The following is a 72,089-nucleotide window of genomic DNA, read 5'->3' as shown; positions in this document are numbered from 1 at the left end:
GTGCTTAAATGCCCTGTTTTCCTGCCTGTTTCATATAGAGTATGATGAATGAGTTAACATATGCATGATGCCAGGGCATGGCCTGTTGAGTGTTATATGATATTTGTATGTTATGTGGATTGTTGTTTATGGTTGACTGACACGATTTGGGAGGTGGTTTTGGATGTTATTATCATGCCTGATGAGCAGCGTTGTTGATTGCAGGCATATTGTTGAGATTCCTCGGCAATCATCGAGACTCCGCGACAGTAGGGCCGAGGATGACAACCAGGGTCAAGACCCTCCACCTGCCCCACAGAATTGGCAACAGATGTTTGCTGAAATGGAAGCAAGATTGCAACGAACGGAGGAAGAGCTTCGACAGTTGAGGCAGCAGACCCCTCCACAGGTCACTGGGTTGCCAGTTCAGCAGGTTGTGGCGCTAATGCCGGTTCAACCTGTTGTGGAGAATAGGTGGGAACCTTTATATGAGAGGTTCAGGAAGCAGCATCCTCCCACCTTTGAGGGTGGACCAGACCCATTGCGGGTAGAGTAGTGGATGAATATGATTTCCTCTATCAAGGATTTTATGAGGGTTAAGGGGAACGAGAGGGTAGCTTGTGCTAGCTACATGTTCAGAGAGGATGCCTGCATCTAGTGGGATGTAGTAGTTCAGAGGAGGAATGTGGCAGTTATGACTTGGGAAGAGTTCAAAAACATCTTCAACGAGAAGTATTACAGTGTTGCAGTTCGAGCTGCAAAGGTTGACGAGTTCATCAACCAGACTCAGAACCGGTTGACAGTTACTGAGTATGCTTTGAGATTTGACTAGTTGGCGAAGTTTGCGCCGGATTTAGTGCCGACGGATGCGGCAAGAAAAGATAGATTTATGCGGGGATTGAACGTTATGATCGCCCGTGATGTAAAGATCACCTTGGATCCAGATACTACTACCTATGCTCAGGTTGTAGACAAGGCCCTTACAGCTGAGGGGGTCGAGGATCAGATTTGGAGAGAGAGCGCTGTTAGGAGTGATGCCAGAAGGACAGTGCCTCCTTCTATTGGATCCAGTCGGGGTAGTGGCTCCAGTGAGCAGAAGAGAAAGGCCCCAAATTCTTTTGTTCCTCCTAGCTCGGATAGGAGGGCACGGGGTGCTTTTAGTGGCCGTCAGGGCGGAGGTGACAACTGGAGGAGTTTTCCAGTATGTCCTTGGTGCAGATGATGACACCAGAGTGAGTGCAGGATTAGGGCCTGCTTTGTTTTTGGGAGTGCCAATCATCTGAAGAAGGACTGCCCACAAGCCAGGAAAGAGGAGCCGAAGTAGGGTGACAGTCTCGCTCCTGCCAGAGTGTTTACTTTGACTCAGACTGAGGCGGAGGCTAGCCTCTCGATTGTGACAGGTCAGATTTCTAGTGCTGGGTTTTCTTATACTGCATTGATTGATTCGGGAGCTACTCATTCGTTTGTGTCTGCTAGAGTGATAGATCAGCTGTGTAGACCTAGTGTTTTGTATGCTAGGGGTTTTCAGACTTTGTTTCCAACTGGGGAATTGGTAGTCTCTAGGAGATGAATTAGAGCTCTACCAGTAAAGGTAGATGGTAGGGAGTTGTCTGTTGATCTGATTGAGCTTGCGATGGATGACTTCGATATGATCCTAGGGATGGATTGGTTATCAAAGTATGGGGTGACGATTGACTGCAAGCGCAGGATGGTGACTTTTGAACCAAAAGGGGAGGTACCCTTTGTATTTGTGGGGACAGTTAGTGGACCGCGAATACTTATGATTTCAGCACTAAAGGCTAGAGACCTAATGCAGGAAGGTTGCATAAGATTCCTAGCGAATGTTGTGGATACCTCTAGGATTGTGCCGGTTGGACCGGGTGAGACCAGATTGGTATGTGAGTTTCCGGATTTATTTCCAGCGGATCTGCCAGGGTTGCCGCCGCAGTGGGAGATTGATTTTGTTATAAAGTTGGCGCCAGGGGCGGAGCCAGTATCTAGGACACCTTACTGAATGGCTCCAGCTGAGCTGAAGGAGTTAAAGATTCAGTTGCAGGAGTTACTGGATTTGGGGTTCATCATACCGAGTTTCTCGCCATGGGGTGCTCTAGTGTTGTTTGTCAAGAAGAAGGATGGATCTCTTAGGATGTGTATTGACTACAGGGAGCTGAACAAGTTGACCATTAAGAACAAGTATCCACTGCCTAGGATCGACGATTTATTTGGCCAGTTACAGGGAAGAACAGTGTTTTCCAAAATTGATCTCCGATCAGGTTACCACCAGTTAAGGATTAAAGAAGAGGACATACCAAAGACCGCTTTCCGAACGAGGTATGGAAATTATGAATTCCTGATCATGTCCTTTGGATTAACCAATGCCCCAGCAGCTTTTATGGATATGATGAATAGGGTTTTCAAGGACTATCAGGATAAGTTTGTGATTGTGTTTATCGACGACATTCTGGTGTACTCTCAGTCAGAGACAGAGCATGAGCAGCACCTACGTTTGGTATTGCAGCGGTTAAGGAAGCATAGGCTATATGCTAAGTTCAGCAAGTGCGAGTTCTGGTTACCACAAGTTACATTACTGGGCCATATCATCAGTAAGGAGGAGATTCTAGTTGACCCAAGTAAGATTGAGGCAGTGAGAGATTGGCCTAGACCGAGCAACGTTCCTGAAGTGAGGAGTTTTCTAGGATTGGCAGGATATTATTGGTGGTTTGTTGAGGGGTTCTCTAGGATAGCTACACCGTTGACAGAACTTACAAAGAAGAAGACAAAGTATGTTTGGACAGACAGATGTGAGAACAGTTTCAAGGAGTTGAAGCGGCGACTGATCACCGCACCAGTGTTAAGTTTGTCGACAGATAATGAGAAGTTTGTGGTTGATTGTGATGCTTCCAGACAGTGTTTAGGGTGTGTGCTGATGCAAGCTGGAAAGGTGATAGCCTACGCATCGAGACAGTTAAAGGAGTATGAGCAGAGATATCCCACGCATGATCTGGAGTTGGTAGCGGTGGTATTCACACTTAAGATTTGGAGACATTATCTATATGGTGAGAAGTGCGAGATATACACCGACCATAAGAGTTTGAAGTACTTCTTTACTCAGAAGGATCTGAATATGCGCCAGAGGCGGTGGCTGGAGCTGGTTAAGGATTATGATTGTGATATCCTATACCATCCTGGGAAGGCTAATGTGGTGGCTGATGCATTGAGTCGGAAAGGCCCAGGACAGTTGTTCAGTTCGAGACAGATATCCGATAAGCTAGTGGAGGAGATGACTAGAGTGGGTATAGAGTTGGTGGTTGGTCAGTTAGCCAACATCACTCTTCAGTCTACACTCCTTGAGAGAATCAAGGAGGCGCAGGGGAAGGATTCCCAGTTGAGAGGTCACAGGGAGAACATCTTAGTCGGAGCGGCTAAGGACTTCTCTATCTCGGAGATGGGGTTACTGAAGTACAAGGGTCAGATCTGTGTTCCGATTGATTCTGATATCCGGTGGGAGATCTTAGATGAATCGCATACCACTCCCTATTCCTTACATCCAGGTACGACGAAGATGTACCAGGATCTAAGAGCTTTGTATTGGTGGTCGGGCATGAAGATGGATGTAGTGGATTATGTGGCCAAGTGCTTAACTTGTCAGCAGATCAAGGCTGAACATCAGAGACCAGTAGGGTTGCTGCAGCCTCTAGGGATTCTAGAGTGGAAGTGGGAAGATATCACCGTGGACTTCGTGGTTAGTTTGCCGAAGACCGTGGGACAGCATGAATCGGTGTAGGTGATTATGGATAGGTATACCAAGTCCTCCCACTTTTTACCTGTCAAGACGACTTATACCGTGGAGCAGTATGCCGAGTTATATGTGAAGGAAATTATTCGACTCCATGGGGCTTCGAGGTCGATAATATCCGACAGAGACCCCACCTTCACCTCCAAGTTTTGGGAGAGTCTGCAGAAGGCTATGGGCACACAGGTACGGTTTAGTACTGCTTATCGTCCTCAGATAAATGGACAGTCTGAGAGGAAGGTTCAGATATTGGAGGACATGCTACGAGCCTGTGTGCTAGATTTTGGGGGATCTTGGAGTAAGTATCTCCCTTTGATTGAGTTCTCGTACAATAACAGTTATCAAGCGACTATCGGAGTGGCTCCATATGAGATGCTTTATGGGAGGAAGTGCATGTCACCTATCCATTGGGATGAGACGAGTGAGAGCAGATATCTGGGTTCTGAGATGGTTCAAAGGACCAATGAGGCGATTGACAAGATTAGAGCTCGAATGCTCACCTCCCAGAGTCGCCAGAAGAGTTACTCGGACTTGAGACGCAGAAGCGTAGAGTTTCAGGTCGGTGACCGTGTGTTTCTTAGGGTTTCACCTTTGAGGGGAGTGAAACGGTTTGGTGTTCGGGGCAAGCTGAGCACTAGGTTTGTTGGTCCCTTCGAGATTCTGGAGCAGGTTGGAGAGGTAGCTTACAGACTGGCGATGCCTCCAGCCTTATCAGGGGTTCATAATGTTTTTAACGTATCCATGCTCCGGAAGTATGTATCTGATTCGACGCATGTACTGAGTTATGAGAATTTGGAGCTGGACCAGGATTTGTCTTATGAGGAAAAGCCGGTTCAGATTCTTGACCGGAAGGATAAAGTCTTGCGGAGCAAGACCATCGCCTTGGTGAAAGTGTAGTGGAGGAATAGCAAAGTTGAGGAGGCGACATGGGAACTTGAATCAGAGATGCGAGAGCGGTATCCCGAGTTGTTCAGGTAATTTCGAGGACGAAATTTCTGTAAGGAGGGGATAGTTATAGCATCCCAAATTTGCTAATTAGGCTTAGGGCATCGATTAGTGTGCCTGGAAGGCAATAAGTGATTTAATATTATAATATGTGAATTTGTATGAATATGTGATTAGAGATGCATGTTTATGTGAATTAAATATGCATGTGGGCCCCGTTTGGTTGCTAGGGGCATGTTTGTAGTTTTAGCCCGTTGAGGGCATAAATGTGATAATTGTAATATTTGTGATATATCTGCGTTGCACGATCTGAGACAGTCCTAGGAAGCTGTTAGCTAGAAAGTCACAACGGGGTTGAAAACCCGACTCAGGGCGAGTCGAGGGGAATTTCGGGTATTAGACGTTTTATGGGGTTATCGGGTTATGGAAATAAATATTTGGAGATATATTTGAAGATAGAATGTTTAGGAGGGAATATTGGGGAAATTTTCCATTTTACCCTCGGGGACGTTTTTGGTACCCCGAGCCTTGAGATAACCTTAGAGACTAAGTTAAATAAAACAAAACATAAGAAGCATTGAGAATTCTCTAAACCGACCCTTTCTCTCTCTATTTCTCGACTTCCTTTTCTCTCTTGGAAGCTTAGTGAGTTTTGGTGGAAACTAACCACAGATTAAGGATTTTGAGCTTGGATTTTGGGAGCTAGAAGCTTGAAGCTTAAGGACCTAATTCAGGGATTCATTTCAGCTCAAGGTAAGCTTTTAAATGTGTTGAGTTGTGTTGAATTTCGGCTGGTATTTTAGAGTGTTGCATGTAAGCTAAGTTGGGAATTGCTCTTGATTATTTGGGTGAGTTTTTGGGTTAGTTTCTGTTGGGTTTTGCTGCTAGGATTGCTTTGGAAATGTTGAGATGATTGAGTGGGATTGTTAGGTTGATTTTGGGGGTAAATTGGATGGGTTTTCGTGGTAAAAATGGAGGATTTTTCTGGGTTCGAAGGGTCGGGCCGCGACATTGTTCTTGCTGAATCGCGACCCTCTAGAGCATTTTGGTGGCCAGGAAGAAGGGCAGGCCACGGCATGCCCTTGCTTGGGCCGCGGCGCGCCTGCCCTGTTTTGGGGTTGGAGGTCTCTGGTTGGGGGCAGGCCACGGCATGGCCATGGGGCCACGATGCTTAGTGCATTTTTGGGCTTTAAAGAGGTTTTAGGCTTGGGAATCCAAAAGTTAAGGCTCGGGATGGATTTTATCACCCAGATTGATAGAATTCAAGGTCCCGGAGACTAGAATTATGACCCAAAGTTATTTAATGGATTAGAACTTGATGGATGGATATTGTTGGTGCATTGTGACTAGGGTTTCAGCAAGGCTCGGATTAGGGGACTATGCTCGGGACATCGGTGCTTGGAAAGCTCGGGCACAGGTAAGAAAACTGTTGTACCCGTAGAGCTTGTGTTGTAGGGCACGACCCTATATGATTGTGTTGCAGGGTGTAGCCCCTTTGATTGAGTTTATACGTGTTTAAGTATCTGCTTAATTATGCTATGTGTGCATATATGTGAATGAACGGCAAGAGTCGGGAACGGCGAGGGCCGGGAACGACGAAGGCCGAGAACGAAAAGGGCCCGGGAGCAACATTTAGCACGCGGAGTGTGAGTTGCCAGGGTGAGACCCTAAAGGATACCTGGGATATCCTCACGGTGAGGACCACGAACCCAGGGCCTGGTAAAGCACCTGGGACGGCATGGTCGTACGTGTTTAGCCTGATGATGGCTTGATTATATGTTGAATGTGAAATGTGCTTATGTTATCTGCTTGTGAGGGTTTTCTTGCTAGGCCTCGGATCACGGGTGCTCTTTGGCGTAGGTAAGGGCAAGGGGAAAGTCGACCAACTATGAGTACGGAGAGCATGAAGCGGCACGTACATGTTTGGCATGCCTGGCTGCCACGACCAGGGGTATTTGATTTGGGAGATGATTGTACTAAACCTAGATTTTGTCGTTTAGCCGACTCTGGTTTTATTTTTGAGTTGTAAATATTTCTAAACAGTATTTTGGGATCCCAAATGTTAAATGCTTTAAGATTTTCAGTAAGTGGAATTATTTTCAAAGTATAAGACTCTATTTATTGTTTTACTACACTTTTGTCTTAAAACCTCGATTAGCGAGTTAATTGCACGTTTTAAACTCAATTAGTAACGACTCTAAGGAAGTAGGGCGTTGCAACTTGGTATCAAAGTGAGCCAAGGTTTATGGTTTCTGGAGATTGACCGAACATGTACGCTCGCTGTCAGTGATAAGCTCGACTCATGGTTGGTTGGTAATGATTGACTTATATGCTTGAATATGTGCTTAAATGCCCTGTTTTCCTACCTGTTTCATATAGAGCATGATGAATGAGTTAACATATGCATGATGCCAGGGCATGGCCTGTTGAGTGTTATATGCTATTTGTATGTTATGTGGATTGTTGTTTATGGTTGACTAACACGATTTGGGAGGTGGTTTTGGATGTTATTATCATGCCTGATGAGCGGCGTTGGTTCTTTGGCCCTATCACCCTTTGCAGAGAATGGACGCTTGGTCAGTTTGCCTTCTAGACAAGATTCACGGACAGGTAATTCACCTAAGGTGAGTACCCTCAAAGGTCCGTCCTTTGTAAGTCTTTGAATCCTATCATAGTCAATGTGACCTAGTCTCAAGTGTCATAAATACGTCATATTATTGTTATCGGTCTTTTGACGATTATTGGTCCTTGGTTTAGCTACTTTGAATAAATCATTGTTAAGAGTAAGGGGTTCGTTAGGTCGCAGAACATAAAGCCCATTTTCCAAACCTGCAATACATTTTTGTGATCCATTGAAAGAAATAGATATATTAGAACATGTGAAAGTCATAACAAATTTTTCTAATTGCAACATGGAAACTGAAATTAAATTTCTACTAAAATCCAGAATAAAAAATACATCTTTTAAAATTAAGTATTTATTTTCGAACTTCAGACGAGCTCTTCCTCTAGCTTAGACCGCAACAAACGCTCCATTCCCAACTCTAAGCTCTAAGCCGCCTTCGTCCACTTCCTCCCACGATTCAAGAAGCTGTAAAGAGTTGCAAACATGGTTGGTAGATCCAGAATCAATAATCCAAATGGATTTATCATTCTCTAAAACACATGTTTCTAAGATAAATGAACTATACTCATTGCCTTCATTTTTCGCTGCTAGAAACTTAGGGCAATCTTGTTTCCAATGCCCCTTCTCTTTGTAGTGAAAGCACTTATCTTTACCTTTCTTGTTTTTCTTGTTCTTCCCCTTAGGCGTCTGTGCACTTGGTTGTGCACTCGTCTTTGTAGCCTTTGTAAGCTTGGGGTTTGTGTTTTGTCCACCTTTCCTCTTGTTTCTAGCTTTCGAAGACGAAGCTTGGTTAGCTTCAGCCTTAGCTAGATCAGAAGCAATAACAGTAGTCTTATTTTCTCCTCCAATACTAGGTCCACCCATGATAGGCTCAAAAAACTGAAGCTCGTTCATGAGTTGCGTCAGACCATAGTTGAGTTGATCACGAACGTGCGGACACGGTGCCATTCGAGCATTCACAGTGTCATCATGTATGTGCGGAGATGATGATATCCAAGCATTTACGGTGCCGTCACGAGCATTGACGGTGCCATCATGAACGTGCGGACACAATGCTCGTTCTGGGGATTCCTCAATCATGACAAACTCGGAGTTGTCACCAATCAACTTTATGTTGATATTCTGCTTCCAATTAAGGAAGTTTTCTCCAGTGAGTTTCTCCATCGAAAGTTGAGAAAGGATGGGAGTAGACACAAACACTACTTAACTTAAAACTACAAATTATCAATAAAATAGAAATCAATCACATTTGCTCAATAAAACTTCTATTCACAAAAATTTCAAGAAACAACACAACATATATCAAAATATGTAAGATATGAGAAAAAAATACCAAAAACATGCATATCTCTATTTCTTTAGGTTTTTAACTAACCTATGATATCCTTGTCCCGGTTGGCGAGAGTAAAAAATACCACTAGTTAAATAGAGTTGTAAACTCATTTAATAATGGACACCACTATTAAAAACCTACTATTTGATCAAAATAAGAAAATAAAATCTCTTATTTTATGAGCTAGACCCACGGTTTCGATAATCATAGATTTAGTCCGAGTAGTTACCGTAGGGCTAAGTCTAGTAGAATTTAACCTATAATTATCTATCTTTCGAGATCTAACTTTGTTAAAATAGCTAATGAACACCTTCCGTAGGGGGACGAATCAAAGCGCCTCGAGGCCCCATTAAGCTATTGACTATGTTAAACCAACGGTGGAGATCGAATAAAAATCTTAAAATAAACTCATTATTAAAATTAAAAAATAGTAATTTTATTATTTATTTTTAGAAAATTAATGACTATGGTTCTCCAAAAAATTGAAAAAGATTAAAATTTTGAAACCAAAGTCCTATAATTTCCTATTAATTCTAAAGTGTCACATTGAAACAAATTCAATTAATTTAGAATTAATTTGTTGCTGATCAATATTTAGGTTTAACTAATATAATGAACCTATACAAATAAGTCCAACTCAAGTAAATGGGCCTTAACAATTGGGCTTGTATGGAGGAGGGTTGGGTCCAGTATGTCGTTCCCACTACAAATGCCTCCTATCTTCCATACAAGGTCCAAAAGACAAGAATTTAAACCTTCATTTTATTAATTGTTATTAATTTATTAGGCCCATTATAGTCATGCAAAACAAATGCACCTTCACAAGTGGAATCACCCACAAGAGATTAATTTAAACTTTACATTTTCTAATGGGCCCAAATAAAACCTATCATTTTATGAATGTTTTATTTGGCAAAATCCATATATCTAACAAACATATGAGCCACTATATGCATCTAAGCCCAATTGCAAATAATACCACATATAGTGAAAACAGACATGTTATAATTGGATGAGTCTAATCGTGTTACTATACGAGCAATTCTATTAATTTATGCAAAAATACCACAATTAATTATCTAGAATTTATCAAAAAATTCAAATTAATTAAATTTTTACAAAAAATAAGTCAATTTAAATTTCATTTATCAACAATTAACAATAGTTAATTTAAATTTCATTTATCAACAATCAACTTGGTTTTAGGTTAATTTGAAAAAAAAATATTAATTTAATTTAAATAGGATTTATCTACAATTAACCAAAGTTAATTTAAATCCCATTTATTAAAAGAAATATTTTATTAATTGGCTGAAAAAAATGATATTTTTTCAAAATTTAACTAATTTTAAATTTTAAAATCAATATCTTAACTGTTTTTCAAAAATATCTTGTATTATTACAACTATAAGCAAATATTTTAACCATTTAAAAAAAATAAAATATTAATAGTTATAACAATCATAAAATATATCAAAACAATTAATCAAATTCAAATATCTATAAAAATATCTAACTAACAATATTCAAGTAATTTAAATATTAAAAACTATAGAATAAAAAGATATTTATATTTTCAAATAAATATTTAATAAAAATAAAAGAATTTAAAAGAAAATATCTTAAATATCTAATATCTTAATTCTAATATTTTAATATATTAAAAAAATTTAAATTAAGTTGTTAGTCTATTTTTAAATTTGAATTTGAATCTTTATAGAAAATATCTAATTATTTAAATCTCAACAAACAAAAATATCTTATTTTAAAAAACAATTTTAAATGCAAAAATAAATTTGATATTTTTGGTTTTTGATTATAAATAATTTATTTTCACAATTTTTATTTCTTTAATTAAAATTAAAAAAAAAATTGGATGAATAGTACCCGTGGGTACTGTTCACCACGCTGGTGGTTGGTGCGCGTAGGCGCGCGCGAGTGGCGCGCAGGCATGCGTGCGAACGGGTGGTACGCGAGCGTGCGCGCTCGCATGGGAAGCCAGGCTAAATTTTTCTAATTTTTTGAGCAATTTTTCAAACCAAAACCATTTTCTAATTAATTTTTAACATGTTTTACACAAAATAAAGCATATATAAAAATTAATAGCATAGAAAACATAACAAAATAACCTAAAATTGCTAATAATCACATAAACTCAATATGCTTCATAAAAACTTGAAAATCCATCCAATTATTCAAACACATCAAATAATCTAATTTTAAACATGTTCATGCATGAAAATAAAAATTACCAAAGTCTTCGAGGCCAGTTGTTGGGAAAACTTATACAAGATCTTTATTTATTTTCATATAGATCTAATATTAAATAAATTAATATGAGATAGGCTGAAACATGTTTCTAAAATTGAATTCAAAGAGAAACAAAGATAAAAATACTTACAGTATACACATCGGAATGAAAGAGTCATTTGTTCAGTTTCTCTAACTCTTGTATCTTTTCTGTCGCAGAGTATTATCAAGAAACTGAACCGTTCTTCTAATTTCTTTACAGTCTTCCAAAGTATCCTTAGAATCACCTAGACTAGTGTGGGTAATTCTCAACACATGAGATAAATATAGAGAGAAGAAGATAAAATAACTAAGAGGCTTAGAAAAAGGCTTGTGTTTAGAGAGAATCTAAAACCTATTAGAAAATCTGACTTGTGACTTGTCAAACTTATCTGTCGTCTCTGAAATCTAAACTGATGACTTCTCTCTAAGCACTCCTTTTATATACTCAATTAGGCCATTTAATTTAATTAAAAAATCAATAAAATAATAGCCAATTTGAAGCCCTAGGTCGAAATTATCATGAGCTTTAGACTTGGAAATCTAACAAATAAATTTACTAACTTATTAATTCCTTATGACTCCACTATAGACTTGGAATTGCACTCTTGAATTCATAGAACGCTCTATAACAAATATAGATACGCTATTAATTATCCATTGTTACAACCACAATTTTCACCCAATCCTCTATAGATGGTCTACAATGAGATAGGACTAAAATACATTTTTACCCATCATTGTATTTTATCCTTAAAACACTTAGTTCCTTGTAAATGATATTTCAGTAAACTAATTTAATTACTGAAATGAGATCTCTATCATTTAACACCTTGAACCAAACTATAAGGAAACCATCGTTTCACTTCTTCATCGGAAGCTATAGACTTTCATATCTATGATTAACACTCCCACTCAATTATACTACCGAGTTCCCAAGATGTAAGTATGGGCTAGTCCGTAGGGTAAGCTGGTAACGAACAAGTCAAAGAACTCAAATAATATAATCAGTTAGAATACTAACCACTCAAAATGGATATTGAATTGACCTATGATCAACTATATGATATGACTAGAATAGATGATAATATTGTATGCTTACTTATCTTATCAACTGTCAATATCGGTCCAGTCCGATGTAACAAATACATCTGATCTTATCTACTTTGCTAATGTTCTGGAAAGAACATAACACTATAATGTGTAAGTAGATCATATCGTAGATTGGCAAGTCAGTGTAAATCCTGTGCACTGACTAATCTTAGGACTAACTTATTTTGAACATATAATCATATTTATATTCCAATGTGATTACGTCACTATAAATACGATTAACTATCTCCTCAGGATTTAATCGAAGTTTATATTAAACAAATAATCATGAAAATAAAACATGTGAGCAAAGTGATTGACCAAGTCAAAAAATGATTTCTATTCTTTTATTGATAATAAATGAGATTACAAAGAATTTAGATTTTAATTAGGGCGTAAAGCCCCAACAGTTACTACCTACGAGCCTGATTGCCTCGAAATCGTTTTTCCTGAAGAACATTCAAAAACTCAAAGCCCGAATATCAAAAAACTCGAGAAAAAAATGTTGCGTGGTATATCAGAGACAACGAAGATCAAGAAACTTACTTGAATGGAAGATTGAAGCAAAGTCACGAGCGTTGATTCTTGGGACACACCTCGGATCACCAAATTTTTCTGAGTTTTTCTTGCTTTGTTCTTCTAAGTTCTCAAGAAAAAGAAGAGTGGTAAAAGGTAAAAAATTAGAAGAGTGGGTTATTTATATTGATCGTGGCACAATTAAAAAGGTAATGATGGGGTGAGTTTTCGATACGTGGGGAATCGTGTTAGCCATCAAAACGCTTTTGGGAAACTACAACGTCCATAATTAGTTACTTTTTCAAAAAGGCACTGACAGATGTGACAGGTCAGACAGAAGGTCGGTCGATTAAGTTTATTATATGCTGGTTGCAATAAAATACACTTGGGGGGAAAATGCTTACCCAAAAAATACTACCTGATGACGGGTAGAATTAACCTACATGTGGGATACACGTAACTGTTTAAGTGAGTATGATTTGTTCGACCATCGACCAAAAGAGAATCCACTCAGCATATATCATATTTTATGGGCGACCAGTCTGGTCGCAACATTTCATTTATTTCCTTCAGATATGTAATTTTGCATTTATGTAATAATTGTAATTTCCATTATTATTTAGATACGCATGTATTGAATGTAATTAAGGCCCATCGGCCCATGTAAAAACTCCTTGAGCCTATAAATAAGAATTGTTATACCCAGATTTCGAGCCATAGTAAATATGACCTCGAAAGCTGAGTTCGCAATAAATGGTCTCGTGAGGATTAGAGTGATCTAGGATTGTAAGTCGAGCCTGCAAAGTATGATGTATGATCTCGAATGCGGTGATCTCGAAATGATCTCGATCTCGAAAGGTAGCTCCAAGAACACCTTCATCCTCAGGAACTTCGGAGCATGGGTCTTGAGCTCGATGTCCCATCTCGACAGCAACGTTAGCTCGGGGAGATGTCAGTGGCTCGCACAATGACATGAGACCAGAAATGCTGGAGCCTTGAAGATACGCTATAACCACCTTGAATATCTACAAGTATAATAACTATGAGATGTGGCCCTCATTAATTGATGTAAATCCCCAAGAATTGTGGGATATTATTTAGTCAGTTATGCATTCCCTAGTCTTCAGGGACGTTTCCTATTTTATCTGATTAAAGGCATTTAAAGCCATTTATTTTTATTCACAAAAGAGTAACTACCCAAAATATGTGGGATAGTATTCTGCATCCATCTCTATAAATAGAGAAGTCATGCACCATTGTAAAGGACCGAAATTCTGATCCTTGAGAGAAAACTCTGGAGAATTCATGCTAAAGAATTGTTCAGAGATAATCTTGAGATTAATAATAGAGACTCGTGGACTAGGCAGATTTAACTGCTGAACCACGTAAAAAACCGTGTGTTTGATTCGTTTGTTTCTTTTGGCCATTGTCTTTAATTGTTTACGTGCTCTCTTCTTTTATCTGTTGACGAAAAACGGCGTCAACAGTTTGGTGCTTTCATTGAGAGCCTCAAGCATTCATCCCTGAGAGATTCATGGCCGCAAACAATCAGAACACTCCTGAAGAAAATTATCCAAGGCGTCCTGGAAAACAGCCAATGGAGAACCCGGACGCTGATGAAAGGAGTGGGTCCTCTGATTCCCGGGGACCACCTCCACAACCAAGGGATGAGGACATGTATTATAACCCTGAGCGTTATGTCCCTATTGTAGAATTGGAGAATCGGCAGCTGAAACAGCTATTGGCAGAAGCCAACAAACATAACGAGGAGTTGACTAGGATAGCCGCAGAGGCGCAGGTGGCTCAGCCCCCGCCTCCACGCGAAGACCAAGTCCCTCCTCCAAGGGACGTGCACGTTCCTCCCCGGAGGCCCCGTGGACGTCCACGAAAAAATGCTGCCACAAGGAGGCCAGCACAACCTCCAGCACCAACAGAGCCATCCGCTCTTTCTAGGCCTCAGAGGAGTACCCGAGCTCGGGTCCCGCCTAATCCACCTGTGGAAGTGCCTGCAGGAACTGAGAACAACCGAGCTCCTGTCGAGGCTCGGACTCAGGTTCCTGGTAGTGCACCGAACGCAACTGGCCCATCTCGGGCAAATTCTGGACCCTCCAGGCCGAGGCAAGGACGACAACCACCGTCACCTATACGGTTCCCTCCGTCTCCCATAAGATATCCTTCACCTCCCCGCAGAAACGCTCAACCTGGTCGAGATCAAGATCAAGGGCGTACAGGGGAAAGACAAGGAAACAGGGAGACGTTCCAGGGGCGGAAAGGCGCGCCATCCGAGAGAAGTCAGACGTCCCGATCTCGCACTGCAGAGACAAGGCGACGGAGAAAGGACCCACCACGAAATGACCGATCAATGAGTTTTACCAGTGATGAGTCCGGAGAAACTAGGTCCGTCAGTAAACACGACCGGGGTCGTAAAAATACTGGAAATCACAAGAGCCATCCTGACCTGCGAAATCATCTGAATCAGAGCAGGGGGAAGGGAGATCAGACAAATCCGGATCTTAGGAATCATCTGAATGGGCGTAGAGATCCCTCACGGAGACGTGAGCCTGGGATCGCGATTAATGACAATCAATTCCAAACACCTAAGGACCCAGTCCAAGAAAGGATTGATCAGCTCGAAAAAGCCTTTAGGCTTTTGAAGAATGAACGAGGGAGTGGTCGATACGAGGACTCTGATGAGGAGCTCGAGCCGTTTGCTCCCAATATTTCTAACACTCAGTTTCCTCAAGGGTTCCGGATTCCTCACGTCCCAGCGTTTGAAGGAAAAACCGACCCATGTAGCCACCTGAGTACATTCAACACAATTATGAGAGCCAGTATAGTAGGTTACGAGCTCAGATGCATGTTGTTTTCGACATCATTGGCCGGATCTGCCAAGAGCTGGTTTGAGAAGTACAAGAGACACTTGATAACTTCGTGGGATCAATTGTCTAGAGACTTCAAGAAGCAATTCCGAGCTATGATGGGAGTCAGACCAGAGGCGTCCACTTTGACTAACGTCCGGCAACAGCCGGGTGAAACACTGAAAAGCTACCTGACAAGATTTAATCTAGAGGTCGCCCGGGCACGAGATGTGGACGACAGTGGACACTTGATGGCTATCCGAGATGGTGTGTTGCCTGGAAGCGCCCTTTGGGATGACATGCAAGGGAAACCAGTGAGGTCAATAACCGAGTTTAACAAACGGGCGCAGAGATTTGTCAATGTAGAGGAGGCGAGGTCAACGCTAAAAGCAACCTCGCAAACCGAAACTACAACGATAAACATTAACTCCGCCTCAACCTCGGCTGACCCAGCAACTTCACAGCCTACCACAAAGAATCCCTCTAAGAGGAAAAAGAGCGAGGGAAATAACCCCGAGGCTGAAGGGGGAAAGAAAAAGAAAGGAGAAAGGTATTACTCCGTATACAAAGTACACACCGAGCTCAATGAGTCTCGGGAAAATATATACCTGGCTAATGAAAACCAGGTCCCCTTCAGGCGTCCGGACCCAATGAGGAATCAAAAGTCCAAGAGGGATTCCAGTAAGTACTGCCGGTTTCATAGAGACACCGGACACACAACTGATGAGTGCCGGCAGCTGAAGGACGAGATCGAAGGGTTGATCTCGAGGGGTTATTTTCGGCAGTATGTCAAAAACCAGAGTACTGGACAGACTACTGCCAGCCAGAGAGTAGCCGCGCTTCCAGCAGCACAGAATAATAACTCCCGATCTCGGGAAGAAGACAGGCCTCCGCCGATAGATGGAGAGGAGGTAATAACCATCTCGGGCGGTCCTCATCTCGCAGGAGGAGGTAGAAATGCTCAAAAGCGATATGTGAATGAACTGAAGACAGGGGACGGGTCTCCTTATGAACCCGAACCAAGGGCACCAAAAAGCCAAAGGGTTGAAACTCAGCCTATAACCTTCACCGAGGAAGATGCCTCCCATGTCCAGTTCCCTCATCATGATCCACTTGTCATCACCCTGCAGCTTGCCAACAAAAGAGTGCGCCGAGTTCTCATAGACAATGGGAGCTCAGTTAACATTCTTTATAAAGCGACACTAGAGAAAATGGGACTCTCCCTTTGCGACCTGAAGGCTTGTGCAACCACTTTGTACGGATTTTCTGGAGAAGGAACCGCCTGTATGGGGTCCATCGAACTCCCTGTGACCTTGGGAGACTATCCAGTCTCGGTGACCAAGAAGATGGAGTTCGTGGTAGTAGAGTTACCATCTGCCTACAATGTACTGCTCGGGAGACCCGCCCTGGTCGGGCTGGGGGCAGTTTCATCTGTAAGGCATCTAGCCCTTAAGTTCCCAACTCCAAGCGGGGTCAGAACATTGAAAGGAGATCAATTGGCAGGAAGGGAGTGCTACAGCATTTCCTTGAGGGGAAAGAAACAAACGAGCGCTCAAGCACTCGTTGTCATACAGAATAAAGATGGGACAGTTTTAGAAATTGATGAGGAGATCGATCCGAGGATTGAGGAAAAGGTTGACCTCCAACCTTTGGAAGAGCTCGAAGAGGTTCAACTCGATGAAGCTGATCCCTCAAAGAAGGTGAAGGTCGGGAAACACCTCCAAGACGAATCAAAATAGCAATTAATTTGCTTTCTGAAGAAAAACCAGGATGTCTTCGCGTGGTCACACTCCGACATGGTGGGAATAAGCCCTAATGTAGCGAGCCACGCATTGAATATAGACAAAAGCTTTCCCCCGAAGCAGCAAAAGCGAAGGCAGCTGGATGAAGACAGAAAGAAAGCACTAAAGGAGGAAGTGGACAGGCTGAAAGCAAATAATTTCATAAGGGACGCTTTTTACCCTGATTGGGTGGCCAATCCAGTGTTGGTCCCGAAGCCCAATGGGACGTGGAGGACGTGCATTGACTACTCGGACCTCAACAAGGCCTGCCCAAAAGACTGTTTTCCCCTGCCGAGAATTGATCAGCTCGTAGACGCCACGACGGGACATGGTCTGATGTCGTTCATGGATGCCTATTCTGGATATAACCAGATTCCCATGCATGCCCCCGACCAAGAGCATACGAGCTTCATCACAGATAAAGCGCTCTACTGCTACAATGTCATGCCATTCGGACTCAAGAATGCCGGAGCCACGTACCAGCGGCTCGTAAACATGATGTTCTCAGAGCAAATAGGGAACAACATGGAAGTTTATGTTGACGACATGCTTGTAAAGTCTCAACTTAACAAGAACCATGTTGATGACCTCGAAGAGTGCTTTGGCGTGCTCAGAAAATACAACATGAAGTTGAATCCTCAGAAGTGCACTTTTGGGGTGTCTTCAGGAAAATTTCTGGGTTTCATTGTCAATTCTCGTGGGATCGAGGCTAATCCCGAAAAAATAAAGGCCCTGATCGATATGCCTTCACCTCGGAAGCATAAAGATGTTCAAAGCCTGACTGGCAGGATGGCAGCTCTGAGCAGGTTCATCTCGAAGTCAACAGACCGCGGTCTCCCATTCTTCAACTTATTGAAAGGAAGTAAGAAGTTCGAATGGACAGATAAGTGCGAGCTAGCCTTTCAGGAGCTCAAAAAGCACCTAGCCGAACCGCCCATCCTATCAAAGCCTGAGACGGGAGAAGTACTGTTCCTATACCTCTCAACTACCGAACACGCGATAAGCGCGGTGCTTGTCCGAGAGGAAGAGAGAATACAGAAACCCGTCTACTATATCAGTAAAAGATTGCTGGGGGCAGAGTCAAGATATCCACTGATGGAGAAGCTCGCCCTCAGTCTGATTCACTCATCTCGAAAGCTCCGCCCTTACTTTCAGGCACATCCTATCCATGTACTAACAGATCAACCACTAAGGCAAGTCTTGTCTAAACCAGAGGCGTCTGGTCGACTCCTAAAGTGGGTTGTTGAGCTCGGACAGTTCGAGATCACCTACCATCCGAGAACGACCATCAAGGCACAAGCGTTGGCGGGCTTCATAGTGGAGTGCACCGGTATCGCCGACGACGAGGTAACAACCACAGCCCACGAGCTGTGGAAACTTTACGTCGACGGGTCGTCAAATGAAAATGGAGCGGGGGCAGGAGTTATTCTGATCACTCCTGCAGGGAGCAAATTTCACTCTGCGTTAAGGTTCGGCTTTAAAGCATCTAATAATGAAGCTGAGTACGAGGCTTTACTTGCGGGACTACGAATAGCAAAAGAGCTCAAGGCCAAAGCTATACATTGTTACAGCGACTCCCAGCTCGTAGTTAATCAAATCTTGGGAGAGTACCAAGCTCGTGGCACAAAAATGGCAGCGTATCTGGAGAAGGCAAAGTCCGCATTAGAGTTTTTTGAGTTTTATGCAATCGAACAGGTTCCCCGAGAACAAAACTCAAATGCAGATGCCTTAGCTCGGCTCGCCACCTCCGCCGAAAATGAGGAGCTGAATGTTGTACCCGTAGAACACCTGTCAGCGCCCAGCATTACTGAGCCTGACGAGGAAGATGTGTGTATGATCGAGACAGAGCCGACCTGGATGAGCCCGATAGTTGAGTATCTCGAAAATGGAATTCTACCAAAAGATCGAAATCAGGCTCGGAAACTAATGTATCAGCTTCCTCGTTACACCATCCTGGAAGGGAGGCTATACAGAAGAGGGTATTCCATGCCATTGCTCAGATGTGTAACTCCTCCCGAGGCAAAGAAGATTATTGAAGAAATTCATGAAGGGTTCTGCGGAGATCATACCGGGGGGCATAGCCTGTCCAAGAAGATTATACGCCAAGGATATTTCTGGCCAACCATTAAAACGGATTCTTTCGAGTACGTGAAAAAGTGCGACAAATGCCAGAGATTCGCCACGATACCCCGAGCTCCACCTTCCGAACTAACCATGTTGACATCCCCATGGCCTTTTGCGGTATGGGGCATCGACCTCATAGGCTCACTCCCAACTGGCAAAGGAGGAGTAAAGTATGCTGTGGTCGCGGTTGATTACTTCACAAAATGGACGGAGGCTGAACCATTGGCGACCATAACTTCGAAGAAGATCCTAGATTTCGTGGTAAAGAACATCGTATGCCGATATGGAGTGCCAAGAAAGATTGTGTCTGACAACGGAACCCAGTTTGATTGCGACTTGTTTACCAACTTTTGTAACAAGAACGGTATAATAAAGAGCTTTTCGTCAGTGGCTCACCCTCAGGAGAATGGTCAGGTCGAAGCCGTTAATAAAACTCTCAAAAGTTCTTTGAAGAAAAAGTTGGAAGAAGCAAAGGGACGATGGCCTGAGGAATTACCTCAAGTCCTTTAGGGATATAGAACTACAGCTCGGACATCAACTGGACATACCCCGTTCTCTCTAGCATACGGCTGCGAGGCAATGTTGCCCATTGAGGTTGAAATTCCAACGATTCGAACTCAGATTTACGACCAAAGTTCCAATCATACTCAGCTCGAAGAAACCCTAGACTTGATCGAAGAAAAAAGGGAGGAGGCTCAGCTGAGAAATGCTGCTTACCAGCAACGAACCACAAGATATTTCAATAAAAGGGTTCGAGATCGAAAGTTCGGAGTAGGAGATTTGGTATTGAGACGCGTATTCTTAGCAACCCGAGATCCAGCAGCAGGAGTACTCGGGCCAAACTGGGAAGGACCATACCAGATAGAATCAGTCATCCGCCCTGGCGTATACAAACTTGCGAGATTAGATGGGAGCCTCATACCACGAGCATGGAATGGCGAACACCTTAGACCTTATTATCAATAGTATAGGAAAAGTGTTGCCTGTAACCATGATTTTCAATCTATGTTAGTTTCATCAAATAAAATATCTACTCTGTTTTACGTGTAATTTATTTTTATTTTTGCAATCTCTCTTAAGTTAATAACCTATGGTCACACTCATAGGATATTAAGGGGGGCATCATTGGTATACATACCACCAGCTTAAAAAATAAAATATATATATATATATATAAGTATTTGGATATAACCAAGTACGCGATCTTAGGTAGTTCGGACATAACCGAATTATCAAACACAAAGTATTTGGACATGACCAAATTCGCGAGCTTAGATAGTTCGGATATAACCGAACCATCAAAACCTAAATATTTGGAGTTAACCAGATGTGTAAACACAACAGGTTTGGAACAAACCAGCCAAATTATCGATCGATGATAAATGGGAGCCTAAACCTATTGCGAGATAAGTCAAAGTCGAGGCTGGTATATCTTAGAAATATAGTTTCGAACTCTTAACCTCGGAGCTAAAATACTGAGGATGAGGAAAAGTAACTAAAAAAGATATAACCAAATCATTCATATTACATACCATATAAGTACTTTCGAGTTCATGGTTAAAGTAATATCCGACCTTGATAAGTAACGAGGTCGGAAGCGGATAATTCGAATAAACTATGCATGAATGCATCGAATTTCGAGCCTAAATCCAAACTATGTTTGTATGCATAAATAAGCATAAACCGGTTCATCAATTATAAAAATGTGCAAAATATTTCGAGCCGAGAAATGTAAAGCATGTAAAAAAAAAAAAAAAAAAAAAAAAATTAGTTAAAGAAATTGTATCAGCCCCATGGGCGTAAATCACAATAATTACACAAGGGGACGCAGCCCCGATAACTGATCTCCCCGAGGTCAGATTCAATGAAGAGGAGTCTCCTTGGCCTTCTCAGCATCAGCGGCACCGGACCCCTCAGGACGAATAGCATGACTATCCTCCTGAGCTTCCTCCGAAACGGTACCCGGAGCAGCCTTTTCCTTCTCGAGCTGCTCAGCCTTCTCTTTCTCAAGCTGTTCAGCCTCTTCCTTCTCGAGCCGAGCATTCCATCGTTCAAGGAATGACGCCTCGTGGGGACCCAAAAAACTGGTGTCCAGTTCTTCGTTATAGGCCCACATCCGGTACATGGCTGAGTCGACCGCCGTTTCCTTCTTTTCTTTGTACTCGGCAGTAAGGCGGGTTTTGATATCCTCCATAAGGTCGAGGGTGACGGCCTTGTCTTCCTCGAGCTTCTTATTGGTCTCCCGAAGCTGGATGTTATCTTTCTTTTGCTCCTCGAGTTCAGTTTTCAGCTTCCCGAGCTCCTTGGCTATTTCCTCACGCTCCTTAACCACTGCCTCGAGCTTAGTATTCGCCGCCTTCAGGTCATCATTCGCTCTAAGGTGGAGGTCCCTCTCCTCTTGGGCGTGGGTCCTGCTCGAATGGATCTCGTTGTTCAGCTCGTAATTGAGCTGGGCAGTGAAAGCAAGGGCCTGAAAAAAGGGAGAAACCACCATTAGCCTCGAGACAGTATGAATGTAAGCAAAAGGAATATAGAAGGATACTTACCGCGGCAGTGTGCTCGATACTCTTCTCGTACAGGACAGTGCGGTCTCGGGTGCCAATTAGACACTGCCACTGAGGAGCCTCGAAACTGCCGTAGCTCTGGCCGATCCGGGACATTACATCCGAAATCAGCGTAGATCCGTGAGGTCCGGCAGCGTTATCCACCACATACGAATCCATATGGGTGGAGATGGTTAGCTTCTGAGCTCGGGAAGCAGAAGGTCTCTTGGCGAGCTGAGTAGAAGGCGTTTAACCCGCCACAGGAGGTTGGGATTCGACCACGGCAGGGATACCAGCCTGCAAGGCCGGCGCCACCGCAGAGACGACGGCCTGCGAGGGTGGCATCGTCGTGGGGGCGTTAGTCTGGCCAGTCGACGCAGCAGCAGAGCTCGAAGCCGGCGGGGGAGGAGGAGGCGTTTTCCTAGATCTCTTGGAGCCTTTCCCAGGCTGGCTGGTTTTCAGTCCCCCTGCCCTGGGGCGTTTGCTCCTCTTGGCACCCGCATTGTCGATAAGGGCGTCGAGGTCGGAGTCCATATCGCCTGCACAAGTCATCACAGTGAGTCAGTAAAAGAGATACAAGTTACTTCAGTATCACGTATAGAGTGGTGGCAGAAAAAACCTAACTGGAACTTTCCCCCGAGCTTGAGCTTGGGGACCATGAAATTCCCCCGTCTTCAGAAGAGGCGGGGGGAGTGCCTTCCCTATAAGTTGGTGATAACCTCGAAAGGTCCCTATAATCATTGGTCCCATACTGCACAGCTATCCCATTCCACACATCGTCCGTGGTATACAGAGTGTCGTATTTCCCGAGCCCACTATCAAACCTATGGACACAGTCATCTACCCAACTCCATATGTAGAAGTGGTATCTATCCTGTGGGCACGAGACTAGTCTATTGGGCCTGTGTTTTAGCAAAGTGGGGGACCACATTCTCGAAGTAGGAAGGGTTTTACCTTCATCTGAGTCCGAGCTCGATGCTTTGTCGTTGGCTTCGTTCCCAGATCGCGGACTCCTCGAGCGAACTGGGAGAGGTGCCCTCTTTTCTCTCCTCGGAAGAAGGGTGTTTGTGGGCTGTGGCACCTCCTCCCAACGTTCGTATTTTTTATTAGACCAGTCAGAGGTTGACTGACCTTCTCCCAACAACCCACAGGCTCGGAGCTGGTCCTCATGAAGAAGATATGAGAGAGACCTCCTGCCATAAGGAAGTCCGAGCAAGGCCTCTCTATGTTCCCTCATTGTCTTGGAGGGGGAGGGACGCTGAAAATTAGCTGAAAGGCGAAGCACATTTCAGCTAAGTGTGGACTTAAGGGCTAAATCTCCGAGCTTATAAAAAATAATATAGTAACAAGAGTACTTACGAATCCGCCTGAAAGAACGATGTCGAGATGGGGACAGACCGTCTGTCCAGAAAAAAGCCTTCTTGGAGTCAGGAGGGTGGTTTGGAAAATCTTCAAAAATCTTTGTCTCCTTAGGGTAGCTCGAGAGATAGTAAAAACCATCCCCTCCCCGAGCTCGGGAGGGGTTACTTTTCAAACAAAAGAGATATAAAATCTCTTGAGGTGAGGGTCCTTTCCACTGCAGCTCGTGATACAAGGACCTCAGGGCAGACAGCACCCTGTACAAATTGGTGTTGAGTTGGAATGGAGCCAACCCAACGAAATCAATGAAGTCTCTGAAAAAGGACTTCAAAGGCAGCAGAGCTCCCGCCCTTATATGTTCCTGGCTCCAAGCCGCGTATTTCACACTGGGATCGCGACCCCCAGGGGCGAAACAGCTCCGTTCATGCCTTGTCGGAGCTCGACACTTCAGTGTGTCCAACGAACTAAGGCCATGGAGGGCCAAGATATCGGTTATTTGGTCGGTGGTGGTAACCGAGCTCTGGTAGAATTCGGCTTCAAACATCTCCCTCCTAGGCTGTGAAGACGAAGGCTCCGTCATTAAGGAAAACTGGAGTTCCCCTGGGCGGTATGCAACCGTGACTTTTAACGCTGGGTCGAGGGGGATTGGCCTAGGTCCTGGGTTGGGCTCCGGATAGATGGCTTCCTGGAGGACTTTTCTCTTCTTTTCAATGACCTCGTCTATCTGACGACGATAGTGGGCTCGAATGTCCTCCTGCTCGCGCGCAAGCTCGTATTATTTTATCCGACGTTGGTTCCGGGCAAAGACCGATTCCGGGCTCGGAGATTTGGGCTCGTAAGGGATTGCTCGTAATGACCCCCACCGTCTTTCCTGATTCTGTGACATCTAACGAGAAAGAAAAAATGGTGAGGGCCATGCATGCAAGGATCACGAGCTCGATGGGATGAGCTCGGAGATCTAAGGACAAGAAACTAAGTATTAAGACCCTCACTAAAGAGTCAGAGCGCGTGTTCCACAGGGAAGAAAAAGAACGTGGATGATTTTTTGAAAATCCCGAAATTCAAGGGAAAGAAAGGTGGCGGTTAGCCAGGAAAGGGCATTTTTGGGTTTCGTGTAATTGTCAAGAACAAGGGTTTTTACCCGAAAACTTAGTGTACAAGAAACATGGCCTAAAATTTTCAAAACCCAGAAAGTTGAAACTCCGTTCAAAGGACAAAACTGGGCATAAACCAGAGGCGAACATCCAGAAAACATAAAAGCCTATTGATTCAAAACCTCCTATCGTATCATTCTAGTATACGCAACAAGTACGACATAAAAAAAAAGAGCTAAAAACAAAAATGGCATACTTACACAGTGATGGTGATTGCAGCAAAATCGTCGTTCGGAGAAGAGGTTGCAAGAAAGAACTCACTGACTCGAACAGACCAGGGTTCCTTTGTTTTTTGGGTCGAGAAAACATGCACGGGACGGAAGCTTCTTAAGAAAGTTTCTGGCTTTCTTGTTTTTTCTTTTCTTTCTGGTTTACGATGAACAAACGTAAAGAAGAAGACGAAGAGGAGGTCTTATATATATAGGTGGGAAAACTAAATTGATCAGGAGCGTTGGTTAAAATCCTCAACAGATCGAATGGATGGGAATCGGTGATAAGATGGCGCCGAAAAGTTGTCAGACGAACGATCGTGGGCGTGTTCCCAAGGTACTCAAGTACCTAAAGTGAGCAATACCCATCTGGCACGTGTCCATTTTTAAGAGTGTGACGGTATGGTTCCCAGAAAGAGTAGTTCAAAAGTTTCCTTCTCTTAGGATTCGAACAAATACTTTTGAGGGGGCAAAATGTTATACCCAGATTTCGAGCCATAGTAAATATGACCTCGAAAGCTGAGTTCGCAATAAATGGTCTCGTGAGGATTAGAGTGATCTAGGATTGTAAGTCGAGCCTGCAAAGTATGATGTATGATCTCGAATGCGGTGATCTCGAAATGATCTCGATCTCGAAAGGTAGCTCCGAGAACACCTTCATCCTCAGGAACTTCGGAGCATGGGTCTTGAGCTCGATGTCCCATCTCGACAACAACGTTAGCTCGAGGAGATGTCAGTGGCTCGCACAATGACATGAGACCAGAAATGCTGGAGCCTTGAAGATACGCTATAACCACCTTGAATATCTACAAGTATAATAACTATGAGATGTGGTCCTCATTAATTGATGTAAATCCCCAAGAATTGTGGGATATTATTTAGTCAGTTATGCATTCCCTAGTCTTCAGGGACGTTTCCTTTTTTATCTGATTAAAGGCATTTAAAGGCATTTATTTTTATTCACAAAAGAGTAACTACCCAAAATATGTGGGATAGTATTCTGCATCCATCTCTATAAATAGAGAAGTCATGCACCATTGTAAAGGACCGAAATTCTGATCCTTGAGAGAAAACTCTGGAGAATTCATGCTAAAGAATTGTTCAGAGATAATCTTGAGATTAATAATAGAGACTCGTGGACTAGGCAGATTTAACTGCTGAACCACGTAAAAAACCGTGTGTTTGATTCGTTTGTTTCTTTTGGCCATTGTCTTTAATTGTTTACGTGCTCTCTTCTTTTATCTGTTGACGAAAAACGGCGTCAACAAGAATCAAATGGCTCAAGAGAGGGGACTTTTTCTGAGAGACTCTCTAAACTTCAGAATTCTAAGAGAGAATCAGAGTGTTTTTATCTGCCCTACATGTATTCATCCTGAAACTGGTGAAACTTGTGAATCCTAGTTCATTGATCATAATTCTTGGGATTTTACATCAATAAGAACACTAAGTGGACGTAGGTTATTACCATTTACTAGGGCCGAACCACTATAAATCTTTTTGTCTTGATTTCATCTCAATTCTATCGTTTTACTTGACTTCGTGTCGTTGATCAAGTCAAGGGTCAACAAAGAGCTTTAACTGTAATGGTGAAATAGAAAAAAGAGTAAAGTTAGGTAAAAGTAATAATATATATATATGAGGCTTTTTTAATGATTACTACTCATGGATGATTACTTTAATATTAACTATTGGATTAAGATCAATTATCCATATTTATAATTGTTAATTAATATTTCTAAAAATAAAATTTGACTTTTTCAAACTTTTGTAAGGACTACCTGATGACATAGCGGTCACATATTTATTAAATAAATAATAAAAAAAGAATCTTATTTAATATTCATTCTTCATTTTTGATTAATTTATTTTATCCATTCCATGAGAAAAAAATCATTTTGGAATTATTGTGACCATTATCTTTCAAACTAATATTTATGGCCCAATTAATCTAAAAAATTCGAAATTATTGATTTTATATATTTTATTTATTTATTTTTATCATTATTATAATCATTTCTCATTAAAAATTTGTTTAGTGATTTATGGTAACAATCCATGGATAATAACTATTGAGAAGTTTTATATATATAAACAAGAGATAATTGTATTTTGGAGGGTAATTTATTCACTTTAACACTTTGTTTTGGGTCTCTCTCTTCTCCAATTCGTTCAAAAAAGGAAGGATGGAATATGGTGGGCCCGTGACAGAGCTAGAGATTATTTTCAGAGAAGGCTTGATAATTATTTTTTAAAAAAAAGATTAGTTGATATGTAATGATTATTTTCCATTTTTTAAAGAATAATATATAAATATTTTAATTATCAAACATGTAAGTGTTAGCTCAATTGTTGAGTGTGTTTTATATTTCCTCAAGACATGGGTTTGAACGTTCGAACTCATGAACCAATAGAAGAAAAAACTTACCATTTCACCAATAAAATTAATGTTATAATTAACTAAAAAAATTATTTATTAAACTTCAATGTAGGCTAGAGCCTACACAAATCACCACCGAGGGATTTCCCATCCCCCATGTCTCCTCTCCATCCTCTTAAATATGGTGACAAACAAATGAATTAGCAGTCTCTCCTCTCTCCCTAAATCCCCTCTACCAAACACAACTTAAGTGTTATGTCAAATTTAGTAAAAAATAATTCAGTTTTAGACAAGGCAATTTTATAAAAATAGAGAGAAACTCATATTGAGATTGTGGAAATATATTGACAGATTCTCATAATTTTTAAATGCATTATATCAGTTTTGAGTTCTCTTGAAATTTCAAAACTTTCAACAACTTGGATGCGGGATAGACGCACCCATTGCTACACTGTTCATTTGCTGTGGCTTTATGATCTTAGGAGTTCGGTCAAGAATGTGTCTTGCCCTATTTATCGCAAAGATATTTTTCAAAATGTTTTGGGGTCAAAGGAAAACAAACTACGAAATCTTGTTCTAGTTGTTTTGGCTACTTGGTCCTTGTATTCTTCCTATGCTTTTACATTTCTTTCTTATAAGCTGTCCAAATTTTCATGAAGTCATATCTAGCTACAAATATACAGCTCAAACATTAATAGAATTTTATTTAGGAATGATACATACCCCCAATACATTCTTTAATAAATTATTATGTCAATAAGATAGTTCACTCACATCCATACCCTCTTGCACGTATAGTCTAAAACAAGTTGCAGAAAACTTTTGGGTGGTCCTTCATCCGGCAACTTGAGAAGCCTAGCAACTCTTGAGAACCCTACGTGGTGTTTCATCAATGATACCTCATCAATTTCTGGTTTCGTCTCTGGCTGCTCAGAAAGCTTTGGTCTGGTCATGGCCCACTGCATTGCCCATATTGCCAAAGGACGCATGTAGGCCAGAGACCTATATTCGTCATCGGTGTTCCAAGCCTCTGGGGTTTGAAAAGAATAACTGTAGATTTAAAAGAAAGGGGTTAACAAACCATGACTCGTGAAAAAGAAAAATATTCTGTAGAATCCAACATCCAACATTTTCCAGTAGTGTCTATGCAGTAACTTTAACAGTGCATTGCATCTGACATATGATACTTATACCTCAAAATTGAGAAACAGATAAAGCCTACCACGCCTGCAAAAATAAATAAATGGAATCTAGATGCTGACCAATGAGATATAGGCTAAATTGTTTTGTCATTTTTTTTTTGTCTTCTAGGGACTTTTAATCTAGTCCTTTTGACAATCAACGAGTTGTAAATATCATTTAAGAGAGACATGAAATAGTTAGCGTAGATTGTGGATTACCCCTATGCAATGACAGTGTAAATACCAAGTTTATTAGAAAGTGATGCTTATAAAGCATAGAGAAAGAGCTGATAGGATGAATCTAACATCCTGAAGCTCATGAGCTACGCAAAAGGAACTTTGAGCGTAGCTAATTCTTGAAGACACCTACTACACTAATTACTAAATGCAATTAAGTCTCATTAAACAAGAAGCAGTAGTACTCTTAGTTCTTCAGGTTTCTGAATTATCTATTATCTCACTCACCCTAGTCCTTCAGCAGACCATGCAGCTTCATAGTTTCCATGTGCAGTCTTAAATCCAATTTCAATCATATCTTCATGGATCATTGTTGCAGCAACAGCATATGTGACTCCAGCCCATATTTCTCTCGACTGCATTGTCGTTATGTCCACCTTTCCATCAGGTAACATACCATTAACCGCCCCTCGTCTCCCATCCTTCACCTTTAAGACATTGTAGTTATAAACTTTCTCCAGCGCAGTTCTTGCCTTGTTGTGGTCAACAATAGGTGAAAGTCCACATGCTCTTGCATACCTACAATGAGCAAAGAGTCATAAAATTAAGTACTAATCTACAATGCATATACCAACAGAGCAGAGAATCATATGAATGCGCCACTTAAACTATTTTAGTCTGATGAAAGCGATTAGAAAGGGAAATATGTATTGAATCCGTCGAAGTTGTCATGACAACTATATCAATCAAACAACGTGTTCACATGTAGAATAAATTCAAAGAAAACACAAAAAATTCCCCGTAATTTAATGAATAGCTGGAGAAATTGCTAATTTGAAAGCACTTACTTGTAATAAATGAATTTTTGCAACTTTTTTTAAAATAATAATAACATTGAAAACAATAAACACTGACCCAATTATTCTATGTACTTATTAATAAGAAGATATTTCCTAATTGGATGGAAATAAAAGAGAACTTATAAGTTACTTCAATCACAACAGACCATTGTCCAGCCAATTGATCAGCTTGAATAGATGAACTCGAACTTTGACCACTGTTGTCATAATTAAAGTAAGAACCATTCCATAAATTCTGATACACAACTTTTGCTTTCTGAAATTTGTGCCAAAAATATTCCTCAGAACCCTTGTCACCTACTTCATGTGCCATGGCAGACGCAGCCTGCAATGCTGCCACCCACAGTCCGCCACTATATGCACTCACACCAGAGACAGACCAGGTATCATAAGTCTGATCAGGAAAACCTTCATTCTCAATCATCCCATCGCCATCCTTATCAAATTGGTCCATATATGCCATCGCAACATAAACAGAAGGCCAAACCGCTTTTGCAAACTTCTTATCACCGGTGGCAACAACATCTCTATAAATTTGGAGAACAAATTTAGGATTCAAGTCCTTCCACCTATCCGTATCGTATAAGTTATATGCATTTACTTCAAACCATGGATCATCAATTCCAATATCATGAGGAACAGCTCCAAGAACTTTTCTGGGAACACTTTGTCCATCATGTAGAAGTTTTATCTTGCTTGGGTCATGCATCATCACTGCAGCAGCAAAGTCTCTCTGGATACTAAGTTCAAGTTTTGGAAAGAGCATGACAAGTGCAAAAGATGCATAGAAATGGACATCATAGGTGTTCCACATGTGATACTCAACTCCTTCAAGATAGAGGAATTGACCAATGTTTTCATCTCTCTTTTCAAGCAAAACTGTTCCCATTGCAGATTTGGAAGCCAATGGGGTGTGTATTTGTTCAAGTACTGAAGTCATTCTTTGCAGAATGTCAACTGCTGTATCAGTTTGATCATATGCATCAATATCACTCATCAGTCCCAGTGAAGATCTATCAAGGGAAAACTTCCTTCCCCCAATGGTTAATAAACTCAGTGGTGAAGATCCGTCTGCAAATAAAATATATAAAAACTTCAGAAATTCATCCGTTACTAAACAAGTAAAATTTCACAGCAGTGAAGTGCAAAGTCCAGAAGTACCAGTCCAAACTGTTCCCCCTGAATTAAGATAATACAGCTCATTGAAAAGAGTTACTGGGTACCTGCAAATAAACCTTTTAAGAGAACAAAACAAATGACAAACAAGTAATCAGAAAATTGTGTCTAAACCTCACCATTCCGGAAGCCTCTTGTCTTCAAGAATGGGTCTTTGCCATGCTTCAATCTGAGACTCCCAATTGCGATATTCTATGTCAAGGGAAAGAAAAAATTAATTCTCAGTGATTAACTGAAATAGTTAGTATATATATTTCCTTTGCCATCATAGAAGAATGGTCAAATTATCCTTTATGAGGATCAGGTGAAAAAAAATATTCCATATCCTTGCATACAACAGTTGACCACAATCCACAGCCTTGCTAGTGAGGACAATCGATGGTGCAGTGTTAAATATAAGAGCTAGAGTGAGATAGAAGAATAAGTCACGTATTAAAAGCAGATGTTCATTTTTTCCTGTCTTTTACAAATATTCTGGAATTTTGTGTTGCAACTTCGTATTATAACTTATCAAAGCTCTCATATATAAGAGTGGTTGCTATTGTTTATGGTGGAAATTTTGCTCTTTTAATCAGTCTAAAAATGACTGAAGGTATATATGATTATAAAAAATGAAAATAAAATGCTCTAAGATATTGATAGGCCACCCTTGACATTTGTGTACGCACGAAGAAACAGTAGAGGTAACGGTAAGGGAGCTGTAGGGGATAATTAGTTGAATTGGTTGGCTAAGTTGTTATGTGAGAGATATTAGAGTGAGGGAGGGTACATGGGGATTCCCTGTGGTTGTAAATATAACAGTGAGTGTGAGACTTGGGGAGAGGATAGGAATTGAGTAAGGTGTAACCCTTGTGGGAGAGAACTAGGCTCTCGAATTCCTAGCTTAGCAATACAGAAACTCACCATTTCTGCATCTATATTCTTTGTTTACTTACAATCGGACAGGTTAATCGTATCAAGTGGTATCAGAGCATTCAATTTTCAAGGGGCCTAAGAAGGATTCGTACTTGGAGATTTTGGAGGAGAAGTTGGAAGAAGTGCAGTCGGAATTCACTCAGGGATTGGCAGCAGTCCAAACCGAATTCTAGCAGTTGCCGAAGGAAATTGAGTGGCTCAAATCGGAGGTTCAACGATTGTCGTCTATAGAGAAGAAGATGGACTATGTGGTGGCACATCTAGCTCAGATTTTACAGGCTCAAGGGAGAGGAGATACACAGTCGACGGCTGCTAGTGCAGATCGGCAACGCCGTGTGGTTGAAGAAGAGGTTTCATTAGCTCCGATTCCGAGTTCAGTTCCGATTCCACCACCCCCATCGTCGGATCAGGTTCAGCCACTGTTCGTGGTTCCATCAGCATCATTGTCAACGACCTAGGGTTATGGGCATGATTACAGACCCCCTCGGGTAGAGTTGCCGTCATTCTTAGGAGAAAATCCTGATGGTTGGATTTACCGTGCCGAACGATATTTTTTGTTGACAAGGCTTGCTGAGCCTCAGATGCTGGAGGCGGCTATCGTGGGTTTAGAAGGAGATGCTCTAACTTGGTTTCAATGGGAGAACCAGCGTAGACCAATCACTTCATGGGCAGCATTGAAGCATCAATTGCTTCTCCGATTCCGGGCGGTTCCAGACGGCACAGTGTCGGAGGAGTTTCTGTCTGTCGTGCAGACGTCGACGGTGAGGGAATATCGCCTGAGATGGGAGGCTCTGGCTTCGCGGGTTCCGGATTTGCCCGAGCACATATTGGAGGGGAGTTTTGTTAAAAGGCTCAAGGAAGACATTAAAGGGGCCCTACATATTCTACAGCCCACGGGCCTTGCCCAAATCATGGAAACAGCCCTACGGGTTGAGGAGGGGCAATAGATGTTCGCGACGGGCCACGGGTCCAAGAGTTTACTGGCCAGATCTAACCTCAACCCAATCACACCCTCTCGTTCAGCCGTGAACCCTTTCATCGCTAGGTCCATTCCGCCAGCTGCATCGACTCCATCGATATCACCTGTACTCAATAGCCCAGCTGTTACGAAAGTATCCAAGCCACCGAACACCCGCCGTTTGACGGAGGCGGAATACCAGGATAAAAAAGCCAGAGGGGTTTGCTTTAAGTGTGACAAGAAATTCCACCGTGGGCACGAGTGTGACCAAAAATTTCTTCAAGTCATGCTCACTTTGGACGATGATGATTCAAGCTCACCTTCAAAATCACCACCTCCTACACCAGATTCGACTGAAACAGTTGTTTCAGAAGAGACACTAGCCACCCTTTCTTTGAACTCCTTGGTTGGGATATCATCGGCCCATACAATGAAGCTCGCTGGTCATATTGGTCCGCGTCCAGTCACCGTTCTCATTGACAGTGGAGCAACTCACAATTTCATATCAATGGATGTGGTTTCAGAGGTTGGCATTCCAATCACTCCAACAACATGTTATGGGATTCTATTGGGCACCGGTGGGAAAGTGCGAACTGAAAGTATTTGTGCTCAAATTGAGTTGGACTTGGGAGCTTTACGTGTCGTCACTGATTTCTTGCCATTGGAGTTAGGAGGAGCAGATGTGATTTTAGGCATCAAGTGGCTGGAGACTTTAGGCAATATGCAGGTGAATTGGAGGACTATGGTAATGCGCTTTGAAATGGGGGGGACTTGGGTGACTTTGCAAGGTGATCCGGGCCTGTGTAAATCACCTATCTCATTGAAGGCCATGATTCATACTGTTGAGCATGAGGGTATGGGTTTTTGGGTTCAAATGGGTGCTTTGGCAACCGAGGGAGCGGGTGAGCAAGTTTATCCCCAGGAAGTGGCTGGCTTGCTCCAACGTTACAGCTCTGTTTTTGCTATGCCAAACGGGTTACCACCTAGTAGGGACAGGGAGCATTCGATTGCATTGAGGGAAGGGGTTGCTCCCATTTCAGTGCGGCCCACCCGATACGCGCAAGTGCAGAAAGATGAAATCGAGAGGTTGGTATGGGAAATGCTTCAGGTCGGGATTATTAGACCAAGCACAAGTCCGTTTTCTAGTCTCGTTTTGTTAGTAAAGAAAAAAGATGGGAGTTGGAGGTTCTGTGTTGATTACAGGGCTTTGAACAGGGAGACAGTGGCTGATAGATTCCCAATTCCAGTTATTGATGAATTGCTAGACGAGTTGCACAGAGCGAAGGTGTTCTCTAAGCTGGATTTGAAGTCGGGGTACCATCAAATTCGCGTGGCCGCTCGGGATATTGAAAAGACAACATTTCGCACACATGAGGGACATTATGAATTTTTGGTGATGCCCTTCGGCCTCACAAACGCTCCAACAACCTTCCAAGGGCTCATGAATGATGTATTTTGGGATTTTTTGCGGAAATTCGTTTTGGTGTTTTTTGATGATATCTTAATATACAATGCATCCTTGGAAGAGCATATCCAACACCTAGATACAGTATTACAACAACTGCAACATCACCAACTGTATGCAAATAAAAAAAATGCTTGTTCACTCAAACAAATGTGGAGTACCTCGGTCACGTAATTTCAGCTAAGGGGGTGGCAGCAGACCCAAACAAGTTGGAAGCCATGGCTAGTTGGCCTGTGCCTCAGTCAATTAAAGAATTAAGGGGGTTCCTTGGGCTAACGGGTTATTACCGCAAATTCGTAAAGGACTATGGACACATCGCCAGGCCCCTCACTGACCAGCTTAAGAAAGATGCCTTCGGGTGGACTACAACAGCACAAGAAGCCTTCATTCGGCTCAAGGAAGCAATGTGCACAGTTCCGGTGTTAGCCCTTCCTGACTTTACCTCTCCTTTCATTTTTGAGGCCGATGCATCCGGGTCTGGTCTAGGTGCGGTTTTGACAGAGGCCAATAGCATATTTCAGTCAAGCACTCTCACCACGAGCTCGCAACAAGTCAGTATATGAAAGGGAGCTGATGGCTATAGTCTTGGCTATCCATAAGTGGCGGCCATACCTGTTGGGGCGGAAATTTCTGGTCCGAACAGACCAATGAAGCTTGAAGTACCTGTTGGAACAGAGGTTAGTGGCTTCGGAACACCAGAAATGGCTCACGAAATTATTGGGTTATGATTTTGAAATTCAATATAGACCTGGCTTGGAGAACAAGGCAGCAGATGCCTTATCCCGCATGCATAGCGACATTTCTTTGGCTGCTATTTCCATTCCTACTGTTTTGTCTATACCAGATTTGAAGGCTCATGTTGCTTCAGACCCAAGGTTGTCTAAGGTGGTCAAGGATATTGAAAGTGGGCGAGATGGTGGGGGTTACTCCTTGGTTCAGGGATGCTTCAAATTTAAAGGTCGTTTAGTGATTCCCCCAACTTCTCCTTTTATACCATTGTTGCTTCAAGAATATCATGGCAGTAGCGTCGGAGGGCACTCAGGAGTCTTTAAAACTTTCCAAAGAATTGCAGCTGATTTGTATTGGGCAGGAATGCGCAAGGACATCCAGAAGTTTGTGGCCGAGTGTGCCATATGTTAGCAGCACAAGTATATGGCACAATCCCCTACCAATTCCAGAGCTGATTTGGGATGATATTTCGTTGGATTTTATTGAGGGATTATCGGTCTCGAATGGCTTCGACTCGATATTGGTGGTGGTAGACCGAATGAGCAAATATGGGCACTTTATTCCACTCCGACACCCTTTTACTGCTGTAACAGTCGCTATGGTTTTTATTCGTGAGATAGTCAAGCTCCACGGAATTCCTCGCTCTATTGTGTCCAATAGAGACAAGATATTTCTCATCCTGTTTTGGAAAGAGTTGTTTCGTTTACAAGGAACGATATTGAAACAAAGTACAACATACCATCCACAATCAGATGGCCAAACGGAGGTCGTCAACCGTTGTTTGGAGACGTATCTACGTTGTTTTGTTAGCTCCAAGCCAAACCAATGGTCCAAATGGATCCCATGGGCGAAATATTGGTACAACACCTCATTCCATTCATCTGTGGGCATGACTCCTTTTCGGGCTGTTTATCACAGAGATCCACCACCTTCGGTAAGCTTTGAATACTCTAGTACTCGAGTTTCAGCTGTCGAACAGAACTTATAGGCAAGAGATGAGGTATTGGAGCTGCTCAAACATAATCTGCATCGTGCTCAACAGAAAATGAAAATGCAAGCTGATAAGAGGAGAAGAGATGTTCAGTTTAAGGTGGGCGACAAGGTTTGTGTGAAATTACGACCTTATCGGCAACGAACAGTGGCGAAGAGATTTAATGAGAAGTTAGCACCACGTTATTTTGGTCCCTTCCCCATCACAGCTCTCGTGGGTGAGGCAACATATCGACTTCAGCTTCCTTCTGCAGCAGCAATCCATCCAGCTTTTCACGTTTCTATGCTCAAACCAGCATTGGGACATAATCAGCAAGCTACTGAGTTGCCCCCAGGCCTTACTGCAGATCTGGAGTGGATATTAGAGCCAGAAGACGTTTTGGAGATTAGACCAGGCACACATAAAGCAGCACCACAGGCACTCATCAAATGGGCTCATCTTCCTGAGTTTGAAGCTACGTGGGAAGATTTCCAAGTTATACAGGAACAATTTCCCCATTTTCACCTTGAGGACAAGGTGAGACTTCGGGCCGGCGGTATTGATAGGCCACCCTTGACATTTGTGTACGCACGTAGAAACAGTAGAGGTAACGGTAAGGGAGCTGTAGGGGATAATTAGTTGGATTGGTTGGCTAAGTTGTTCTGTGAGAGATATTAGAGTGAGGGAGGGTACATGGGGATTCCCTGTGGTTGTAAATATAACAGTGAGTGTGAGACTTAGGGAGAGGATAGGAATTGAGTAAGATGTAACCCTTGTGGGAGAGAACTAGGCTCTCGAATTCCTAGCTAAGCAATACAGAAACTCATCATTTCTGCATCTATATTCTCTGTTTACTTACAATTGTGCAGGTTAATCGTATCTGATATTAATTGCCCCAACAAGGTCTCGATGGTCTCGATGTTATACACTTTTTAATCAAGTATAATGACTATTGCTAAAGATCATTTAAATTTAAATTTATTTCATACACTGTTCATCACCTAATTTTAACAATGAATACAAGCTTTCAAGTAATAATCAATGGAAACTTTTCACAATATCATTACCGCGAATAGCGTCACAAGCAATTTTTGCAGCAGCATCCCCATGAGTGTCATAGAATTTAGTGTATCGCCTGTACATAAACACTTCAGCAAAAGACCAATTTTCATGTTGTCATATTTTATAGACAAGTTTTTGTCCACCCACCTGTAGTAATTCTTTCCACTCAAAAATCTTATTTCAGGGCAATCCCATGCCAATGAAAACGTAACAGTACTTACTGCATTTGAAGCAATTGTCACAGAAGCAGCAATGGCTGCCCCAATAGATGAGCCTACTTCTGAAGGTTCTGATATGTTGGCACAACTTAAGCGATCAAAAGACCCATGCTATTAGAAAAGCACAAACTGTTAAGGTAGAGTATTAAGAAAACAAATGTGCTGAGAAGCAAAAGATACAGTTCACCTCCTAAAAGAAATTTTTGCACAGCCTTCAGACTTAATTATATTTGACAGGAACATAGGAAAAGCAGCAAGCCATTAGAGGCACTGTTTCCAAATAATTTTTCTAAACTATAAGCAGTAGGAAATTTCTAAAAAGACCAAGAAAGAAAGTTTCAACAGGTCATTATATTAAATTGCATTTTCTAAATTTCTTCATATTTCCAAATTGTTGTCTATGTGGAACCTAGAGGAATTGAATTCTTCCATGCAAATCAATCTTCCATTTTCTTGTGAATGGGACATTTGTTTCTCTTTTTAAGACTTATTTTTCATCTGAAAGGTCAATGTTCTCCAAAAGTTCAAGTGTTTACTTGGTTATTTCTTGTTCATTGTTACAAAAATCTTGATATGGTGCAGAAAAGACCTATTTTTCACTTTCTTGAGAATGATGCCTAATATGCAAGAGTTACTAAATCATTTAATGCCTCAATGCCTCTTCACCGGTGTCTAATTTAACTTCTTCATAGTTACAACACTTTGTTTAAAGATTGTTATGAAACAAAGTTCAAGGTAGTTTTGTAATTATAAATGATTCAAAATAGCTCAGGCCCTATACCATACTCCCAGTTATAAATAGCTCAGGCTTGCACCGAACGAACAGAATACCATCTGAATGAAATCAAAAAATGTATTTGCCATTGCAATTATAAAGACAAAGTTGGAAATAAAGAATGCCAAATGGAAAGAGAAGTTTCCATATAAGCATTTCCAGGAAGTATAATTACCGTTTACACTTCGCTGAAACCAAACTGCTGATAAACTTCTATTACCCCCCTCCCTAGACAAGTAACTTCTAAAACAAAGACATGTCTAGCATACTAATGCTCCACTTTTAAAAGCTAATACAAGAAAAGTTACCTACCTCTTTTATCTCACCCCACATTTCTTTTGCTGTAATACCCTTTGAGTCACCAGATATCACAAAGCGAGGGCATTCTGATATATGAATACCTTCTGTCTGCTCTGCTACAATCGCAAAAGTCACTGGTGATTGTCCATTTGCCGTCCTGTGTGATGCATACATATTTATGAAATTAAATAATAAAAAATGAGGTAATATATAAACTGATCAAACCAGTTGAAGATTCACGTTTAAATCTATGTCAAAAAAGGAACTTGCTTGTGATTTAAGAGTACTCCATGCACATCTTCCTTCATCCTACAGAAGTAAGCAAAATTTGGTGGTTAGAATAAAGGAAATATATGGTAAAATAATGAACCTTTCGCAAGGTCATACAGTTCTGCATGCTTACATGCAAAATTATGTTTAAGCATTCAGTCACCATTTTATATCTTGCTTAGAGTCATACATGATTTTAAATACCAAAGACGAGAAAATATCAGGATAAAGAAAATTTTCTTACGATATTTTCAAATTGGAATGATGGCCAGAATATTCAGAAAGCCCTCCAACAGAATTCTGAATCCGAGAAACATAATCATTTTTGTCACAATCAGTAGCTTGTAATGTGTATTTTCATTTACAGAAAGCAAATATACAATAGTACATTCATGCAAGGTAAAACAGTATGAGATACAAGCAAAACAAAGTTCAGTGAAAGTGATAAATCCTTGACCCTTGGGCTCCGATTAGGTAATTAAGGATGGGTTGGAGTCTAGGAGACAGAATACATATGGAATGCAAACCTTCCAGGAGGAGAGGAAAACAAAGAAACAAAATAAAAGATAAAAAATCCATGAAAGTAGACATCACTCACAGCCCATGTAAAAACCAACGTGACATCTGCAGCTGTATTTCCAGAATTATATAGCTGAACAAAAAAATCCAACAAAAGGAAAAAAAAAAATCAGCTTAAGACATCGGCACAGAATTGTGTTAGATATTTAGCAAACAAACTTCTCATAGAGTTTTTCCTACCGAAAATGTAAAAACAGAAACAGGAAAGCTGCTCTCTTTGTAATTATGTGGAATAATAGGTGAAATCTGACGACATACAATTCTAAGTGCTGGATCTGGTTCCCCTGCATTATAAAAAGTACATACATATTCAGGGTAATGAATATACTAAATGAAAGAGATACCATATAAATTCAATTACCCTCATAAACAGTCCAAGCCCTTGGGTACAAGGCATGATATGTAGAGCTATGCCCATTAAGATTCCAGTCCCAAGATCCAATCCCGGACACTTCGTTTTCTCTATATATGAAAATTCCATCATCATGTCAAAATATTGTTTCTTCTCAAGGAATTCCATTCAATAATTGATAAAACTCAAGATTAATGACAGTCACTTACTTAAGCACATCTGCACTCCTTGGGCACAGTACAGTAGAGTATTTTTCACCATTTGAACGAGAAATGAAAACCTTCACGAGTCATCTTTGTTAGAAAACCATCAAGTTTAATTAAAGAGACAATGTATCTATCTTTTTTTCTTTCTTTTTTTTTTGTCGGGAAGAAACAATGTATCTTATATATACATATATAACTACAACAATACAAAATCCTTTTAACCCGAAGTTGCTGACTTGTAGCTAATTGCTCCAGTAGGGAAACCACATGAATTTGTTAAGCATGATGATATGCTTGGCTATAAGGGTCAATCTTGAGGACTTATTTGAATAATTTTAGTCATTCAAATGTCAAGCAGCCTATAGGTAGGTAGACTTTTAACTTTCCATGATTGCCTATTATGGTTTCAAACAGAATTCAAAGACACGTTGAGATAATCTAGTATAGGCTGGATACAATCCTTAAGTACCAATATACAAGTTTTAAGATTCTCTGTTTCTGTACTCCATCTAGGTGCTTAAAAAAATAGGAAATTGAATGCCCTTTATGAAGCCTTTCAGAGATAACTCAGAATAAATGACATGGGAACATAGTTCTTGCACCTTTAATGAGACATAAGTATGCAAAGCAACTAATTGGAGCTTCGACATTTGTAGTAAGGTTGTTCTATGGGATAAATTAGGGGATATGTGATGACTGGGGATATCCCTATATGTAATTTGAAGAAATCAATCCAATACAAGAGCAATGAACTTACAGAAAATTGATTTGCCAAAACAGATTTGTCTTCACATATTCTGGGAAATAATTGAAAACGCTGAAATTCACCTTTGTAGCTTCTGCCAATGCTTCCTGCACTGAAGGTTTTTTTTTTAAGGAGCAAAAGGAATATATATTAGAAGAGCGTTGCAAGATATCAGTATAGGTGCTCAATATATACATAAAGAAAACAATTATAGATTAGGCAACATTCAGAAACTACATGCCACCAATAACAAGACTATCACATTAGACATCATAACTTTAAAATAGGACCACTAAAGGAAATGAGTATGTTGGTCTTTATTTTTTTGTGTGATTTTGGTCACCCTGTTGCAGCCTACAAGCTTTGGAATACATCAAACTCTAACATATTATTAGGTAGGTTCTCATGCAGAATCGAACCCAGATCCAATGGAAGCAAACTGTGGACCTAAGATCTATAGCATACTGAGTGCTAATATATATACATATATATAGAACAATTCTTCTATGGGGGCTTCACTTTAAGCCCTACCAGTGGGGCTCTCAGTGTTCTCGACCCGTTAACAGTTTTCGGCGCGATTTTTTTTATGACTGTGTATATTGTAGTTGTTTAGAGCATCCTGCAAATTTTCAGAAAGTTCCGAGTAGTTTACAGTACCGAAAACTATGTTCAAACATGTTTTTCACGCGCATAAAAAAAATTAGTCACGAGTGCAACAACATGTTTGAACTTAGTTTTCGGTATTGTAAACTATTTAGAATTTTCTGAAAATTTGCATGATGTTCTAAATAACTACAATATATACAGTCATAAAAAAAATCGCGCCGAAAACTATTCACAGGTCAAGAACACTGAGAGTCCCACCGGTAAGGCTTAAAGTGAAGCCCTGTAGCTGTAGGAGAATTCCCCTATATATATTAATATATATATATATATATATATATAATCACATGCTATGTAATACAGAACAGTAATAAATCCATCAAAAAGTTTACTTACCCAATACCACCTAGGGGAACACCATGACATGATGTTACATCTCGCTTAGTGAATGGATTCATAAGAACCCCCTGGAGAAAGAATAAAAAAGATGCAGAGTTGGGATTAAGGCCTTTAGTCAGATTGAATACTTCAGTAACATAGAGAAAAGTGAAAAGATTACTCTTCCTCTGGCAGATTCTTCTTGAATATGACGCCACAGACGTATACCTATTGGAGCCTGAAGAACAGAAGAAAAAACGATAAAGAAATACAAGATGTTCATTAAATAACCGGATACTAATCTTCACTTCTATAACTTCAAATATTTAAAGAATAACTATGCATTGGATTATTGAACTAAAGAGAGAGGGAAAAAAAAGAAGGGGGTTATAAGGGGTCAGATTTCATGGAAGGGGCTGAAAATCAAATCCACATCAAAAAATGATGTAGATAACTAACTTTTGTCTTTTAAACAAATGAATCATGGGTAAAGAAAAACAAATAATAAATAATAATAATCTAAGAATTTATCTAACTACTAATGATCATGGGAAAACAGTGTGAGATCAAAAGGTTCTAATAAGATATGCTTGTTTAATACAAATGACGTCAAAATCAAAATTTATGTTAGCACCAAGAGTTTCAAAGTTATTCATGGACATAGATACTGCACCTCAAGCATTTTACAATATTTATGCTCAATTATAATAACTAGTGACATAATAATTTAAATCATGAAAATAGAAAAATTTCAGTCTCCATTTATCATACCATATGAATTTTCTCCTTCAAAGTTAGAGTGAATGGAGAAGGGACCTTTCCCTCATTGTTTAGCTTCCGCTTCCATGTTAATGATGCAGGTATCCCAGGATCAACCTTAAAGTACACAAAAGAATTTGATATTAGAAAAAAAAAATGAAGTCATTGAAGAATCATCTTTTACACATTGCCAGAGCAACCTTTTATCTCTGGTAAAAAAAGAAAAGAACACTGTAATATAAGAACATGTCTAATTAGTTTGTGTGCTAACAACAACTCTATAATCCAAGTGTTGCTTTTGGACCTACTTTCTCAGTGGCATTACTCCAGTTTAAGAAAATGACATAAAGAGGAAAACATCGAGCCCCAGATGTGGGCGTGGCAAATCAGGGATAAGCTATAACTGAACTACTTATCCTTGGGTTTGGGTACACTCCAATATATTTGTATAGCTTATTCAATAAGGATGCCACTCTTTTTCACCAAAAGTAATTTGAGGTGCATCAAATGGAACTTCTTTACCCTAGACTAGATATCAAAAAAGAAGTACCATTTAGGATTTACTATCCATCTATAGCCAAAAATATATGCATATATATATATATATATACATCTCTGAAAATAAGATTCCTCTGTCTAAGGAAGGGTATTTAATAATTATTATTTCCTCTTCTTTGATACCTGATAAAGAATGCTCTTTCCACATAATATTTATAAGTCAAAACCAATTCACCACTGTCTTAGTCTGCAAGAGTAATTAATCCAATAAAATGCTATTACATGTTATGTTAGTTCATTTAATAAAAATTGTCTACTTGACAACTCATGAATCTTTTCATCAATAGTACGACCAAACTAGCTTCTTTAAATTGACATAAACAAGTATATTAATACAGAGAAGACAGCCCATTGATTTTTCACCCAAAACAAAAAGTTCCCCTTTATTCCAACCTGACTGATTGAAGAAGAAGAATACTCGTCATCTCCTTCCACGGAACCACTCTCCAACATCTCACCCTCACACATGATTCCTACAATGAACAAAACAAACAAACAAAAAAAATAAACAATTCAAATAATTGAAAATCATGCACAGCCCATTCCATTCATGTGGAAAGTCATCCAATTAATCCCATAACAGATGAAACAAGTAATGCATGTTGAGAAATGAAAAGGGTACGTCCAATTTCGATGAAAAAAAAAAGTCAAAAGAACATGATCGGGGAAAAACAATAGCAAACTTACAATAAAGTAAAAATGAGGCCAGTTTTTACAAGATTTCTCAATCAGTGAAGTAAACAAAACGGAGAGAACAGTTGAACCTGAAGATTAAGGCGCTGAAAGCAGAATGAAGAGAGTTTGTCGTTAACAAGAAAAATAATATGAGATTTTATCTGTCATTGTTGAGCCTCTTCAGTTTGAATGACAAAACGACACAAAATGGAATCCTTTGGTTGGAATTTTCATATCTAAACATGAAAGTTTGACATTAAACTAATCTTACCTTTGGAGCAATCATTCTATTGAACTGAAAAATAAATATAATCAAAAAGAAAACAAAAAGGTTGAAATTATGGAAATATAATTTGGGAAAAGTAGATTAATAGAATTATTGCAAGAAAGATAATCTTGTTTGACCAGTTCCTTGATTGAGTACTAAATTGTCAATTTTAGAGTCTAACCTTTTTTTGTTGGTGGGAATATTAGTTCATTAGGAAATTATAACAAATCAGATAATTGATAAATATCTTATAAGTTAGGGGAAAATAATATTTTTTTCAAAATTTGAATTTTATTATAATTTTGTATCTCTAATTTACTATTTTCTATATTTTTATCTATTTATTTAGAATCATATAAATTTAATATCGTTATATGCGTATTAGTTTTGTTCAATTAATTTTTATTTTAAAGTTATGTTAATTTTTTTTATTTTTTATAGATTGTTGGTATATTATTTTTCATTTCTATATATTATGTGTTATGGTATATAATTTTTTTAGATGATATTTAGTTTCTACTTTGTTATACATAATGGTAGTATATAATTGTGTATCATAGTATATACATTTTAATAGTGGTATATAAATTTGTTAGCATGATATATATATTTTTTAGTAATAATTTTGTAAGTGTTGTTGGTATATGATTTTTCAACTCAGTATATATATATTTTGTGGTATAGTACATCATTTTTTTAGATGATATTTAGGTTCTATCTTGTTATATATAATTATGATATATTTTTTTGTTAGCATAATATATACATTTTAATGGTGATGTATAATTTTGTTAGTATGATATATATATATATATATAATATATATAGGACAATTCTTCTATATGGACTTCACTTTAAGCTCTACCGGTAGGGCTCTCAGTGTTTCTCGACCCGTGAACAGTTTTCAGCGTGATTTTTTTTATGACTGTGTATATTGTAGCCATTTAGAGCATCCTACAAATTTTCAGAAAAATTTGAATAGTTTACAGTACCGAAAACTAGATACAAACATGTTGTTTTCCACGCACATAAAAAAATTAGTTACGCGTGCAACAACATGTTTGAACTTAGTTTTCGGTACAGTAAACTATTTGGAATTTTCTGAAAAATTGCAGGATGCTCTAAATAGCTACAAGATACACGGTCATAAAAAAAAATCGCGCCGAAAATTGTTCACAGGTCGAGAACACTAAGAGCCCCATTGGTAAAGCTTGAAGCCCCTATAGGAGAATTCCCCTATATATATAAATATATATTTTTTAGTAATAATTTCTTAAGTGTTGTTGGTATATTATTTTTCAACTCAGTATATATGTTTTTTGTGATATGATATATTATTTTTTTGTAGATGATATTAATGTTTCTACCTTGGAATATATAGGTGGTATATGATTTTGTTAGCATGGTATATACATTTTTTAGTAATAATTCTTTTTTTCATGTTTTAAGTGTTGATATATAATTTTCCAACTCAATATTATATGTTTTTTGTAGTATGATATATTTTTTTAGAAGATATTTAGTTTCTATCTTGTTATATAATTTTGTTAGTGTAATATATTTATTTTAATAGTGGTATATAGTTTTGTTAGCGTGATATATACATTTTTTGAGTAATAATATACCAATTTTGTTAAAAAAAATTATGGTATATAATTTTATTATCATGATATATTGATTTTTTATCTTACGGTGTATTATGGTCGATATGATATATATGTTTAATAACATGATATATCTATTTGTTGTACTACAATATATCATATGATATATATGTTTAATAACATGATATATTTAGTTGTTGTACTACAGTATATCAAATTAATATATTATACTAGTAAACTTATATACCATAAACTTTTTAAGAAAAACAAAACAAACAAAATCAATTGATAAGAAATAATAATAACGAAATTTGATATACTATAGCATAAACAATGCATATTCACTAGTTGAAAATTAATATACTAACAACCCATAAAAAACGAAAAGAAAAAAATCAACATAACTTTAAAATAAAAACTAATCGTACAAAATTAATATACATATACCACAATATTAACATATTTATAATGAAGTAGTATCAATGTAATTTGCTTTATAAAAATGACATATTTGGTAATGTATAGTCTTCAGAAGATAGTTGGGTTATTTTCTTACAAAATTGAAAATATGAATATTTACTTACTTTTACATATCATTAAGGGTCATTTTACTCCAAACGTCTTACAAATGTAAAACCAAGTATGAGACTTTATAATATCGAACCTTTTTTTTAAGATTTTTATAGAAAATACCAAAATTAGCAACTTTATTACAATTTTATTGTTGGGCGGAGTGTTTTTACTTTTTTTTTTTACTATAATTAATTTACATTTATACAAAATCTATCATTTTTTAAATTACATATATGGTGTAACTTGTTTTTTCACTTTATTCTCCAAGTGGTCGTGCACTCCTACCCAAGCCTAACCTTCTCGTCCTCCTCAATTTCAGTCACCACGTCACACCACCCCGCTCTGCTTCCTGTCGTTTGTCTCCGTCACTAGCATGACCTAGTTGCCTTTTGCACTCTTGAAACCACCAAGTCTGCAAATGGCACTAATCCAATATGTTCCATCTCTTCATTGTTGTTGTTGTACCTACCAACTCCAGTGTTCTCATTGTTCACAGCACCTCCGCCTCCTGCGCGAGTGTTCAAAAAGCTCGAATCCAAAACTCAGTTGTTCAAACCATCCCCATTGGCATTTTATCTCTTTTTCTTTTAAGCTAGATAAGCTCTCACGACCCAATCCTTATCAATGATCATTTCTCTTGCAATTTGACTAAGCCATTTCTTATGAGTTATACACAGACTCTCCAAAAAACGTGATAAATTATTTTGGCTATGTTTTTGTAGGAACAGAATAATAAAGTTTAGATGCATGCTTCCTATTTTTCACGTGAATAATATAGAAATAAAAAACGGAGAATCATGCTTGAATTGAATTTATACTTAAATAAACAATACTATAAAATTTTACTTACATGATATGCAGCAGAATTAAAATTACTCCTCCCTTTTGATTTGCTAACCTTTTGTCCTTTCAGAATGCTAGGTATTGACAAGAATCAAAATCGCTAGAATGAAACCACAATCTTCCACGTCTATCTCCAATCAAACCTAACTAAGTGTGGGCTTGCTCTCAACACATAAGATAGAATTACAAGAGGGAAGAGAGAGATGATATGAGTGGCGAAGAGGGTTAGAATGTCTAGAGTTTTGAATTCTATTATTTATTTATCAGTTAAATCATTCACTCCATTCTCTCTAACCATAAGTATAACACTCTATATATAGGCAACACCCTAGGGCACTAACTAATACACTTAACCTTATTTATCAGTTATTTAACCCTATCTATCAATTATTTAATTAAAAAAAAAATCAGCTATTGAATTTGAATTCAAACTTTAATTTATCTTTTTTTATAATTTGAACCTTAATATAATATTATTTATTAATATTAACACAAATTTGTCAATATCAATAAATCTGCTCATAATATTAGAAAATCACTCTTTTACCCCCAAATTCTTAATTCATGTATATATCGATAAATAATTGTCACATTATTTATTCTTGTTGACCTAGTCAACCTAAATTTTACCATTGATAATTAAATCAACATATTGAGAATATTAGGTTTGATTTAACCAGAGATGACGCAGGGACCATGGATACATGAACACAAGCTTCAATAAGTCCCCATGAGTTTATTTATAACATAAATTATGTAACGCCCCACGTCACTATGGTTGCTTCCTAGAATGACGACTGGCCCTACAAACCAACACGATTCTTTCCAGCGTGCTTTGTCCTCACTTGCATGCTTCCTGGGAAAACTTCCCAGGAGGTCATGCAAGTGAGGACAAAGCACGCTGGAAAGACTCGTGTTGGTTTGTAGGGCCAGTCGTCATTCCAGGAAGCAACCATAGTGACGTGGGGCATTACAAATGGTATCAGAGCCTTGACCCAGCCGGAAGTGTGGCCGACGGGGACGTCGGGCCCGTAAGGGGGGTGATTGTGACAGTCAGAATCCCGTGATCTGTAGGGGGAAAGACCGGGTAAAAAGCTGTGCAATCCCACATCGCTTGGGTAAGGTCAAGTGTGATGATTCTAAGACTGTGTAGGTATGGGACTACACAGTCGAAGAAGGCTTAAATGGATTGATGGGTACTACCTATGCCAACAAGATGCATCTTCTTTTCGGTAGCCCATCACTTGAGAACTCCAAAGTTAAGCGTGCTTGACCTGGAGTAATCTCAAGACGGGTGACCTCCTGGGAAGTTTTCCCAGGAAGCGTGCGAGTGAGGACAAAGTACGCTGGAAATACTTGTGTTGGTTTGTAGGGTCAGTCGTCATTCCGGGAAGCAGCCATAGTGACGTGGGGCGTTACAAATGGTATCAGAGCGTCCTAGGTTTAAGAGTTCCTGAAGACCGGCTGGACATGTACATTCGCTGCTAGAGACAAGCTCGATTCAGGGTTTGGTAATGTGTATTCTATTCGAGCGGCAAAAAGGGCCAGGGTTGAGGTTGAGTCGGTCATGGAGGTTCTTCTTGAGGTGTCTCCTCCGACTCCTTTGGCGTCTAGTCCAATTCTTTTGGCGTCTAGCCTTGTCGCAGAGGTAGAGCCATCTTTATCTACACCAGCTCCTCCCATTTTCACTGATGCAGGTGCTTCTTGTTCTACGCCTACTCCTTTATCTGAGCCACATCAGTCTGCTATACAAAACTTAAGCGCCCTCATGGACCAAGCATCGCATCTAGAGAAAACAACAACATCCTTTAATGGGATCAAGAATGAGGATCTGAACACCATTCTCATGAAGACACTCTTATACATTCAGAGTGTGAGTCCTTTACAGTTCTCTTCTCGTCTATTTAGCTTGTGTTCTGTTTATCTAACACTTGTATGTTCTTTGTAGGCATTGATGCTGGTCTCTCATGTCCATGATATGTCTGTAGAGTGTACTTCTACGCTCTCTAACCTTCGTTCTGAGCTTGAGGCTGTCCGCCAAGAGGTACTGGACCTTAGGCATGTTCTTAGCTCTAGGGATGTTGACATTGCCTCAAAGGATTAAGAGATCAACACCCTCTGCAGTACCGTGGAGCTCAAATAGAAGGAAGTGACCGAGTTGACTCTCAGGATAACCCAGATGGATGGGGAACTTGCCGATCAGCTCCAACAGTCTGAAGTTGAGAAAGAGAAGCTAATTACTGACATGGACCAGTTGCGGAAGGATTCTATTGTTGAGAATGAGCAAGAGGTCAAAGCTTCTCAGGACAAGGCTCAAGAGGAGTATTCAGAGACAGCCTTCTCTTGCTTCTACTTGATCTGGAAGTCCAACAAAGATCTGAACTTGGATTTCCTTCCCGAGAAGACGCGAGCGAAGGAGCTTAGGAAGTAACTGGCTCGTGAGGCTGCCGAGGCTCAGGGTAGTCTTTTAGATGATACTCCTCATCCAAGTTAGTCTTCTTGGTCCTTTATTCTGTCTTTCCTCTCATGCCATTGGTGGGGCACCTTATACTTGACAGTTTTTACATATGACATTTTATGCCTTTATGCTTTTTTGTTATGAGTACTCAGTGTATTGATTGAATTTTTTTTTTATTTCCAATGCTTACTAAGTATATCAACTCACAACCCTCATTGGTTCAGGTATCAGTATACTCTGAACACATGTATTTTACGTGCCATACTAACCATACTTATTTTTCATGCTAACAACCATGGTAATGTGAGTAGTATGATACTTCACCAAGTACCATGAACAAAATGGTCAGGTCGACCACCCCATGGGTGATAGGTCGACCACCTTATAAGGTTGATGGACTAGCCGACCACCCCATAAGGGACATGGTTAGGAATCTCCCTACCAATGTCTTTTTTGTTTTTGTTTTTTGCACTTTCGGAACATATGTTGAACAAATGTCCTAGAAAAACTTGAGCTTGCTTAGTACTTAAGGTCACACCCTCATTTCTTGTGTATACCCCGATCGGTATGTACTATATGCCCCCCAAGTGATCATGGGTTTAAAAACCTTGGTCACTTGCTACTTGACCATGCCTTTCTTCGAGCGTTAGACACATAGTACTATCCTTTTCACCCAATGATGCAAGTAGCAAATGATTGTCCCTCATTGGTAGTCACGTGATGGTTTCATACTCAGTAGTAATGATACCTATACACTGATGCATATTATGTAGCAAGTGTCGATCACGATCTACGTAATCTTTCGTGTACTCGCTATAATGATTGTAGACAGAAATGTCTAAGTTGGACCAACTGGGTATAGATGGGTTAATCGAGCCTGTAACGAGCCTTAGATCAAATTATCGATCGGTCCGTCAAGGACCAGATTTGATTACGATCCGATAATGGCGACTGGTCCTCGGACCAGTCTCTTGTTTTTTGACAGTATGGGCCGATAGGTTCCTAATGAACCAAGATCGAACGTGATCAAATAAGTTGGCGACAAGGTCCATGGACTAGTCTCTCATTTGGATCTTATGGGTCAATAGGCTCCTCAAGAACCCAGATCGAACATGATCCATTAAATTGGTGACAAGGTCCTAGGACCTATCTCTTTTGTTGATCGTGTGGGTCGATAGGTTCCTCAAGAAGCAGGATCGAACATGATCAAATAGTTGGAGACAAGGTCCTTGGACTAGTCTCTCATTTGGATCTTATGGGTCGATAGGATCCTCAAGAACCAAGATCGAACATGATCCATTAATTTGGCGACAAGGGTCTAGGACCTATCTCTTTTGTTGATCATGTGGGTCGATAGATTCCTCAAGAACCAGGATCAAACATGATCAAATAGTTGCCGACAAGGTCCTCAGACCAGTCTCTTGTTTGGATCTTATAGGTCGATAGGTCCCTCAAGGACCAGAATTAAACATGATCCGATAACTTGACAACAAGGTCCTAGGACCTGTCTCTTTTTTGGATTGTATGGGTCGATGGGTCCCTCAAGGACCAGAATCAAACATGATCTGATGGGGTTGACAACTCTAAAGGACAAGTCCCTCGTTGAAAGAAATTTAAAGAATTAAGTGAAACTTAAGAAATTAAATTCATTCATTCATTGAAGCACAATGGCTGTTACATAGACAATTCAAAAACCATACATTTGCCTCCTGCTCAACTATGCTTCTTTTCGCCAAGTATTCGACAGGAACGACATTCAGAGTGTCCACATCTTTGGCGCTGACAAGCTTGGCTAAGGCATCAGTGTTGGCTATTTTCTCCTTCAGGAATTGTGTAATTGAGTATTTATTGAACTGCTCCAACAAGTCCTTCGCCTTGTTCAGGTACTGCACCATCCCTTGGCTTAGTACTCCCCTTGTACCTGGTACACCACTAGTTGGGAATCGCTGAATATCTCTAGGGATTGCACATGTGCATCCCGAGACAAGTGTAATCCAACTAATAATGCCTCGTACTCAGTCTCGTTGTTTGAAGTGTTGAATCCAAATATGAGAACGCAATGGATACGATGATTCTCCAGAGTGATCAGTATGATTCCTACGCCTGAGTTGTGTTCATTGGATGCTCCATCAACATATAGCTTCCATACAGGCATATCTCCTTCCTTCTCAGTATCTCCACTCTCCGATTGGTAGGAAAGGTCTTCAAGGTTGGTGACTTCGACTATGAAGTCCGCCAATGCTTGTCCTTTTATTGCTGTCCTCAAATGATTAGTGATATCAAACTGTCCTAGTTCCACTGCCCACTTGAGTAATCGTCCCGAGGCCTCTGGTTTATGAGGAACCTGTCTTAGCGGTTGATCGGTCAGGACTCGGATCGAATGAGCTTAGAAATATGGATACAGCTTTCAAGAGGCAATTACTAAACAGTAGGCTAGTTTTTCAAGAGGGGGATACCTAGACTCCGCACCTACTAGCCTTTTACTGATATAGTATACAAGGTGCTGTACCCTGTTCTCTTCCTTTATCAAAGCAGACTGATTGCATGCTCGGTGATTGCCAAATAGATGAAAAGTACTTCTCCATATATTGGCTTCGCTAGGATGGGAGGTTGGGCGAGGTGTTCCTTCAGGGCTTGGAAAGCCTCCTCACACTCCTTGGTCCATTGGTTCTTCTTGCTGCCCCTTTGTAAGTTAAAGAAAGGGACACACTTATCCGTAGACTTTGATATGAACCTACTGAGGGCAGCTGCTCTCCCAGTTAAGCTTTGCACTTCTTTGATTGTGGCAGGTGACTTCATGTCAATCAATGCTTTGATCTTCTCGGGGTTAGCCTTGATTCCACGTGAATTGACTATGTATTTGAGAAATTTACCAGAACCAACTCCAAACGAGCACTTGAGAGGGTTTAGCTTCATGCTATACTTTCTAAGTATTGCAAAGCATTCCTCCAAGTCTTGAACATGCCCTCCAGCTTTTTTGGACTTGACCAACATGTCATCGACGTATACCTCCATATTTTTGCCGATCAAGTCTTGGAAAATGTCATTCACTAAATGCTGGTAGGTGGCTCCTACGCTCTTCAAGCCGAAGGGCATCACCTTATAACAGTACAATCCCTTCTCTGTCCAAAAGCTGGCATGTTCCTCGTCGAGAGGGTTTATTTGATTATACCCAGAATATGCATCCATGAATAAAAGTATTTCATGTCCTGCCGTTGCATCGACCAATTGGTCTATTTTGGGTAGTGGGAAGCAGTCTTTGGGGCAGGCCTTGTTTAGATCTGTGAAGTCCACTCATGTTCTCCACTTCCCGTTTGGTTTTGAAACCAACACGGGGTTTGATACCCAATCAGGGTAGTAGGCCTCCCTTATTAAACCATTTTCCTTGAACTGCTCGACCTCTTCCTTCAGGGCTTGAGATCGGTCTTTGTTAAGCAGTCTCCTTTTTTGTTGCACTGGTGGGTAGTTCTTGTCTATATTGAGGACATGACTTATTACAGATGGAGAAATTCCAACCATGTCCTTATGTGACCAGGCAAAGACGTCCTAGTTTTTCTTCAAAAATTCCACCAATCGTGCTTTAATTTCCACCTTTAACTCCTTTCTAACTTTGATTACTCTAGTCGGGTCCTCCTCATCTAGTAGGACTTCGTCAAGATCTTCGACTGGTCTCACTCCCATGACGTCATCCCCAAAGCGAGGATCGATGTTGTTTCCCTTGCTTTGGGAAACTTGCTATAATAACAAATCTTTGTTAAAAGGAGCCCCCGGCTCCAGTAAAGTGTTTCTTTCAATGTCAACTTCCATGTTGACAACCTCATCGGTTCCTTCATTCTCTTCGCAGCAGGTTACTATCATGTTGTTTACGCATGGTCCTTTCTTTTCCTTGACCACTGACGCATTATAACATTCTCGTGCCTCCCTTTGGTTACCCTGTACACATCCTTGCCCTGCGCTAGTGGGGAACTTCAAAGACAGATGCCAGATAGACACTGCTGTGTGTAATGCCATCAAGAGGGGTCTACCGAGCACTACATTATAAGCCGATGAGCAATCTACCACTAGGAACTCTGTCATCATAGTCTCATGCCTGGGGGCATCCCCCACCGTGACTGATAGTCTGATAGTTCCTACTGGTGCTAGGAATTCTCCCGTGAACCCATATATCACTTTGGAACATGGTGTCAGGTCCTTAACCGTGAGCTTCATCTTCTCGTATCTACTGAGCTTCCCATATCTACCAAGCATCTCTTCACTCAGGCATTGGCAATTTGAATGGTAAGGACCAGAGGGTCATTGCAGGGGTACCTCACGTGCCTGGTGTCATCCTTTGTAAAAGTGAGAGTTTCACTTTCATACTTTGGATTTTTTTTGGAGACTGCTCCTCGACTGCCATACACTGGGAAGACTCCCTTACCTCATGTTTGAGGGTCCTTGCATATTGCTCATGAGCATTGTTACTGTTGCCTGCTATGTGGGGCCCTCCATATATGGTATCCAGTGTGAAGTCTACAGCTGTCGGCTCCAGTGGTGGACTTCTCTGCCTTCAGAATTCTGGATTCCTGTTTGGGGTTTCGGTCTTGCCTCGGTACCTCGAGAGTTTTCCTGATCGGAGAAGAAACTCTATCTCATCCTTCAATTGTTTGCACTCGTTTGTGTCATGTCCATAATCATTATGGAAACGAAAAATTTTATTCTTGTCCTTCTTTCCTTCCGAACGCAAGGGTGGTGGCTTTCGGTATGGTACCTCCTGGTATGTTGCCAAGTAAATCTCAGCCCTTGATGTGGTCAGGATGGTATAATTGGTGAACCTGGGCTGGTAGGGTTGATGCTTAGCTTGTTTGTCGATGGGTGCTGACTGAGCTTTCTTTTCTCCACCCTGCTCGGCCCCTGAGGTATTCTTCTTCTTTCTGTAGCCCCCACTGCCGCCCTAAGGGTTTGCGCCATTTTTATCCACCTTGACAGTGGTCAGATGGTTTATGCCTTTTTCTTCCTTCATGATAGCATCATCTAGCTTCATGTATTTGTTGTCTCGGTCCAGGAAATCCTGCAAAGTGTTGATAGGGTTCCTATGTATACTATCCCACAAGGGACTAGGATAAATTATTCCTGTCGAGATGGCAACGAACTTCCCTTCATCTCCTACCATGGACGCTCAGTTTGCCTCTCTCATGAATCTTTGAATGTAGTCTTTCAGGGATTCATCTTTCCCTTGCTTGATGTCAGCTAACTGATTGGCATAAACTGGTTGAATCCACCCGGCACTAAAGACCTTGCAGAATTTCTTCCTGAACTGCCCCCAGGAAGTGATGGATCTAGGTTTGAATTTCCAATACCATTCCTGAGTTGAGTCAGAGAGAGTGGTAGTGAATACTCTGCACCTATAATTATGCTCCACACAGAGCAACTCCATTTGATCCTCGAACTTCCCAATATGTCATACTGGCTCCTCCTTCCAAGTGTATGTTGGGAGTTTCAAGGTCTGGTATTTTGGTGGTGGTTGAGCAGTTTGGATAGTAGCACTGAAGGGACTCCCACTTCTATGTGCTAGCTCGATATTGGAAGGTTTCTTTGTCAGACCCTAGACAACCATGACGAGTGCATCTATTTGAACCTGCACTGCTGGTGGGATAGCTGCTCCAGGTAGGGTAGATGTCCCAGGTACCCCCTCCTGAGCGTTAGTCCTTCTGTTGATGACTTCCCTCAGATCCTGAGGTTGTGCAGCTTTCCCCAGCCTATCGAACACAATATTGGTGTTATTCATCAGTTCCTTTCCCTTGTGAGACTGAGGGTGTAGGGGTGGTAGGTCTGCCTTGTCCCTATCAGTGCGGCCTTGCCCTCGAGCCTCTCCTCCTACACGACTTTGAAATTTTGAGCGGCCATTTCCATTCCTGTCACGCCTCTCAGATGTTTGACCCTCATCTCTTACGTTGTTTCATCGACCCCCCTGGGAGGGGGCCTTTGGGTTGGTAATACTCCTACTCCGAGATGAAGTGTTATTCTTCTTAGTCATGGAGGAGGCAGTCTTGGACTGTGCCTCTTCATCTTGTCTCTGAGAAAGTGGTTCTGAGAGTGTACTTGGGGTCCTACTCCTCCAATGGGACTCTTTGTTACTGTTGTCTCGCATTTCTACTGCTTTGGCCTGAGCCTCCCTCACTGCCTGAAGGGAAATTTTTGCAACAAAGGCCTCCTGCCTCGCTAGAAATTGCGCCACCTCCTCCTAGTGAGTGTCCTGTGGATCTTCCGCATCAGGTTGATCTCCAACCTCCACCTGAGGTTTGTTAACAGGATCAATAAGATCCTGGGTGGTGGAATCCCTGGGAGCAGTCTTCTTTGTCTGACTGGGTTTTGGAGGCATTGTAAACTGATGAAAGTGTGTTTCTTGATTTTGTACTCTCAATGAAAGCACCAAAATGTTGACCTGTGAAATTGGCCAACGGTCGTATGTACAGTATATGACACCTTTTGAACAAAATAAATAGAATAAATGACAAAGTATGATTATCTTAAGTAAACACACAAAATTTTTATAGTGGTTTAGCCTTGTTCTGATGAATAGTAATAACCTAATCCATTTAGTCTTTAGTATTGAGTTACTCGATAATTACAAGTATGAACTGATAAGTTCACTCCTCAGAAAGATTTTTCTCCCAAAATTCCAGAAAAAGAGATCCAATAAAGAGTCCAAAAAAGTCCCTGTAAATGAAGCCTTGGGTCCTTTATTTATAGTACCCAAGGGCTGTTACATGACCAGTAGTATGGGATTGTGGTTTGGTACATGATTATCATGTAATGGAGAGACGTGTCCACCTTCCCATGATCATGAGATCGTGGGTCTTCTCGTTGTTTCTTTAGATTGTAGTAGATAATGCACGATTGAAAATTCAGGGAAAATGTTAAGTCTCTGTTGGTATATGAGACTTAGGTGCTAGGCTCGACGACCAAACCTTGCTTTGACGCATCACAATATACTACAAACTTGTCGTTGGGTGTCGGTACACAAAGTACTGGGGTGAGCATGATTTATCCTTGAGAAATTGGAAGCTCTCTTGACATTTATCCGTCCAGTTGAACTTTTGCTGTTTCCGGGTCAGGTTGGTAAGCGGAGTGGCTATCTTAGAAAATCCTTCTACAGATCTTCAATAATAGCTTGATAGCCCGAGAAAACTTCTAACTTCTAATGAATTATTAGGTCTTGGCCAATCCTTCACAGCCTCTACATTATTTGGGTCTATTGTGACTCCATCCTTGGATATTGTATGGCCAAGGAACGCTACTTGCGATAGCCAAAATTTGCATTTCTTGAACTTGGTGTAAAGTTGATGCTCCTTTATTCGCAACATGGTCAATCTTAAATGTTCCTCGTGCTCGACTTCATCCTTGGAGTACACCAAAATATCGTCAATGAGCACTACAACAATTTTTTCCAAGTAATCCTTGAAGACCTGATTCATTAAGTCCATAAATGTGGCTGGAGCGTTGGTAAGACCAAAAGACATAACTAAAAACTCGTAATGTCCGTATTGTGTCCTAAAAGTTGTCTTTGGTATATCCTCTTCCCATACCTTGAGCTGGTGATAACCGGATCGTAGATCAATCTTTGAAAATAAAGTCGCTCCTTGGAGTTGATGAAATAAGACGTTGATATGGGGTAGCATGTACTTGTTCTTAATTGTCACCTTGTTCAGCTCGCGGTAATCAATACACATCTGCATGCTTCCATCCTTCTTCTTCACAAATAGAACCGGTGCTCCCCATGGCGAATGGCTTGGTCTGATGAAACCCAAGTCTAAGAGCTCTTGCAACTGCATTTTCAATTCCTTGAGTTCAGTTGGTGCCATCCGGTATGGTGCCTTTGAGATAGGCTCGGTTCCCGGTACTAGTTCAATTGTGAAGTCAGTTTCCTGAGTAGGCGGTAACCCTAGTAAGTCGTCGAGAAATATCTCTGGAAATTCCCTTATAATGCGGTCATCTCTAGCCTTTAGTGGTGTTTCTTGTGCCACATCCGTGAGGCTTGCTAAGAATGTGTGACATCCTTTCTGTATAATCCTCTGAGCTTTGAGAGATGATATAAGCGGTGTCCGTAGTCCTAAAACCTTTCCCATAAACATAGCTTCTGACCATCAGGAGTTTCGAACGTCACTTGCTTACGTCTACAGTCGATGGTCGCGCCATGCCTTGCTAGCCAATCCATGCCCAATATTACGTCAATGTCCTTGATCTCTAGCTCTATCAGGTCTCCTTCTAGTTCCGTGTCCTTGATTTTGATCGGTACTCCTTGTACTATTCGTGATGATAGAAATACTTTGCCCGAAGGCAATTTCGTAACAAACCTAGTTCTAAATCTTTCACAAGGTTTGTCTAATTTTTCTATCATTCCTAACAAGATATACGAGTGTGTTGCTCCCGAATCAAACAATACTGAATATATATTATTGAGGATAAGAAGCTGACCTGTGACCACTTTGTTACTAGATTCGACTTCTCCCTGGGTCAAGGCAAAGACTCTGGCTGGAACCATCTTATTGTCCTTTTTTTCTTCTTGTTTGAATTGCAGACACTCCTTTTTCCGATGACCTTCCTAGCCACAATTGAAACAACCTTTGGTATTTGCTCGACACTCCCTAGGATGTCTTTTCTAACACTTGGAGCACTGAGGATATTCCACATAACCCAACCTATTATTACCATTGTTATTTCGTGCTCTTTTATCACCATCAATTTGCTTACTATCAGGATGCTTTCTTTTTTGCCCATTATTATTGTGCTGGTGGTTGTTGTTGTTTCTACCATTTTGAGTTTGATTTTGCTGCTTGGGTTCAGAATTGCTTGTCTCCTCAATTGCTTGTCTCCTCCTTGATAACATTTTCTTGGAGCCTTTCCACCTCTATAGTCGTTTCAAGAACATCAGCATAAGAAGTTGTTCCAGAATTTGCCAACTTGACACCTAACTCAATCATGGGTTTTAGTCCCCTGGTGAACTTGGTAACCCTCAAGAAATCGATTGGAACTAACTTTGGTGCAAACTTGGCTAACTGATCAAATTGTCGAGCGTACTCGACTACTATCAAATTTCCCTGCTTCAGATTGGAAAACTCTTCCACCCTCGTAGCGATGATTGTCGAGTTGTAGTACATTTTGTGAAATAACTCCACAAATCTAGCCCATGTCATGGTGGTGACATCATGAGTCTGCTGTACCAAATCCCACCAGATTCTGGCATCCTTTTTCAGTAGAGAGGAAACGCAGGATATGCGATCCTCATTGTCGAGGTTCATGTGTGCTAGAATAGGCTCTACATTCCTGAGCCATTCTTCCGCCTAAAAGGGGTCAATTGTCCCTTCAAAGTTTGGAGCGTGCTACTTACGGAAACACTCGTAGATTGGCTCTATGTACTAAGTTGGATAAGGCGCATAGTTCGCCGTCGACCATCCCCTATATGGATATCCTACTTGCTGGGGTGCTTGAGTCGCTAGTTGAGGCTGCGGCTATTGTCCTTGTTGTTACAACAGTTCTTCTACTTGTTGCCATAACCAGATAATCTCATCAGTGTTGTAACCGGAGGTGGTGCATTTCTATTGGCAGCAGCAGTAGTAGCACGCGTTAGCCTTCTTCGGACTAGAGGGGCTTCATTAGTCTCATTGGCGATGCTGGAGGCATTGTCGTTCGTGCGTGCAGACCTTCGTAGTGACATCTTCAGCAAAGTTCTAACAGTTGTATTAAACACATTAGAACATACCCTAATAGGTTTTAAGGAAAAAACCTAGTCTAAGCAAACATAACTTGGACTTATCAGTTATGAATTCTTATGAAAAATTATGCAAGTCATCTTTATAAATTAGGGTGTGTTTCTATACTTAGAACATTAAGCCATCTTTATTATTTTCTAAGTCTATTTCTAACCATCCTATATGACTTCATTCTCAGGCTCGAAACTCGTCGCTGTTCCAAAGTTAACCATATTGAGGGAAGGCTGGGATCAGTAAAATCGTTCCCACTACTATGGCCCCCTAAACTCTCAATACAGAACCCGGTCCATTGATTTGTATCCACCCTCACCGAACTCATTCATTATTTATTGAATTTGTTCTAAATTTATTATTATTGTAAAACAAATCAAACTCATACATGCCATTAAACAATAACAACTTTATTCATTTGGAAAAATATTCTCACTAATTACAATCATAAATTCAAAAGAAATAAAGAAACTATACTAATAATAACTAGGTAAATCTCTAAAAATCGGGATCCTCTACATCTGACCCTTCATCTAACATATCATCATATGTTTCTTCATAATCATCATTACTATGAGCCTCAAAACTACCTCGGGGAATATTCATTAAGATATTATGCTTTTGTTCATTAGTGAATTGAAATTCAAACTTAGAGGTAAACCTACGTATAAGAAAATAATATCTCATGGCTACCGTAATTGTTAACTACAAAAGGAAAATCCTTTTTCTAAGACATATTACTAAGAAAAATCTTCATCATCCATAGTCTCCCATAATTCTTCTAATTTTGAAACTACAAAAGGAAACTCCTTAAAAAGCCTAATTACTAAGACATATTGTTCCATGGCTCTCATCATAATTTGCTTAGTAGTTTTAAGGTGAACTATCTCCTTGTGAAATAGGATCACTCTTTGAATGATTCTTTCAAGCACTCCTATTGTATCCCTTGGCTCTCTAACCCTTTTCAATGCCTTAATAGCTCGGATATCATGATAAGTCAAAGCTCCATTCATTTTGATTGAAAACATAATGAATAAAACGTTAGCTATTAATATAAACATACTATTAATAACATAAACACTTACATTGGCGGTTAGATCCGAAGCTTTTGTGTATGTATCAAGGAGAACTTCATGCATATGAACTGTGGGCTCTGATACCAACTGTAATGCCCAAACTAATTCTAAGACCTCGGACCATTAAAACTACTAAGCATAACTACTATTTTGGAATACATGCATAAAATGATACAACTTTATTATAAAAATTCAAAATACAGGATTCCATTGTTATTACATAAAACCATAAGAAAAAAAACTTTTATTATAATCGTCCAAATACTACATGCGAAAAAATAAATACATAAGTAAAAAAAAGACTTAAAATATAAAATTCATCCTCGATCTTTTCCAGCAGTCCACCCCCAATACACATGCCAAAGTTGCCATGAATCCATCCTGCCTTCCTAGCTTATTTTCCTGCACCATCTAAAATAAAGAGGAATGAGCCTAATGCCCAGCAATGAAAATCTACTAAAACATAACATAAATCATAAGTCTAAAAACATATATTATAGAACATATAACGTAAATTCGTATATCATACAAACATAAGACTACAATATTAATGGCCATTAACTCATTACCGCAGTATGTGATAAAACCATCCAGGTCCTATGTCTACTAATCAAGGTAGGTTAGATCACAAAATAGTATATGATAAACCATCTAGGTCCTCTATCTACTAATCGAGGTAGGTTTAATCATAAATCTAATCTACGATAATGATAAAAATCTTGGGATTTATTTTCTATCTAAGCAACTATTTTTCCCAAGTGACTACAACATAAAACATATACATACATATATACATAAACATAACATAGCATATAAACATATCATAATACATACAATTTAACCTATTTTCCTTACCAAAAATGAAGATATTGGAGACAAGAACGGGATTGAAAACTCCTAAAACCAAACAATAAGAATCATAAGTTTATAAAGAAATGAAGATGAAAAAGAAGATCTAAACCATCAAGATCGTAACTTACCGAAAACCTTAAGTTTCAAGAAACTTAAACACCTTACCAAAAGTCATAATAACAAGTTGGGATCTGAAAGAAAATAAAAGAACTATAATGAACTAAACCTAAGGATAAAAATACATTGGATAGACTAGAACTCCGATCTACACCTTAATACCGAAATATCACTCTATCTTACTTCCCTAGTGTTTAGAAAAGCTTAGATTGAAAAGCTTTTAATCCCAAAACCCTAGTGTTTTCTCTCTAGAATAAACTTAGCAGCTTGAAAACATTGAAGAATGCTTGAATAATGAATGAAATGGCTGAGTGAAAGGTCCTAGTGATTTACCAAGTATCTAACTACTTAAATAAGCTCGCATTTTACATGCAATTAATTTCACAAAACAATTTATATAAAATATATAGGACAATCCTAAGTAATCATGTTTCTATATATGAGATGCATGATTATCAAAATAACTGTGTGAGATTTCATGTATGGCAAGATATAATGCATGAGCATGTTACTAATCAACTATCAAATAACATTTATTTCAATAAATACAATAAATAAACAATGAATAGTGAACCGAGTAGCTATTGGGTATTCTAAAATTACAACTCTTGGAAAAATAGAAATAAATTACAAAATGGGCTATTGATGTAGAAACTGCAGTCTTCTTTCTTCTTCTCTTCAAGGCCCATACTATGTAATTTTAGGAATCACCATGGCCCATCACCATTAATTAGAAAAATAAATTTCTAATTACTTAAATAATTTTAAAACATTTTTTAAATTAATTAACCCTATTAATCTTGTCTAATTAGTTACAATTAAGTAATTAAATAATTAGAATTTAATTAATTATTTAAATTTGAGATTTTTTAAAATATCTAAACCAACTAACTACATTTTAATTTATGAAATTAAAATAAATAGTTAAAATTCAAATTAAACAGTTTTAACAATTTGAACTAACTGACAAGATATTGATGCAAAAAGTTGTTATTTAAACAATAAATGTTTAAAATAATTATTTTAAAAACTAACAACTATCTGCTTTTGAAAAACTGATAGTTAATTTCTAATTAAACTAATTTTAACAAATTAACTAATTAAAATATTCAAATAATATTTAATTATATAGTTGTATAAAAAAATAATTAAATATTTAAACCTATTATTTAAGCTCAGATATTTTAGAAAAATATCCTAAACAATTATCCAATTTTATTTTTCAGAAAAATAAAATAATTTAGATATTTTTAATTTATAATTAACTAATTTAACAAACAAAAAATATCTAAACCAATTTTGCAAGAATATAGGGATATTAAAATTATGTTGGAACAAAAAAAAATAGTTCCACAATCATAGGGGTTCGGCTACTAGGAGTCGATGGTGGTGTTGGTGGTTTGGTGCTTGTCCGGGGGCTCAGGAGGGAGAACCACACAGCCGACGGCAACAAGTTCCACCACTACCATGTGGTGGTGGTTCGATCGGATGGGGTGGGACGTCCGCCTGGACCCTTGGGATTCGATCGTGCATGGCTTTCACGCATGCATGCGGAAGTTGCATGGGGATGGTGGCTCTCCGATCAGCCATGATGAACGACAGCTGTGAAGCTCCCAATGTGGATGAGGAGTTGTGAATCTCTGGGGCGGTGGCTTTGTAACTTCGAGACCGAGACACACGGCTGGAAGCCGTGGCTCAGTTTGGTCCTCCGGGGTCGATCGTGGTCTCGGTCTCATGTCGATAAGGCCGGGGTTAACTCCTTGAACCTGAGCTTGCTCATCCATTGTGAGTGAATTTTTTCCAGCAATAATTTACATTAAAAATTACAAAAAAAATTTCCTATGCCATTAAAAATGGCTTACATGAATTCTAACAATGCATGAAAAAACCTTACCCAATAGTACCATATTGTTGACCCAAGATTTGGCCAACTGACACGGAGTCAAAATGTGATTGATGTGAATGAATGTATAGAGAAGAACGTAATGACAAAAGTAAACAAAACACAGTGATTTATAGTGGTTCGGCCCCAGGATCTGGTAATGACCTACGTCCACTTAGACTGATATTGATATAAGAATCAGAAGAGTGATCAAAGAACTAGGGTTCAATGAGTTTCACTAACCTCTCAAGAACAATACAAGTTTGCTAAGAGAATTATTATAGTTTCGAATGATTCAAAAGCCAAAAGTCCCCTCCCTTGAGCTATCTCTTGCTATTTATAGGCTCAAGGAGGGTTACAAAAGATTGTTACAGATATTCTTTCTTGAATAATCGGATACCCAGAAGATTGTATGAGATAAACTCGGGATTCATAAAGATCTTCCCATGAACGTTGCCTTGTATACGGAACCATCGACCAGACTGGTCGCGGGTAAGACAGGCTTACCCTGCTTCTACTGTGTCTTCTGGTCGATACTCTAGCAGACGCTTCCAGGTGTCAGCCACGTGTCCAGAGATTACTTGCCACGTCACCAATGCTAATTTATTGGATAACATTTGCCCCCCAAAGTTTGTTTACTACGAACAGTAAATAAACTTTTGAACAAACGACTCTTCGGTAACCCCACCTGACGTGTCAGAACCCTTCGTGTGTTCTTGAAAAAAGCAACCCGCTTCTGTCTAATCATGTCTTTTCAGTTCCCCAGAAATGATTTCGACGGCCATTTCGTTTCCCCATACTTTGAAAAAGGAAAACCAATGATTACACTTTTTTAATATCAGAGACAAACTTATATAAGACCATCGAAGCCTCCTCTTTCTTTTTATGCACGCCATTGTCTTTGCAGAAAACCATAAAAACCATAGCTTTAAACTTCTCCGGAGACCGTTTTCCTGCACTTCCAAGACTCAGACCGTGGGTTCCTTAATCTCCGACGATCTTTCTTTCACCTCCACGATCACTCTTCTCGGTAAGTTTTTGAAACCCCATGCTTCTAATTTCTTGTGGTGCATGCTTCTGATGGTGGACTGTTTAAGTTTTACCGTTTCTGGTTTAAGGTGCTTGTAGACAGAATGTTTTGTAGGCAAAGTAGAGTTACGAGTCAGTTTAAAATCCAGGATCATGCTTTTAGGACGTAAAATCGAAGTAAAATTTCAATCTTTAAGCCAGTTGAAAAATAAATTTTTCCTGCCCTAAGGGGAGTTGAAAAAGCTTTTCCAGAAAAACTTTTTACTTTCACCCTCTGACCCGTTTTTCAAACTGGTCGTGTAGAAAGATTTAGCTTTTTGTTAGAATGCTGCTGTATAAAAGCCTAACTTTTATACTCGACCAACGTTATTCTAAAAAACCTTTTAAAGTTTCTCATCTTCACCTCCCCATTCTTCTGTTTGCAGACTTTAATGCCAGATTTGTGGGGAGGTGAAAGACCCATCGACGACGACCTTCTCGCCCAGCTGCTCGAGGGAGAAGAACAACCAGCTGACCGTGTCCACGAGATTCCTTTCTCGCGATCCTCTTCCAGACCCCATTCTTCCTCTCCAATGGCCCGCTCCAAGTCTACTGGCAAGAAAAGACCTGAGTCCGAAAGCAACCAAAATTCTCCTGCCCAGCCTGATTCGCAGGCTAGGGTTCCCTCGACCAGTGGTCGAGAAAATCTCGTTCCTGACCCTAATATCCAAACTAGGGCCCGCCTTCGTCATCAGAATCCGCCTGATGTCGAGTGGTATACTTCCCCAACCAGTCTAGTGACCCCTCGAATGGTCACTAACTGCTTCAGGAAATTCCCCCTCACGGGGGTTACTATTATACGCCCTACCACAGACCAGAGGGCTAACCTCCCAGGAGGTGCGAACAGCGCCTGGTCCCGATATCATATTGAGATGGGAGCTTACCTCCCACTTCATCCCTTTTTTGTGGGGGTGGCTAATTATTTTGGTGTCGCCCCCTTCCAAATAACTCCAAATGGATATAGGATGCTGGCTGCACTCTATATTCTGTATAAACTTAACAAATGGCTAGAACCTTCGCCCCACGAGGTCAACTATCTCTTTGACCTTAAGTCTAACCCACAGCACAACGGGACGGGCTTCTTCCACTTCTGCCACCAAGAGACCGGCCGGACGTTCTTGAGTGGCACTACCCATATATCAAACGTGGGGCATTACAATAAGGAGTATTTCCTTACTCCGGACATAACCAGCAACAATTTAGCCTTCGCACGAGGAGGTAAGAGCTTGTCATTGACTGGTCGATAATTTAATCTAAGGTGTCTCCTTTCATTTTTCTCAAACTTTAATCTGTTTTTCAGGCCCTTGGTTACGTCCGGCCCCAACATCAGACATGGTGTTGAGGTCCAACACTCTGGCCAGGATGTCTGACGCAGCAAAAAGTGTTAAGACCCTGATAACTGAAACAAACTTGAGGCTGTCTGGCCTCCTGGCTCCTCGCCATGAAAATAGAGGGTCTGTGGTGGACGAAGCCACTGCTGAGGGGGTTCCCGAGCAGCAACCCCCTGTGCCTCATCCTCGGAGGAGGCCAACGGGGGTTACAATCAGGGAACCCACGGGTAGCCCTTCCGCAGAAAGGCCTTCTGCTCCCCAAGGCAAGGGGAAAGAAAAGGACAAAGAGCCTATTGTTGACTTGGGAGAATCTTCTGACGATAATGGTAAAGTTATTTCGCTTTTAAATGGTTTGCCAATTCCCTGTCACTTGTTTGACGGGGATGGTAACTTTACATATGCTCCAAATCTAGGGCCAGACTTCTTCATGCCAGATAATGAGTATATGACTATTAGAGTCAATAGTATAGCGACCAGTAGTTGTAGCTCGGGTATTTACTTTGTTACCTTCTTTCAGTTGTCTAACATACTTTCACCTGCCTCCTTTCTTATTAACTTGCTATGTTTATCTACATGCAGATATGTCAACTCCCAACATCTTCGACATGTACCAGGCCGAGGATGAGGATGAAATTCCTCAACTCCAAAGGAAGCCTAAGAAGAGAACTGGTGAATCCAGCCGAGGCCCTCCAGCCAAGAAGGGTCGAACAGAAGACCTTCCTCAGGTCGCGCCAACTGCTTCACTTTGCCCCCGAGAGTGACAATAGCCTCATCCTTAGACTTGAGTACCTCTCCCAAATGCAAATGTTATCCAATAAATTAGCATTGGTGACGTGGCAAGTAATCTCTGGACACGTGGCTGACACCTGGAAGCGTATGCTAGAGTATCGACCAGAAGACACAGTAGAAGCAGGGTAAGCCTGTCTTACCCGTGACCAGTCTGGTCGATGGTTCCGTATACAAGGCAAAGTGAAGCAGTTGGAGCTTGACAACTCCAAGAATCTGGAAAAGTACAAGAGGACGACACTCTGATGTTTCTATAATTTCTGGAAACATAATCAGGGTGCTGACTTTAGTTACCTTTCAGAGGAAGTCAGAACTGCTGAGTTGGCTCGATGCGCTGCCCAACTGGCCGAAGAGGAGGCAAGAGCTGCAACCCCTGCCACTCCAAGCGTCCCTGGTGTGGAAGAAGAAGAAGTTGTCGAGGATGCGACTAACCAGGATGCTGCCCAGGACCCTCCAGCCCCGAATGCCTCTTAAGATTTTTTCTTATATATTTTTTCTTTCTTTTTGGATATACGACCCACGGGTCGTGATGTAAAGACAATAGTTTCTTTTTTAAACTTTGCCGCACGGGCAGTAAATCTTTTTTCTTTTACTTGAACAGTTACATCCAAGCAGCGATGCTTGCGGTGTAAAAGCTTAAATCTTGATGCAATAACATTTTTACTTATTATAACATTTGTCCGAATGACCGAACTTAGCATAGTACTTTGGCATGATTTAACAAAACCTAAATTTTGAAAAATACTCTAAGTGCTGTAGCATGCTTTCACTTATTTTGTTCATGTGTTTACATACCTTGAGAGTATGCTTTGCTATCGATGTGCCTTATATGCCCCCCAAGTGATCGAGGAGCTCTTAGGTCCTTGGTCACTTGCCTTGACCATGACCTGTTCGAACATTCCTGTTCGTGTAAAAAAAATGATACTTGTAATACAGCAAAACAACACACGTAATGAACAAATACTTGCAAATGTAAATTCACAAAGGTTGGCAAGAATGACTGGCTGCGCACAGTCCCTTATAATCTCGTATTAAAAATGGACTAAACATGTCTTTACGAGTGATTCTATAATAGAACCTTACATATACGAGCAGTTAGCCATACAGCGTGGCTAACCCTCTTTGCAAAACTTGTAAAAAAAAATTGAAATATTTTACACAAGCCAGTCCTTTAAAAAGGACTGTTCATTGATAATACTTGCGCAGGTGTTCTCCATTCCAATAGCGTGGAACGAGATCTCCGTTTAAGCGTGCAAGTTTGTATGTGCCTGGGTGAAGGACTTCTTCAATCTGGTAAGGCCCTTCCCAATTAGGTCTGAGCACTCCAGCAGTGGGGTCGCGGGTATTTAAGAAAACTCGTCGTAGTACTAAGTCACCGACGTTGAATTTTCTTTCTTTAACTTTGGAGTTAAAGTACCGGGCGACTTTTTGCTGGTAAGCAGCAACTCGGAGTTGAGATTTCTCTCGCATTTCGTCGATTATGTCTAGGGAGTCCATCATTAGCTGGCTGTTCTGATCCTGGTCGTAAGTTAAGTGCCGATGTGAGGGGGGATCTAACTCGACAGGCAACATGGCCTCATATCCATAGGCCAAGGAAAATGGGGTATGGCTTGTTGCTGTTCGGTGGGACGTTCTATACGACCATAGAACCTCAGGCAGCTGCTCCGGCCACGCTCCTTTAGCTTCTTCAAGTCTTTTCTTCAGGGTGTCTTTAAGAGTTTTGTTCACGGCTTCGACTTGCCCATTCGCTTGGGGGTGTGCGACTGAAGAAAAGCTTTTAATAACCCCATGCCTTTCGCAGAAATCGGTGAATAAGTCGCTGTCAAACTGGGTCCCGTTGTCTGAAACTATCTTCCTGGGCAGACCATACCGGCATACAATGTTCTTGATGACGAAGTCAAGAATTTTCTTGGTCGTGATGGTTGCGAGTGGTTCAGCTTCGGCCCATTTGGTGAAGTAATCAACTGCCACAACTGCGTACTTTACTCCGCCTTTCCCTGTAGGCAGGGATCCAATCAAATCTATTCCCCATACTACGAAAGGCCACGGGCTCTGCATCTGTTTTAGTTCATTTGGAGCTGCTCGTGGAATCTTGGAGAACCTTTGACATTTGTCGCATCTTCGCACATACTCCATCGAATCCTCGTTCATTGTTGGCCAGAAGTAGCCTTGCCTTAGGATCTTTTTCGCCAAACTTTGCCCCCCAGCGTGATCCCCGCAAAAGCCTTCATGCACCTCCTTCATGAGTTCCTTAGATTTTTCTGGTGTAACGCACCTGAGTAGTGGCATTGAATATCCTCTTCGATACGTAACACCATCGACCAATATGTACCTAGCGGCTCGCCTTTGCAGAGTCCTGGCTTTGTTTCTATCTGCTGGCAGTGTACCATTCGTCAGATATTCCAAGTAAGGCGCCATCCATGTATCTCCTAGACGAATCTCCATATTGGCTTCGACTGCTTCTATGCTCGGCTTATTCAGTCTTTCTACTGGAACTATGTTCAAGGTGTCTGCATCCTTTGCGCTTGCGAGTTTAGCCAGGGCGTCTGCATTCGAATTCTGGTCTCGCGGAATTTGTTGGAGGGTGTACTTTTGTAAACTGGGCTAGCAAATCCTTCGTTTTATTCAGGTGGGCCATCATCTTTAAGCCTCGTGCTTGATATTCTCCCAGGACTTGATTCACGACTAGCTATGAGTCACTGTAAATATCAAGCGTCTTTATGCTCATATCTTTGGCCATCCTTAATCCAGCGAGGAGTGCTTCGTATTCCGCTTCATTGTTTGATGCGGCGAAGTCGAACCTGATTGCGCAGTGAAATCGATGCCCTTCCGGCGTTATCAATATCACTCCCGCTCCAGCGTGGGATTCGTTGGATGAACCATCCGTGAGTAGCTTCCACGAAGGAGTTTTGTCTTGAGGCATGGGCGCTTCAGGCTGTTCGTACTGCTCACTGTCTGGGAGTTCAGTGAACTCCGCACCAAGATCGGCCAAGACTTGTCCCTTTATCGCTGCTCGCGGTGAATAAGTTATATCGAACTGCCCTAGTTCGACTGCCCATTTTAACAATCGCCCAGCCGCCTCAGGTTTCTGGAGGACTTGCCGAAGGGGCTGGTCGGTTAGAACTGTGATAGGATGGGCTTGGAAGTAAGGACGCAACTTTCTGGAGGCTAGTATTAAGCAATATGCTAACCTTTCGATTGGCGGATATCTTAATTCTGCACCGATTAGCCTTTTGCTGACATAGTAGACTGCTTTCTGTACGCCTTCTTCTTCCCGTACAAGCACCGCACTAGCAGCAACTTCAGTAATCGCCAGATAAATAAACAAAGTTTCTCCTTCGATCGGTTTTGAAAAGATGGGAGGTCGCGCCATATGAGCTTTCAAGGCTTGGAATGCTTGCTCGCAGTCTCCCGTCCATTCAAACTTCTTATTGCCCCTGAGTAGATTGAAGAAAGGGACACATTTGTCAGTTGATTTGGAGATGAATCTACTCAGGGCAGCGATCCTTCCGGTCAAACTTTGTACATCCTTGATCTTCCCCGGTGACTTCATGTCGATCAGGGCTTTTATCTTGTCAGGGTTGGCCTCGATTCCCCTTGAATTTACTATAAACCCCAAAAACTTCCCTGATCCGACTCCAAAGGAACATTTGAGGGGATTCAACTTCATCTGGTACTTATTTAACACATCAAAGCACTCTTGTAGATCCCTCACATGTCCTTCTGCCTTTTTAGACTTTACCAGCATGTCATCCACATATACCTCCATGTTTGCACCGATCAGCTCCTTAAACATGTGGTTGACTAGCCGTTGGTAAGTCGCACCTGCGTTTTTCAGTCCGAAGGGCATGAATTTGTAACAGTATAAGCCCGTGTCGGTCCGAAAGCTGGTGTGGTCCTCGTCAGGGGGATGCATGCTAATCTGGTTGTAGCCCGAATATGCATCCATGAATGAGAGGATCTCATGTCCTGCAGTCGCATCGAACAGCTGGTCGATTCTTGGGAGTGGGAAGCAGTCTTTTGGGCAGGCTTTATTGAGGTCTGTAAAATCCACACAGGTCTGCCATTTGCCGTTAGGCTTGGGGACCAGCACCGGATTTGAGACCCACGATGGGTAAAACGCCACCCTGATAAACCCATTCTCCTTAAGTCTTTCGACTTCTTCTTTCAAGGCTTTTGATCTATCTTTATCGAGCAGCCTTCTTTTTTGTTGCACGGGTGGAAAAGTTTTATCTATGTTTAAGACATGGCTGATTACCGCAGGATCTATCCCCACCATGTCTTTGTGCGACCAGGCGAAAACTTCCTGGTTCTTTCGCAAGAACTCCACCAGTGCATGCTTCGTGGTAGGTTATAAGTTTTTCCCAACCTTCACGACTCTGGTCGGGTCTTCTTCGTCGAGTTAGACCTCTTCCAGGTCCTCGACGGATCCAACATTGTCTTCAAAATCCCGAAAGCGAGGATCCAAATCTACATCCTCACTTTGGGCAACACCCTATTTGGTGACTTCACCACCTGATTGGGCTTGCGTATCTACTGCCATCTGCAATCGGTCTGGGGTGGTGCTCCTCGACGTACCACTTTTCGCATTTGTGATCGAGGCGTTGTAGCACTCCCTGGCTTCCCTTTGGTTCCCTAAAACGCATCCTACCCCCGCGTCTGTTGGGAAATTCATGGCTAGGTGCCACATAGAGGTGACGGCCCGTAGATCAACCAGTATGGGCCTCCCGATAACGGCGTTGTACGCCGAAGGACAATCAACCACTACAAAAGTGGCGAGTAATGTCCTTGTTGCAGGCGCTGTACCCGCCATTACTGGTAGTTTGATCATTCCAGCTGGGGCGAGTCCTTCTCCAGAGAAGCCATATATCGTCTGATTGCAGGGCTCCAAGTCCTTTACGGACAATTTCATGCGTTCCAGTGTTGACTTATACAGGATGTTCACTGAACTTCCTGTATCTATTAGTACCCTCTTTACCATCATATTGGCCATCTGGATGTCCACGACCAGCGGATCGGAATGTGGGAACCGGACGTGTTGGGCGTCGCCATCAGAGAAGGTTATCTCACCTTCTTCTGATCGAGCCTTTTTTGGTGCACGGTCCTCCACAGTCATCATCTCGATGTCCTGGTCGTGGTGCAGAGTCCGAGCATATCGTTCCCTGGCCTTTCCGCTATTTCCCACGAGGTGCGGGCCTCCACAGATGGTTAAGAGTGTTCCAGCCACGGGGGCAGGCTGTAATGGTGGCGAGCGTTGGCCCTGCTCGTTGCCACCTGGAGCTTCTCGTTGGGAATTTCCCGAGGCCCGTACGTACCTTCTCAAGTGTCCTTGTCTAATAAGGAACTTGATTTTGTCTTTTAACTGGTTGCATTCGTTAATGTCATGTCCGTAGTCGTTATGGTAACGACAGAACTTGGTAGTGTCTCTTTTCGAAATGTCGTTTCGAATGGGTCCAGGTTTTTTATAAGGCACACTAGAACTTGTGGCCTGGTAAACCTCTCCCCGAGACTCAACGAGGGTAGTGTAGTTAGTGAACCTAGGCTCATAACGATTACCCTTGGCTCGTTTGTTGTCGGAGGTGGAAGGCTCGTTATACGGCCGTTTTCCTCCATTCTTGCCATTACCGTTGCCGTTTCCTTGCCTTTGCCGTTGCCATTAGGTTTGGAACCATTGGCGGCTTTGGCGGGTTCGGCGGCCTTCTTACCCTTGTTCGAGGGTTTTCCATCATCGGCAATGGCATCCTCGAGCTTGATGTAATGATCAGCTCGGTCCAAGAACTCCTGGGTGGTTCTAACTCCTTCCTTTCGGAGACTTTTCCAGAGGGGAGAGCAACGTTTAACCCCTGCGGTGATGGCCATCATCTTGCCTTCGTCTCCGACTGTTTTTGCTCCAGCTGCCGCTCGCATAAAGCGCTGGACATAATCCTTTACTGACTCCCCGTCCTGCTGGCGAATTTCGACTAGCTGGTTTGCTTCAGTTGGGTGCACACGACCTGCATAGAACTGTCCGTAGAATTCCCTTACGAACATTTCCCAGGAAACTATGCTTGCAGGCGGGAACTTAAAGAACCACTCCTGCGCTACTTCAGAAAGTGTTGCAGGGAAGATCCTGCACCGAGCATCTTCAGACACTTTCTGAATATTCATCTGAATCTCAAACTTATTCACATGCAAGACTGGGTCCCCATCTCCATCAAAGTTTGGGAGTGTAGGCATTTTGAATTTGCTGGGAGTTTTGGCGTTAGCTATCCTTTGGACGAAAGGAGTGCCTTTCCTCCTATCGTGGTCGATGTAAGAAGTCCTTCCTCCGACCAGCTGCTGAACAGCCTGGTTGAGTGCGTCTATTTGGGCCTGCACTGCGGTAGGAATCGCGGTGGCCTCTGTTGCTGGTTGGACGTTCTCGCCGTGCCTCTCGCGGCGATCATTGAGTACATCTCTTAGGTCCTCTTCTTTTCTTCGCTGCTCGCTACCACTGAGCCGGTTGAAGACATTATTTTGTTTGGGCTGCCCCCCAGCATCCTGTCTATTTGGTTGGTCATCTTGAGGCACTTGGCTCCTGCTTTTACCTCTTTCTCCATTCCTCCCACCGGCATTCCCCTTGC

General features: G+C 40.9%; 1 protein-coding gene across 3 annotated transcripts; it reads right to left on the bottom strand.

Annotated features, from left to right (window-relative positions):
* Positions 1 to 27,656: 27,656 nt before the first annotated feature.
* Positions 27,657 to 43,300, bottom strand: LOC133801081 (uncharacterized). 3 transcript variants are annotated; one of them, XM_062239224.1, is made up of 21 exons: positions 43,161 to 43,300; positions 42,902 to 42,993; positions 42,608 to 42,687; positions 41,669 to 41,773; positions 41,079 to 41,135; positions 40,916 to 40,986; positions 39,929 to 40,028; positions 39,175 to 39,245; positions 38,975 to 39,075; positions 38,794 to 38,897; positions 38,633 to 38,686; positions 38,279 to 38,334; positions 38,035 to 38,073; positions 37,777 to 37,921; positions 36,619 to 36,800; positions 36,477 to 36,544; positions 30,492 to 30,564; positions 30,358 to 30,419; positions 29,343 to 30,267; positions 28,625 to 28,915; positions 27,657 to 28,028 (listed from the first exon to the last, which is right to left on the bottom strand). In XM_062239224.1, exons 3-21 carry the CDS (start codon positions 42,680 to 42,682, stop codon positions 27,749 to 27,751), a joined length of 2,859 nt encoding a protein of 952 aa, XP_062095208.1. In that variant the 5' UTR covers positions 42,683 to 42,687; positions 42,902 to 42,993; positions 43,161 to 43,300; the 3' UTR covers positions 27,657 to 27,748. The 3 variants fall into 3 exon arrangements, with proteins under 3 accessions (XP_062095208.1, XP_062095217.1, XP_062095224.1); XM_062239233.1 differs by lacking the exon at positions 43,161 to 43,300 and having other exon boundaries at positions 42,902 to 43,147; XM_062239240.1 differs by lacking the exon at positions 43,161 to 43,300 and having other exon boundaries at positions 42,979 to 43,147.
* Between the last annotated feature and the right edge of the window lie 28,789 nt (positions 43,301 to 72,089).

Source organism: Humulus lupulus, chromosome 1, assembly GCF_963169125.1.
Source record: "Humulus lupulus chromosome 1, drHumLupu1.1, whole genome shotgun sequence".
Lineage (NCBI taxonomy): Eukaryota > Viridiplantae > Streptophyta > Magnoliopsida > Rosales > Cannabaceae > Humulus > Humulus lupulus.
Note: the sequence above shows the minus strand (reverse complement) of the source record. Positions and strands in the feature narration are given on the sequence as shown.

Excerpts from the sequence above, each read along its gene's own strand:
- LOC133801081 (XM_062239224.1), bottom strand. The coding sequence starts at position 42,682 with ATGTGTGAGGGTGAGATGTTGGAGAGTGGTTCCGTGGAAGGAGATGAC. Across the intron at positions 41,136-41,668 it reads TGAAGGAGAAAATTCATATG|GCTCCAATAGGTATACGTCT; the intron begins GTATGATAAATG and ends TCTGTTCTTCAG. Across the intron at positions 38,074-38,278 it reads CATTCCAATTTGAAAATATC|GATGAAGGAAGATGTGCATG; the intron begins GTAAGAAAATTT and ends TTACTTCTGTAG.